We start from the raw sequence: 50,587 nt of genomic DNA on the forward strand, positions 1-50,587 counted from the left end.
TTGATGGTTTGATACCAAATGACTATTATATCAGGAAATGGATTATAATTTATCTGAAATTATTGCAGTTCAAGTTTTCTATTTATTCATTTGTCATTTAACTACAAGTAAATAAAAATAATGTTTTCACATAATTCATCTTTCAATTATACTTCATAAGCACATGCATTCAGATCTTAGCATTCAGCTTTTCAGCATTCCCACGCCATTTCTGCAGAAATTGCACTTTGTCTAGTTAGAAAATAATATCTTGACTGTTAGCTTCAAAAAGAGTTGAGAACGATGTTCCCCAAGCAACAAAAACCTCGGGTCCAAGGGGTCATCGTGTTTAATCAAGGTAACCTCCCCTGCTGGTTTTGAATGATATCCTACTCAGGATGGCCACATGTCAAAGGTCAAATGAGTGCATATTTTCATTTCTTTATAGTGAGCTCTTTTCCTAATTTGAGGAATTATTGCTCAGACTCGCAACAACAACACCGTCGATTTCAAAGGCGATCCGATCCGAGATGGAAGGTTAAAGGTGTGCTATCCTTTGCCATTTCTCTCACTACTTGTGGTATGTGATAAAGCGTTTGTAGTTTGACAGCTGGTCATCATGTGCGCTTGCTACAGAATATCACTTTCCTTTCCTTTCTTTGGTCCTTCCTCGGGTCTCCTGACGGCATCACGACTCTGGCTGGAAGTGTTCGGTTTAGGTGAACGGTATGGGATTTTTTAATAGGTTTTAGGTGAACTAATGAATACACACTCACACACACGCACATACACATACACCCACATACAAAAAAATCAAAAAAAAAAGAGAGCAATGATGATGACATGTCAAATCGGTAAAATTAACGAATAAACAATACTGAGCTCTCCAGAAAAAAAAAAAGAATATCACATCTACATATATATTAGGAAACATACAATTTTGATTCTGGATGAATGAGTGATTTTTAGTATTCCCATCATGACAGGTTTTTATAATAGACGTTATTTAGATATGTACATCAAATGTTATAAATAACCAGATGCCTGTTTTCAGAATGTTGCAGCATGGGTTGTGTTTGGTTTGATTCTGATGGAATAATTCATGTTGAAGGAGGGGGGGAAAAAAACACCAGGATTGCAGCATAGCTTTGGCTTCAGACGGCTTCTCTGATTACACTAAATCGTTTTATTGCGTTTTACACTCAGATGGACATTTTTCGGACAATTTTCATGTGCTGTCATCACTTCGTCTTTAAACGACTAATGAATACAATCCACCCGTCCATTTTCTGCACCACTTATCTTGTATTCGATCATGGGGAGCTGGAGAGGATCCCAGTTATTTTATGCTTGAACACCATGTTGAAGCGGTGCGAATATTTGGAAGACCTCCTCGGTTCCAGACGCGTTCCAATGAGGAAGCAACGTCTGGAGACTGGGTTGTACTTTCGTGCTTTTTAATCAGCATATCATTTTCATTCATCTGTTTATTTTCTATGCCACAATTAATCATCAGGGCTGGGACTGACCTAGAGCCTCAACTTGACTTTTGTCAAGCTATGGAGTTCACCCTAGACTGGTCACCAGCACTGTTGGGAAAGTAACTTAAGTAACTAAAAGTAATATTGTTCCCAGTAATGAGTAGTGTAACTAATTACTTTCACATTTTGAGTAGTAATATTAGATTTATTTTCCCCCCAAAAGTAATAGGTACCATTTTAATTCCGACTGGATAATTTATTTTATTTTTTTAAGGATTCATACTTGTATGTCTGTTTTTTGTTTATTTTTTTTTGGTAGGAGGCTATTTTCAGTTAAAGCGACATGTTTTGTGTTCTAAGCCTAAAGAAACGTTTTTCTTGTTATTGTTATTACACTAATGTGCATATTGTTTGTGTAACGTGGGGGTTCGTTGGTGGTTTGAGAAAGCAGGATTGGAGACGGATTTCTTCAGGAACAAGCTGTACTTGTCACGTTACACACGTAGCTACAGCGGCAACACTTCCTGACAACTCATCAGCTGACCAACATTAACTAATCAGGAGCTAGCAAACTTTAGGTAAACGCAAGTGAGAGAACAGCAGATTCAACACGTCAATTTAGCTACTCATATATATATATATATATGTATGAAAATAATAATTCTAAAAACATAAATGTATAAGTAAATATATATTTTAACCAATTAACTTAAATCTTAGTCATTTCTGAAACTTACATTTGCATTGAAATGCACTAGCACTTTGAACTTGTCTGCTTTAATAAACAACTGAAGCTGTTCAAAAAATTAATTTTGTTATCAGTTTGAGCCCAGATGTGGTTTAATTTTGTCAGCAATTTATGAATTCATATGAAACCTCATATAATTTACCCCAATTGAAAAACGAAATGTCAATTTCAACTGAAAGTAACTAATGTCGCCGTCTGAGTGCAAATGTATTTCAATCAGATGAAATTCGGTCACAGTTAACTTTTTGCAGCGGCGCGCAGTGCCTCGTCCCCGCCTCCCGAACCTCCCCGCCCGCCGACCCTGCCCATGAATCGGCCTAAGCCATCCCCAGTATGTTCGCAGGCTCGGCTTGTGTGCGAGGAAACATGAGCAGGGTGACATATTCAGAGTCCCGGGCTGAGCGGCGCAGGTCGCCGGATAAAGCTGCAGAGGAGCCGGAGCTCCGCGAGTTTGGCCACGAGACCTGCAGAGGGGAACATGTGAGCGGGGAATGGGCCGGAGGAGACAGGATTACTGCTCTACATCGCGGACTGACTCAGGAGGAGCCCGGGACAGGTAAAACGCATGCGAAGTTTTTTTTGATGGCATGCAGCAATTTGGAATTGACACCTGAGTGAAATTACTTGCATTGATAAACTAATAAGCTACATGATGCACTTGAGAACTCAATTGTCCTGGAATTTTATAATTAATAGACAATGTACTTTATCAGTCCATCATGTAAATTCGGTGCACATTTATTCCTGCGTGACAAGTGCAATAATGTAAGTAAATGCAACCTGCAGTGCTGATTGTGATGCATTCAAAATGCGCAGTTCAATTAAATCACGTTCCATGAACATAAATCAATAAAAACGAATATATGGCTCATACACTAATTCTTTGTCGATGTTGTTGATTTTAATATGAATGAAAAACATGTTGGATATAGCTTTTTGAACAATAAAAAAAACGAATGCTGGTTTGTTCCGCTTGAATCAAAACATCAAAAATTGTGAATCTGATTTCCCGACATACATGAACCTGACAGGAGCGTGCATATTAACGAAGCCGGAATTTGAATAAAAACAAACGTTAAATGGCTGTAAACTAACACAGCAAATGATGTAGCAAATTTTATAGAGCATTTATACTTCTAATAAGCACTACTTTGTTTTTTTACAAGTCCACTTGTCCTTTCCAGGAGCGACACTTGCGCACCGTGACGCACCCGAGGGGATATTTTCATTTTTGCGCAACTCGGGGACTATCTGGCCAAAGATGAACGCCATCGTGTTTAACCAGCTGAGCGGCCAAGTTCTGTTCGAGGAGAAGGCCAACGAGGTGGAGATGAGCAGCAGAAATTACTTGGAGGTCATGGACGGACAACATCCGGGCCTTCTGTCCGACAACCAGACCATCATGGACAACCAGGCCATCAGACACCGACGGAACGGGTAAGTCAAGCACTTCGACCAAAATTGGGATAAAATGGGGAAATGAGAAACATGACTTGATATATCCACAATAAAACATAACGTATTAATTAGTAAATTAATGTTTTTGCTGGTGGTGTCATAACTAGGTCAGTTTTATTCGGTAGCTGTCTCATACATTTTCTCCATCTGCTTCCAATAAATACATTTGCCCTTCAACTTTCTGTGTGGTCTAGTTCATCACACAAGGACCATGTGTTAGTTTTCCAAGTATTTTATTTATTTTTGTGACAAGGAACAGGTGGAAGAAAAGATTATTTATCATCATTTTTTTATTGAGCAAATAAGAGAAGGTTGGGGGGGGGGGGGCGATGACCTTAAATGGTGTCTCTTTAAGTGTAGATCAATGCAATGTTGAGAACAGGGAGTAAAATATACTTTTAAGATGTTCATTCCAATCTAGATTACAAGGAAAATATTTGGAGAACACCAACCTCAGACTGAGGTTAGACTAAAATGTTACATGTGCAGTGTGCAAGCTCTTTAGGGTGATAAGGGAAGGAGCCAGAGTATTGCACTATACTGACATCTACAGGTTTGGGAAATCGGAAAATTCTCTATGGGACAGGTGCTCTGCTTGGGAATAGAAAAAAAAGACATTGTTGAATGGAAAATAATGTCATCATTTTATGTTAAAAAAAAGAAGTATTTTTGGTGGTGCTCTTTAAATGCTGTCTCCTTAAACTTAATTCCAGGATTGGTTGAGAAAATTGCCATCGTATCGTTCGTTTGCTTTGCCTGACACAACTGATAAATTACATACTTGGTCCACCTGGAAGTCGTGAAACATGACTTGCTTCATAAATAAAAATCGAATTCCACTTAATAGACTTTGGACAACATTTGACATCAAGCTGAAAAGTGTAAGCTCAGGCGGAGTTTGACATTTGACATGAGTGCCACATGGAAAACTAATCTGGTTTAAAGAGCTGTATGATGTGTGCCCAGTTTAATGGGAAAGACAATAGACAATTAAAATGGCATATTACAGATAAACTGATTTTTTTTTTCCAGGGCCGATACTGATTAGTAGTAGTCAACCATCGATATTTGGAATCCATATTCACAAGTGTTTTTTTTTTTGTGTGTTTTTTTTTTTTAAATATATATATTGCTGGTGTCAAGCTGAAACCTCATGATTCACAATTTGGCAAATTTAATTTTTTTGCAAGAATTTATACTTTTGGTTAGTCCACACGTGCGTGTCATTTATTTATTTATTTTTAAATATATATATATTGCTGGTGTCAAACCGAAACCTCATGATTCACAATTTGGCAAATTTAATATTTTTCCAAAAATGTATACTTTTAGTCAGTCAGTGCGTGTCTTTTTTTTGTGTGTGTGCAAATTTGTGACCAATCTTAAGTGTGAAAAATGGCTTGTTGTCGTTGATGATGTAATGGTAATGACTGAACAAACATCCTGTTTTGGAGGTTTTCTGAAACGTGACGATTTTGGAGTTACAAGGTTTTGGCCAGATGGCAGCTATATATAAATCTTAGACAACAGACATTTTGTTTGGAAAATTATAACAAAAAGATCAGGGAGCTCCCAGGGTCATCAGCATGTCTTCGAAATTTAAATAAAAACGTAAAATAAGTTAATAGTAGCCTATTGTTTTCTACAGTAAATAAAGTTGAAAAAAAGTGGAATAATAAAAAAAAAAAAATAATAATAATAATAAAAACATAACAAACCATAATAATATATATATTTTTAAATAAAGTAAAAAAAAAAAAAAAGACAATTTTGGAGCTACTGTACAAGGTTTTGCCCTGGCGCCAGCTATATATAAATCTTAGACAATAGACATTTAATTTGTTTGTAAAATTATAACAAAAAGATCAGGGAGCGCCCAGGGTCATCAGCATGTTTTCAAAAATTAGATGAAAACATAAAATAAGTCAATAGTGGCCTATTGTTTTCTACAGTAAATAAAGTTTTCCAAAATGTCTAAATATCAGAAATTTAAACATTTTCACTTATCTAGTTTTTATTTCAAACAAAAACAAAAGTTGCAAAGAGTTTCCAGTGTCAAAAATTGTGAAAAATTATGTAAATATTTTCCTGCAGTTAACACCATTTTAAATTAATCTGTTATCGACCCTAATATATATATATTTTTAAAGGCCTATATTCTTCAAAATGCTGAATATCAGCGCCGATAATCAGTCTATCCATACATACAATTTAGTTTAAATGTGTATGCTGTCACCAGACACTCTATTAAGTGCAACAATATAATGAGACCATTTATAATTCTGATGTGTTCTTTATTAATTTAACAATATGTTTATTATTGTGGTTGTAGTGTACTGAGAAAATTCTGCTCAAAAGCTCAAGTGCAATACAAATAATCACTTTTCAGTATGATCGAGTGCACTTTGACATAAGTGTGGCAGGGTTTTTACTTTCTGGACCTGGATTTGCCATCTCTGTTTGGCACTACTGTAAACTATAACCACAAAAATAAATATATTGTTTAAATGAATATTTTTCTGACAGGCAGTGTCAATCAAAACAGAGCATTAGTTTATTTGTAACGACATAATTTCTGCTTTGACTCTGGTTGTGGAACTAGAAAGTTTACGATGTACTGTATGAGCAACATAGTGGACTATAAATGCAACGTGTCCCCTTCAGGGGTCGTCCCGGCGGCAGCAAAGTGCGACACAAGCGTCAGGCCCTGCAAGACATGGCGCGTCCGCTCAAGCAGTGGCTGTACAAGCACCGAGACAACCCTTACCCCACCAAGACCGAGAAGATCCTGCTGGCTCTGGGTTCGCAGATGACCCTGGTCCAGGTGGGTGTGTGGGAGGCCTTCTGTCTTTTGGTCAAGCGCACGTGTGTGCGTGTGTGTCTAATCAGATCGGGGGGGAAATAGCTGGACGTGAACTTTGAGTTTTGGAACTGACAGGCTTTGAGGAGAACATGTTTTTACAACTTGAGCTGTTTATTTTATAACACTCGCGCACCCGTGGATATTATTTCTGCCTTCTTCCAACTGCTGCAATTTTTCTGTTCACACTCTTCACTAGTGGTTCCGTATGTTAGTACATCAGATCCAGCAGATGGCAGTATTTGTTTCACATGTTGTAGTATATAATCCATACAGAGTATGTCATAAATGTGTATAGTATGCTAGTTACAGAACAGCGGTTTTCGGTTGAATTTCCTTAGCGTGCAACAAATTGTGTTGGGTTGTAAATGTACTTGCTAAAAATCTTTAGCTACTGTTAATATGAGGAATTAGCCATGCCTTTGTTGTTTCCGGAGGTGAAAGTAAAAACCCTGCCAAAGTTTGGCTTTAGCCCCTGGTGGTAGCTAGCTAGCTCCCTAGCAGGTAAACGAGGCTAGCTAGCTATCTCCCTAGCAGGTAAACGAGCACCATGGGTGCTAGCTAGCTTGCTAGCTCCTTAGCAGGTAAACAAGCACCATAGGAGCTAGCTAGCTAGCACCTGAGGCTAAAGCCAAACTGTGGCAGGGTTTTTACTTTCAACACTTGGATTTGCCACCTCTGGTTGTTTAGTAAGTTACCGTATGATGCACATCAGACAGGAAGTGAGTCATGTAATTTCCCAAGTAGAGTGGCTTACCTTTTTGGTAGAAAATTAGTGATGGTTAAAAACATGAATGAATTTTGAAAATGTTCACGACATTAAGATAAAAAATAAAATCAGAATCCTGAAATATATAATATTTCGAATAATTAGATGGATGAATATTATTAGGGATGGGTGAGTCCCGAAATCAGGTACAGTATCAGTATTGGGCCGATACAGGTTGATACTGATACCTCCTGTGGCCGTTTTATGATGAGGAACTAGAAGAATTATATAATTTTATGAATCAAAAGTACTACTGGTATCAGCACTTGGTATCGGTATCTGTGACTTTAGAGTTGCGTATTTGTACTGGTATCAGTCTGAAACAAGTGGTATCGAACATCTCTAATTATTAGGCTTTTACAAGATCAGGATTTTTTGGCCGATCACTGAGTTTGGAAAAAAAAAAGATTAAGAAAATCTTTAAAAAATGCTGATAAATATGAAATATAACAATGTCTTATTTTGTGGAACCCATCAATGAAGTCAAATTAACACATTACAGCCGATCGCAGATTTTGCATAAAACGCTAAATATCGTCCGATCTCAATCCTGCTGATCAGATCGGTGTAAAGTCTTTTAATTTTTATCATTATTAGCTATACTTGCATCATCCTCCTAACGCCTGAAAAGAAAGTACATGTCGTTTCATCAGATCTCATACGAGGTTAAAAAAAAACAAAAAAACATCTGTGGCCGAATATTCAATTTAGCTGTGATTCTCGGTCTGGTTCTCATTTCAGATGGCCTAATGGAAGTGTTTGTTTTGGTAAAGATGCTTTTTAAAGTGCGGAGGAATGCTTCATGTTGGACGATGGGCTGCTTTTAACACACAGCAAAAATATGACCATTATTGAGAGCAAAATACAAAAGAAAATTTTGAATATTGACTATTTATTGCTTTTCAATTATGGATTTTGATGTAATCAACTTTGATTAATCCAGATGAGATGGTTTGAAAAAAACCCGTTTGAAATGGTACATGTGCTTGTGGTTTACGGTGAAACATTCCCGATTAAATGCTTTTGGGCAAAGGGATGTGTGATGTCTTAGTTAATAAGAAACACAATACTTCGATCACAAATAAGTACTTCAGCATAAGGCCTGCGTCCCTGCCCCTTCATAAACCACTTGAAGTCAATTGAGCGTGAGCAGTTATTCTAGTATAACATCTAATGGTCTCTCCCAGTAAAAGGAAGAACGAGCTCAAGTGTCTTTTTTTTTTATTATTGCAACTTGAGGTCCGCGTTGAAACTATGTGTTATTGAACAGAGGCCAAGCAAATCCAGAATAAAGATAGACCACATCCATCTAAGTCAACATTGATCAATAAGAGATGATTTTTATTGGCTGTCCAGCATGTGGAGGGTGTTAGGTGCAGAAAATATGAGATGAAACTGTCTGGAATTCCTTTTAGTAACTGGCCGGTTTCGCTGTGTTAGGTCAGAACAGACGTTTTTATAAAGTCTTTGTGGACGCGGATATGTTGAAGAGTCAAAACAGTAACGTTGTATTTCCGGACTCTCCTTTTCATTTGTCTGTCAGGTTTCCAACTGGTTCGCCAATGCCAGGAGGCGGCTGAAGAACACGGTGAGGCAGCCCGACCTGAGCTGGGCGCTCAGGATCAAGCTGTACAACAAGTACGTTCAAGGAAACGCAGAGAGGCTGAGCGTCAGCAGCGATGACAGCTGCTCAGATGGTACGACCGCGCTTCACTCTTTACGCTAGCACTCAAAATGTCATGAGTCGTGTGGTATATCACAATGGGACATGAAGTTAAGAGGTGTTTGGCTTTAGCTCCTAGTGCTAGCTAGCTAGCTAGCTTCCGAGCAGGTAAACGAGCATCATGGGTGCTAGCTAGCTAGCTATCTCTCAAAGCAGATAAACGAGCGTCATGGGTGCTAGCTAGGGAGCGAACTAGCACTCTAAGCAGATAAACGAGCGTCCTGGGAGCTAGCTAGGGAGCTAACTAGCACCTGAGGCTAAAGCCAAACTGTGGCAGGATTTTTACTTTCTGGACCTGGATTTGCCACCTCTGGTACTCACAGCCAAACACATGATCTTTTTAGAACCCAAAAAACCCACTTTTTTTTCCAGACTGAGACGACACTCAACTCTTGACTAGTCACAGATACCAGTTACTGATACCACTAGTACATAAAATTCCCACCCCCAAATAATGACAGATATGTTTTAAAGTAAGGCTTACAAATCCCAATACAGCATTTTCCTCAAAATTGCATGAAATGAATGACAATTTTCTAGTCCCCTAATTTCTAGTTCCTGATTGTAAAACTGCGCTAGAGGGTCACGAATAACGGTACCTTAAAATAAGGCTGGTACGGCACCAATACCGATACCTGGTACTCCACATTCCAAATGGTGAAATGAAAATTCTAATTTTACAAATGTGAGTGTGAATGGTTGTTTTGTTGACTGGTGACCAGTACATGGTGATACGTAGTTGAAAATGGTTGGAGAGATTGATTTATTTTTTACCTTGCTTTTAAGCATTTACTTTCACCCACATTTTGTTCTTGTTCTGGATTATTTTGTTCAAGTTTTGGATTCGATAGTACTTCCTTGAAAATACAGTTCTACAAATGACTGCTGATTGACTTCCAAACTGTTTTGAGTTCAGAGTGTCCTGTCTGACTAGTTTGAACACCTACACGGCTCGGGTTTCTAGTCTCAAATTTAAGCTAGCTAGCTAGTGTTAGAAGACCATCTTTGTCTTCCGCGTGTTCGTTGTTGTTCGGGTAGAGAGAATGTTGATTTTCTGAATACAGACTGGAGATCTGTGAACAGGTCCTTCGAAGGATTTATTTTACAGAATATTCCGGACACAAGCAAGTTTACAGACAAATGGCTGCAGTCCTCTCGCAAGTGTGTAGTTACAGCGGACTCACAACATTCTTATACTATCTTGAAAAGCAGTATTCCAAAACCCCCAACCCCCAGGAAACAGCCCCCAGCCATGAGTTCAATACACATGACGACAGCCGGAAGTAGATAAGACTTTTACAGCATATCATCCAATACACATTGACTTCAACCACAGACACTGGCCCATTGATGCGGAAAGAGACGAGGTCCTTCAGACATGACGACACGAACAGAAATTGCAACAGCACTTACAAAGACAAATCCACAGATAAAAGTTCTACTGAGGAAATAAGTAAATTAAAACAGTTATAACTAAATCTGGGGCAGAAGATCCTCAACACTAGCTAGTAAACCCAGTGTGCTCTCCTAACATCTCTTACCTCTGATAGTAAAATCTATCGTTCAGAACATGCTAACAGAACACAGAACGTTGTTCTGAGCACAGCATATAGCATACATTGTATTTTATGGCAAGTGTTGTGACCTAGCTTAGAGCCACAGAGGCTAGCGGGCTGTAACATGCTGTTATTAAGACACCCTGCTGAGCCAACCTCTGTCGCCCAGTCTGCAATTGTGAATGACTAACTTTCTCTCAGCTATGTACTTACTGCAAACACACGCTGCTTCCCGGGGGCAAGAAGTGCCTCTTGCTAGCCACTGACAGGACAGAAAACATTGCGCGGGGAATAAATCCATAAATGAAAAAACATACAGCGTGTACTCGCATAGTGAGAGATTGAACAGAGAGGAAGAGCGCTGCGGTGCGAGTAATCTTTAATTACGTCCTTTGAGAGGCCGAGGTGGAGCGTGCGGCGGCGAAGGAATGTGCGCATGTTGTTTGCATTGTGTCCGCCACATGCCATTGTACCACCAGTGGCTCGCTATATCTCCCGGACTCTTCCCCCCTGTCACATTATGGTTATGAAGCTTTCCGCAAGCCTTATCCCATATTTGACCCATACACCGAAAGGCCCACCATTATTTTTAAAGTCTATGCTTTTGCTCCAGGGACTTTATTTATATGAGTACATGTGACCCCGCTGACCCGTTGACCATTCTTTTTGGTGAACTCGTTTCGCAGCACACCCAAAGAAAATGTTTGAGATGTTTGGGCGTTTATTTAGAGAGGTGCCAGACTTGGATGTCGGCCATGTGATCATAATGGCAGATCAACATGGTGGATTTTGAGAATCTCTGCTCAGATTAAAATTTGGTCTAGACTACATCCAACCTGCCCAAACTACAAAACGATCCAGATTGGAGCGCTTGATTTCCCTCCTGATGTCTGATTTTCCAGAACTTTTTTTTTTTTTTATCTTTTCCCCTGCTTCTTTCATCAGGGGCCTCATTTAATTTGATTACCTTAGCAGTACACGGTGCCACGGATAATATTGTAAGCAATGTGCTTGAAATGGATAGGAAACAATCTCACATCCATTATGGCTTGCACATTTCTCAGCTGCTTCATTCTCTTGAGTGGGATGCCAACGGAAATTAAACATTAGTTCATTTTTATTGAGCTTTTCATCATTTTTTTCAGCACTAGACAAGTGTTCATAAACAGACCGTCTTTAACCATTAAAATGACTAGTAATTAAAATTTCAAATAACATATTAGTCACGTTCATGGCATCAAAAAGTGTCATTAAAAATTTTTTTTTTTTTTTAACCCACACATTATGGTAATAATTACCAGTGACTTCATCAAGCTGAGACAAACATAATACTGCAGTTTTTAAAGGACACCAGGGTGGTATTAATCCAACTTACATGTCTACATTTGTGACTCACGTTCCGTATTTAACTTGTTTGACTTTTCTGCTTCAGTTTCTACATTTGTGTTTGTTCACATAGAGCCCATATTGTGATAATGAGCAGTTACAAATGTACGATAAACATGCTTTGGTATGTCTGAGTGAAGTTCAGAAGGAGTGCAAAAACAAACATATATATATATATATATATATATATATATATATATATATATATATATAAATATTTATATATATATATATTTTTCAATCAGATTAATTGAATCCTAGAAATTTGATTAATCACAATTAATCACTTCATTAAAAAGGCTTTTTTATCAACATTTTTTTGCCCGCCAAATTTGAAGAGCACCTGTTATGTGTTAATTCTTTCAACATTTAAAGTTATGAGGACGTCTTCTACATTTTTGATACACTGCACGCTCTCATCCTCCTTGTTTTCTAATCAGTGAATTACTTGCATAATTTCAAATTTAAAAAAAAAAATTTGGGGACGAGAACAAATATTCCGAATGTCATGCGCATGCATGTATTAAATTCAATGCATGTAGTTATGTTTATTTAAATAAATATAGGCTGTCGAGATAAAAGACGATCTGCGGTCAAAATTAATCATGTGATTAAAATAATTAATATGATAATTTATATATATATATATATATATATATATATATATACTGTATATATATATATATATATAATTATTTTGTAAAGACATTTTGCCTTGTGCGATCACAACTACAATAAAAACATTTTAGAACGGATCTTGTTGTATTTCACAAATTTTGAATATTTTGTTCAATGAAACAAAGGTAGACTTGTCGATGTATAGTACTAATATCCAGAATTTATTAATAAATATATATTTATTTCCAAAACAAGTACATGACTTAACCATGTTTCGAAGATTGCTAAGTGTCTTTCTGTACATCGCTCTTCAATGTATTAGACGGCGACAACCCTCAGAGGACCCAGAACGGCGCCGTGGAGCTCACCAAGCCCATGTACCAGAGCGTGATTAAGAAGGAAGGCTCCGCCATGATGGGCATGACCATGGGGATGGGAGCGGGCCTCCGCTCGGCCAGCGAGTCGGCCTCGCTGGCGGACGACTACGTGTCGCCGCCTAAATACAAGAGCAGCCTGCTGCACCGCTATCTCAACGACTCGCTGCGCCACGTCATGGTGGCCAACGCCGTCATGGACGCTCGCAAGAGGAACCACTCGGGCTCCTTCAGCTCCAACGAGTACGACGACGAGCTGCTCTCGCCGACCTCCTCGGAGGCCGAGGCGAACTTTGTTTATCGCGCTGGTAAGGAGCCACGTTTCTTGCATTCCACTCTTTGTCGCCTCCGTCTGCGCACTTTTTGTTTGACTTTTTGCAGCTGCGATGTTATTCCTCCGCCTGTTAATCACACTCACGTCCCATCTGCCTCGTTCTATTCGATACGGCGCTTGTGTGGAGGAATGTGATTTTCTTAATGCAGTTATGAGTCCCAATAGCACGCATGTTCACACATTGGAGCACACGCTCACAGCAGACAAGGAATTCCCTCCAGCCGGCTTCCTCTGACCGGGCTCCAACAAGCCAGACACAACAAGGCTGTATGGAACATGCGCTCCCTTAAGACTACTGATTGGCCTGCTTTTCATCCTCTCCACAAGGTCCTGTGGAGAAAGTGGGCAAACGCACTTACTTTCCTTGGAACTTCACAGGCAGCATTATTTCCAAATTGGTGTTACCTAAATCAGTCAAAGATCTCCAGGAAAAGAGAGAAAAAAATAAAATAAAATAATAATAAAAAAAAAATCAGTCAAAGATCTCCAGGAAAAGAGAAAAAATATATTGATATTGACCAGATTTCCGTAATTAAAAACTAAGACACTACAGTACATTTACAATTCTCACAAGGAACTATAACAAATTTAATTGCTAGTAAATCTGGTGGTCGGTGGTTGTGTTTTTACTCAAGCTAATGCTAACTGCTATTTTTGTAAACAGTTCAACAGCTTTAAACAAGGCAACGCATTCACCATTGTCCAACCGATTTTGCTCGGTTCTGGCAGCCATTGTAAGATGGCTGTGCCATTTATTTATATCCCACATTGTAACATTAGAAACATGCTGCCCGAAAATCTCATGTTGCGTTGGGTCGCAACAGCTAGCGAAGGATTAGCCTTGTACACTATAAACAGAGAATTGTTGAACAAATTTAAGATTAAACAGAGAATTGTTGACCAACTTAATAAAATTGCTTCAAGTAGTAACACACAATTGAATTAAGTTAATCCAAAGTGAACATATTTAAGTTGCACTTTGTAACAATTTGCCCAAAAATATCTTTACTATAGCCTTTTTATTTGACCATTTATAACTGAAACATTTTTGTAAATAATAGATTAACACCGTAGCTGTTCATAATGGAACCTCTGCAAGCCTCTGGCCAATAGATTTCAGGTTCGAATTTCCCACCCTTTGTCTGCGTATGTGACGTCATGTACATGTTGTGCACGTAAAGCTGGGAATATGCAGTTTCAGTTTACGGCCACAAGTGGAAGTAGCGATTAAAAAATAATAATTCTGCGTTCAGTAACTTTAAGTTTAATGAATTTATAATTAATTAAACTTAATATATTTACTTTGGATTAACTTAATTGAATTGTGCTTTGCCACTTTACCACCAATTCTCTGTTTAAACAATTCTTTTTTTAGAGTTTAGGACTACATTTCCCATGATTCTTAGACACGGAAGCAGGAAGTAGTTCTAGTTCAGATATGACCAAAACATGGCTGCTAGCGATTAGATGAGGATGAGAATGAGAACGCAAACGTGAATGTGACAACTGTGTGATTGACACAAACAATTGACTTGAAAAAAAAGAAAAACTGGGATGCTGGGAAGAGGACCTGTGTGAAAATTACACAAATGAACAGAGGTGACAAATCCAGGTACAGAAAGTAAAAACCCTGCCACAGTTTGGCTTTAGCCTCTTGTGCTAGCTAGCTAGCTCCCTAGCAGATAACCGACCACCCGGGGAGCTAGCTAGGGAGCTCGCTAGCTACCACTTGGGGCTAAAGCCAAACTGTGGCAGGGTTTTTTTACTTTCTGGACCTGGACTTGCACCTCTGCAAATCAATGGGGCTGGCGAAATCCGCCGGTACTCTTGATACAAGGCTCTAAAAACGGGACTGTCCCGATGAAATCTAGACGTCTGCTCACCCTAGGATCCATTACATTTGGATGTCCAAACTGGATTCTCCATCTCTTACTAGGAGCCAATAGAGCCACATGATTTCCGCTAAGCTAACAAAAAATAAAAATGGCTCATATATCCAAACATAGTATCATAATACTTCTTTATAATTACATTCTTCCTTGTGATTGACTGGCAACAAGTCCGGTGTGTCGTCTGCCTCTCGTCCGAAGTCAGCTGGCGTAGGTTCAGCTCACAGCAACCCCGAACAGCGGTATAGAAAATTGTTGGATGGATCTAATAGTGCTTTACTGTACAAAAACCCACAAAAATAAAAGGAAGATTTTTCGTTATGTTCCATTAAATACAGGAGTAGAAATATTTAATCTTCCAGTAGTGTCACATAAAATGTTCTTGTAATATTTTTCTACATAATGGAAAACAATCTACCGACCAAGATAAAGATGCAAATAGCCTGGTTTCTTGTTTTATTGGAGAATTAAGAAGTCAGCAGAAAGCCAGGATCCTTCCTTTGCTAAACAAAGTGCAATCGATGATAATATTGTTGCATTCTACACTTCCAAAGTCGTTTTACACTGTTGTAGCTCACCTAAACCATGAAGGCCACATCTGTACTGGTTCTTCTTTTTCAAACACTGAGCATATTTTTTCTTAAATTCAGTCTTCAAAACCAATAGTCATTCATTGTGGTTAATATGGACACGTTCTGCAGCAGTGAGCGGATCTTTAGCAGCTTGTTTTGTTCAACGTTCCTCACATGGACAAATGTGTTTTTTATTATAGGAGCAAAAGGCTGTCTGGTGTTTGTGCATGTGTGTTTTATTGTGAAAAATAGTACAAGTCCATTTGGGTTGAAAGATGGGGAGGAAAGTAGAATTGAAGCGTGACTTGATTTTAAATGGTGGAATCCAATTCAAGGACAATTTCATTGGACTGTCTGGATGTTTCTAATAAAGAGTAGCTACTTCTTATTAATGTTTAATGTGATATTTTGCTCTTGATTATTATTGGTTTTGTTGTTCTTGGCACAAATGCTAGAGAAAGCTTTTACTCCATGGAAAGTTTTTTTGAGGACAGACAGGTGACCCTTCAGATTTGATTACCAGTTTTGGAAAATCTAATTTTAAATGTACGGAAGAGGATTAGGGCCAGTGAAGAGAAAAAAAAGTTGGCAGGATTCTGATTTTATTCTCAGCATTCGACTTTAAAGTCAGCATTCTGACTTCTCAGATTTCAGACTTTCTGACTTCCCCTCCAACAATTTATAGCTCTATGTCACAAAGTCAGAATTCTCACCTTAAAATCAGAATTCTGAGATTAAAGTCAGAATTCTCACTTTAAAGTGATAAAAGTCAGAATTGTCACTTTAAAGTCAGAATTCCGAGATTAAAGTGATAAAAGTCAGAATTCTCACTTTAAAGTCAGAATTCTGAGATTAAAGTGATAAAAATCAGAATTCTCAGATTAAAGTCAGAATTCTCAAGTCAAGTCATCTTTAGTTATTTAGCGCTTTCAACTGAGAAATCTGTGATTAAAGTCAGAATTCTGAGATTAAAGTGATAAAGTCAGAATTCTGAGATTAAAGTGATAAAGTCAGAATTCTCAGATTAAAGTCAGAATTCTCACTTTAAAGTCAGAATTCTCAGATTTAAGTCAGAATTCTCAGATTAAAGTGATAAAGTCAGAATTCTGAGAATAAAATGAGAATCCTGCCAACCCATTTTTTTCCTCTTTACTAGCCCCAATCCTCTTCCGTATAAATGGGACAGTAAAAAACAGATTTTTTATTATTTTCTTTTCATGAATGTCAGTTCCTGAATTTAAACATACATACAATATACGGCAATGTGTCTTACATTTTCAGTCAGAAAGGGACACAAAAGGAGAGGACAAAAACACAATCAGTTTCTTTTGGCACATTCTTTCGAAGAATTCCTGCCGACCGATCAGTTGTGATTGGTCAAGGCAGGAGTGGCATCCCTGGCAACCGTCACGCCATTGGCAAAAAAAAAATAAAATCTATACTCCATTAATGGTGTCGTGAACCCGCAATGTTATCTCTGACTACAGAGGGCAGTCAGACGTGGCAGGAGATGGAGGGTGTAGATTTACCCCGATGGAAAACTAAACTTCAGATGGCTTAAAATGACACACACACACACACACACACGTTTGCAACTACCATTCACAAGCTGCACACACAACGTCCAGTACAAACACACACACACCTACAGTCCAAAGCCTTTGGGGAATTTCATTGAAGGCAAGGAACAGTAGAATTCCATCGCACATGCCAGGGGTTCATGCCAAATGACCCTTTAATGGGATATTAAATGGCAGGAATCTGGCTGAATGTTTTTCTTCTTGCTCGGTACTAGATTTCGCCCCGTCCGGTATCATATAGATCATTATTCGGCAAGTGAGTTCTTGCCAGAGGAGACTGAGTGATCCCGGTCAGACGCATTACACAAGTTTGACAGAGGCATATTTGGCTAGAATTTCTACTTTACAGACTCAGGTTGATGAATACAGTAGCCAGATGGTGAATGTAATGCAAGTGACTCCATTGATGTGGAAAAGAGGTGAATGCCTGAAGCAAGTTAGTGGCCACAGGCAGCTTTCTCGTATTATTATAATAATACTGGTTTAATGCTGTATATCTTGTAAATCAAAAAACCCCAAAGTGATTTTGTCACACCCCTAATATATATATATATCCATCCATCCATTTTCTTGGCCGCTTTTCCTCACTAGGGTCGCGGGGGTGCTGGAGCCTATCCCAGCTGGCTTCGGGCAGTAGGCGGGGTACACCCTGAACTGGTTGATATATATATATATATATATATATATATATATATATATATATATATATAATTTTTAGATCTGTTCTAAATGTACAATAAAATGCACACAAAAAATATTTCATAATGTACTCTTGTTAACATAAAAGTGGAAAAGAACTAGAAATATGGCTGCATCAAAGAAGCAGTAATTTCATCATAATTCATAAAATTGAGTTAAAATTAAAAAGATGTACTTCACTGTAAATAAAAAAGTGTGGTATTGATTTGTATTGAGGTTTTTTCTGCCACTAGATGGCATAATTCCATTTTGTAAGACATTGGTGACAGCTCAGTGCATTTTATTACTGCAAAATTTTGACATGGACGTGTCTGCTGCGTTGCGACTGGAATTCCCCCAGTACAGGCATTCCAAGTAAGGGGCGGTCATTAATCGTGCGTTAAAGAAATTAGTTGTGTTAAAAGATCACCCCTAATATATATATATATATATATATATATATATATATATATATATATATATATATATATATATATATATATATATAAAATGTGTGTGTGTGTGTGTGTGTGTACAGTCTGTCTTTCCCACGAACACACTTGTATGCCCTTTTGTCAACGCATTGTAGTCTAACAGTGACGTAAAAAAAAAAAAAAAAACTAGCGTGTCCTTCAGGGAGTGGCGGATCCAACAGTGGGAACGACTGAAATTTGGCGGAGTTGTGGTATGACCCTCTTTCTAACCGTCACTCCCGCGGCGATGTTGACTGACCGACGCAGACATTGTTTATACGAAAGTCATACCGAGCCCTCGCAACCTGATCATTTTTAAATCATCAACTTGACACGCCCACCATCAGGTCATCGCATTCGGAGAACACAGCTGCCTGCTGCCCTTGTCTGCGAAGGAAACTAAGTGTTTCCATTCCATAGTCTGCAACAATAGGCTGAGATTAAGGAGAGACGGAGCTTTTATGAGAATGTAGTTTTTCCCCACAAACGTGACTAATACAATAATACAATGAATACCATATACAGTGTGTAAGAAGTTTATTAGACTACTTCTCTAAAGAGGCCAGACAGACCATTAGAGAAACATTAATTTGATTTTATTAATTACCAACTTTGTTAGTTTGTGTGGCACTCTAATAATTAGTTTAGCACTGTATAATAAATGGACATTTTACCTTAACTGTTGACATTACCATTATTGTACGACATCTGATTTCAGCAGCTAATTGTAGTTAGAATCAATCAATTATTGAAAAAATTAATAGAATAGGGTCGCGCCATACCAAATCACCACATGGGCTTAATTAACCAAGCAGATTTTGATTTTAATGAAACTTGGTGTACTTATTGATTGTGATGGCGCAACACTGCATCTCAAATTTTAAGTTAATCGGAGCAAGGGTTTTGGAGCTACGGGCCGCCGAGTTTGGACACTTCCAGCAAAAAGGGGCGTGGCCACATTTCTTTGAACCCTTTTATCTCAGGAACTACTGGGTCAATCTTCACAAAAGAAGTATTGTTGGAAAGGGAATTCAACAAGGATTCCAAATCGCCACTTAGAAGATTGGTGTAAATTTTAGTAACCTTTTCACCTTTTACTTTAGTTGACCTTTTGCCTCTTTTTCCCCCGAAAGTGTCCAAATTCAACGGCCCGAAATACTCAAACCCCTGCTCTGATTGATCTAAAATTTGAGATGTAATGTTTTGCCATCACTATCAACAACTACACCAAGTTTCATTCAAATCAAAATTTGCTTGGTTAAAATTTTTGCGAGTGATTTGGCATGGAATGACCTAATAACCGATTCCCTCAAATAATAGCATCAGCTTGAATAGATGTTCTGGCTGCTATACAATCTCTGGGAACAGCTATTAACCGGTTTTACGATTAACGGTGTTTTTTAAACGTCAGGATTATAACAACACAGGGCTCAGCCTTACTAGATAGGCCATAGGCCAAGACTTTTGAAGCCGCGGGGCCGACATCTTGGGACTGCCAAGAAAGGTATCTCGGCATATGCGTTTGGCTGCAAAATCCATGCCTTCATGTGTAACGGTGCACAAATCGCCAGTTGAAAGGCTGTGGATAAACATTTAACCTGTAAATATGATTGAAATGGGAGTTTGATTTTCAGAAGAGAAATGCATACCACACATGTTGTTTCACTGTTAAGTGTATTATTTATGTTTCAAATGGCAGCTATACTTTATATTTTATTATTCAGTTATTTATTTTCACTTTGTTAAAATAAACCTAAAGTTAAAGCCAATTTGAGCTTTTGAATTTCTGAAACCAGAAATATTTTATTTTTTTGTTTAAAAGCAGCAACTTTTTAAAATTTATTTTCAGTTATTTACTGTTGTTAAAAATAAACATTTTCAAAGAATGCTAATGTGATTTTTTTTTAAATGTCTATAAGAATAACCGTAAAAAAAAACTTTTTTTTTTCCTCAGACTATAATCGTTCACCAAAATCTGAAACTGTTATTTTATTATTCAGTTATTTATTTTCACTTTGTTAAAATAAACCTAAAGTTAAAGCCAATTTGAGCTTTTGAATTTCTGGAACTGAAATATTTCTTCTTTTTTTTTCTAAGGCAGCAACTTTTTTTTAAATTTCTTTTCAGTTATTTATTGTTGTTAAAAATAAACATTTTCAAAGAATGCTAATGTGATTTTTTTTTAATGTCTATAAGAATAACCGTAAAAAAAACATTTTTTTTCCCTCAGACTATAATCGTACACCAAAATCTGAAACTGTTATTTTATTATTCAGTTATTTATTTACAGCATTATAAAAAAAAATAGACATTTTCAAAGAATGCTAATGTGATTTTTTTTTAATGTCTATAAGAATAACCGTAAAAAAAAACTTTTTTTTTTTCCTCAGACTATAATCGTACACCAAAATCTGAAACTGTTATTTTATTATTCAGTTATTTATTTTCACTTTGTTAAAATAAACCTAAAGTTAAAGCCAATTTGAGCTTTTGAATTTCTGGAACTGAAATATTTCTTTTCTTTTTTTTAAGGCAGCAAATTTTTTTTTAATTTCTTTTCAGTTATTTATTGTTGTTAAAAATAAACATTTTCAAAGAATGCTAATGTGATTTTTTTTTAATGTCTATAAGAATAACCGTAAAAAAAACATTTTTTTTCCCTCAGACTATCATCATACACAAAAATCTGAAACTGTTATTTTATTATTCAGTTATTTATTTTCACTTTGTTAAAATAAACCTAAAGTTAAAGCCAATTTGAGCTTTTGAATTTCTGGAACTGAAATATTTCTTTTTTTTTTCTAAGGCAGCAACTTTTTTAAAATTTCTTTTCAGTTATTTATTGTTGTTAAAAATAAATATTTTCAAAGAATGCTAATGTGATTATTTTTTTTTTATGTCTATAAGAATAACCGTAAAAAAACAAAAAAAATTCCTCCTAATCTTACACCAAAATCTGAAACCGTCCCATCGAAATATAAAAGTAACAATTCTCAGTCCACGAGTCTACGGGCAGCATCTTGTGTCGCTCCAGCCTTATAAACAACCATCCATGCAAATAAAGGCCTACACTCGAACAGACACCTCCTTCAAATACACACTGCAGTGAAACACGTAAACACTCCTGGCCACTTTTCGGAGTAAAGACACTAATGCTCAAAGCCACTCATTTGTACCTGCCCTGGTAAGAGTTTCATCTATCGAAGCATCCCCATTTGTGGTGAAGTCATTGTTTACTTTTGAATCCTCCGTGTTGATCATTTTTGTATGACTCGTGTTGTCAGGCTACATGACATAAACCCTGATCTTCATCATGGTAATGATAGTCGGTTGTTTGTCCACGGCGTCTGGATTGCCACACACAAAAAAAGAAGACGTCGGCTTTGACAATATATTTACTTCTCTTGTCTTCTCCTTCTGGCTGATTTACTGGAGCCCTTGATTACACTGTGTTTACTCGTACATGTAAACACAGTGACAACTTGGCAGCGTTCGAACATGGGAAATAAGCTCGTTTCTCCATCTTGCTCCGACTGGTTCTTCACTTCTGTTCCGAAAGCCTCCTTGACGGCCGACAGCGTGACATCTGCCAGACACGCAGCAGCAAAGTAGTGAAGTGTGTAGCGGAGTCTTTTATAAGCGGCGGCTCAGTAAATGTCAGACGGTGTAAGCCTTCCCCGAGTTGTCATTTCATTTGCGCCATGTTTAATGTCTTTGGCTAAATGAGTGCAACGGACTGATTCGCACGGGCAGCAGAAGTGAAACGGCTACAAGGACAAATAACGACAGACCGCTCTTGACATTGTTAAACATACAGATCATTACCCAAAACGTGAAATTGAGCGAACCCGAAGGCATCAGCGGTCCCTCGGTGTCGCACCTCCTAATCAAGACCGTGGCTTGCTTTCAAATCAGAAACCGCATCAGGAGATGTCGTTATCTACCGTCCTCTTTGAATTGAAGCGAAAAACCTGCGCCCAAGCGTTCACATCTGCGCATCCAGCAATTTGAATGAGACTTCGGTAAAAGTTGCGTCATCGCAAAGGCGGTAAAAAACGGTTAATATGTTTTCCATTCGATGGCCTATGATGACAGTAACCCCTGACTCATATTTCGGCTGCCTGAGACATCCAAGGGACTTTATAATTACGCAGTGATCTGTTCAAGTCTTGACCTACAGTTGCAGGTTAGTGTCGAGCAGAATGCCGATGAGATGTTTCAGTGGAAATCTGTTCACCTCATTTCCTCCCTTTAAGATGTTGAGTTTGGAATTTTGTGTATTTTCAAGTTTGTGTCCTCCTTCAGCAGTAGAAAAAAATTGTTTTTGTGAACTTGTCTTAAAGACTACAATTTGCTTTTGATGCTTAATACATTTTTTTAGTGAGCCACTCTTAACTCATTCACTCCCATCAATGTTCACTGAAGCAACCCCCTTTGCTCCTGGCTGTTTTACTGGATTTTGACTGATTTTGCAAGGCCCACAGAATATTGTGTTGCATTGCTATAAAAACATGAGAATTAGAATATAGCGAAGTTTAATCTATATTCACATTACTGGTGAAAACACTGGCAAAAAGAGCTTGTTGCAACATGGCCCTGGCTGATCTCTTATACTCTGCTGCCACCTGATGGTCATTTTTTTGTAATAACTACCATTGCTTTAAGCGACCTCTTCATGTTAGAAGCCGTATAAAAGTTTTTTGTATGATCTAGCATGAAAAACGTATAAACACGTTTTTGGGTTTTAATTGGTTAATTAAAATGTGAAAATCCATGAAAACTCTTAATGAGATTTGACCATTAAGCAACTAATGCACTAGGGAACATTATGAGAGAGATCTGTTTAGTTTGATTTTTATGATAATCAAAACAAAATTGGCATCCTGATTCAGAAATAACAGTCCAAAAAAATTATCCATAGCATACCCTCCAGATAAGCAAAATTCACACTGATGAGCTGTAGAAAGACTGTAGTAAGAGGACTTAAAATTGGGTTCATCAAAAGTAGATTGTGCGGATTAGAAGTTCTTGTGTCAGATTTTTTTTTCAATCCCTACTAAAGCTCAAATCTGAATTGAAGGAACCAATTTATTACAGTACAGGTAAAGCCATGACATTTAAGTAATTGATACCATTTATATCTTAACAATAAATCTATTAAGAAACCGCCATTTACTGTGACGTATATCTATGAAACACAGCAAATATTATTTTTCAAATATTCGCCGATACAATATTATTTCACTTATCTTAACAATTCTGAAGCCCCCTTGTTGTTCTTGTTGTCATGGGAAAACAATCTCTACTTTTCAGGCAGCATGTCATTTTTTGAGAATTGACACTTAAGGAGGATGAGCTCACCACCCTGCCAGAGGCTTGCCACACATTGTAAATACAAAAGTGTGCGTTTATTTGCGGCCGTAACGCAGACCTTCCCACCGGGCAGACCGGGCTTGTTTATTGTTGTATGTTGCTAACAACAGCACCACATGGGAATGATGATAGTGGGCCGCGCTCATCCCAACAGGTGTAACCTCATCCTCTCTTTAATTTGTCAGCCCTGGTTTATTTTCCCCTCATTTTCGCAAGGTTTTACGGTATGTTTTTCTCCCTTTTTTTTTTTTTGCCCTCTTTATGCCCTCCCACCATCACCCCGCAGGGATGTTAAGTGAGCTAGTATTTTTGGACTTCCAGCCCCATGCCAGAAACCATCAGACTTCTTAGTTTTCCCCTTCGGTGTTGCATGAAACCCCACTGTCAGTGGAGCCCAAAGGCAACAACAACGTCTACTCCAGTCTTCAGCAGGGAAGCAAAAAAAGAAAAAAAACAGCAGGAAAAAGACAGAAAAAAATAATAGTTGTTAGTCATTTAGTGGAGATTTGTATAGTTTTTGGCCAAGCTGTTGTTTTAAACAATCTGACTTTTAGATATTTTAGGCACATATCTTTGGAAACAGAGTTTTTAGTGAGGTGGGGGTTTAGTGGTATCAGATCCAATAGTTGTGGGATACCAGAAGTGAAGACAGGTGCCCCAGAAAAATAAGCAGGCTTCAGGTTACTTCATATGACTTTTGTCAAGCACTTATGCAGTAACAGTAACTGTGTGGGATTACTGTCACGGTTGCATTTGGCTCGTTGGTTATATCGCCGTGGCTTTTTATGGCACCCTTTGGCACACTTTGACACGTTGAAATCAGTTAAGATCATGGAGTCACATATAGGAAAAGTAAAGACATTGGTTAGGTTACGTTATCCCCTGTGTGGGTGTGACCAAGACAGTATAAGAACAGAAATCATTTTGGACATATTATACCTTCTTTGGCGTGTATACGATCTTCCTAGCATCATTAAATAGCCTAAGTGGAAACGTTCTGGTAGATAACTCATTCACTCCCATCCATTTTTACTAAAGCAACCCCCTTTGCTCCGGCTTTTTAACTGGATTTTGACTGATTTTGCGAGGTTCACAGAATACTGTTCTATTGCTGTAAAAACATGGGACCTACCAAAAGTTAAATTTGTCAAGTATAGTTGTATCTGTTTCCGTTTTGCAGCAATTAGCATTAGAATATAGATAAGTTTCATCATTATTCACAAATCTGTTGAAAACACAGGCAAAAAGAGCTTGGTGCAACATGGCCCTGGCTGATCTCTTATACTCTCTCCTATACTTCTTTTGTAATAACTACCATTGCTTTAAGCGACCTCTTCATGTCAGAAGCTGTATCAAAGTCTTCTGTATGCTCTAGCATAAAATAACAGGTATACATGTGTTTTTGGGAGTGAAGGACCAACTATTAAAAAAACGTATTTATACGTTTTTGGGTTTCAATTAGTTAATGTTAGTATAGTGAGCATTGAAATGAGGTCAGACAAACAAACCCAAATATGCCACTAAAGTTAGTGGCTTGAAAAGTTTCTAACGTTAGAGCCATTGGAGACATCCTCTTTTTTTTTCTTTTTTTTTTATTAACTCAGTCACTGCCATTAACGGCTATAAAGGTAAAAAATGTATTTGAACTATTTCTATTAGTTTAACATTTTTCCACTTTTGTTAACGAGAGTATGAAAACCTAGAAAAAAATTGTTCATCTAGAACAGATATAAAATTTGTGATTAATCGTGAGTTAACTAGTGAAGTCATGTGATTAATTACGATTAAAAAATGTAATCGCCTGACGCCCCTAATTTTTAATATTTTTATAAAAAAAGAAAATATTATTAAAAATTATCTTTTTAATCTATTCATAAAAAAAGAAAAGATTATTAAAAAATTAAGGGCGTCAGCCGATTAATTTTTTTAAATCATAATTAATCGAATGACTTCACTAGTTAACTCACGATTAATCACAAATTTTATATCTGTTCTAATACAATAAAAAAAAATCTAGTTTTTCTTACTCTTGTTAACAAAAGTGGGGGGAAATGTTAAACTAATAGAAATAGTTCAAATGAATTTTTGACGTCTATAGCCGTCAATGGCAGTGAATGAGTTAATAATGAAGTCAGAGGGTTTTTTTTTTTTTCAAACACGTCTATAGAAAACAGAACATCGATACTTTTTGTAATTGGTTCCAGGGTTATCTGACTGATAGATCTGAGGGGTGCCCAGTAAGACCGTATCTGTTACCAAAGGTGTCCCTCAGGGGTCAATTCTAGGTCCTGTTTTTTTTTTTGTCTTTTTTGTTGTATTGTTCCTGGTTCATTCTCCTCTAACTTGAGAGTAAAAAGAAAAAGACCAACAAATACTGTGCTCCTTTCCCCACTGTTAATATATAGTTTGGCTGTTAGCAAACTGACATATCTGTGAAATCACTTTGTGTACAAGCTTCTCAACCAAATTTGGCTATTCTGAACAATAAATTGTCTTGGCTTGTCACGCTGGATGTTTTGAATGGATCGTGTGGCTGCCTCACACACACTGCAAAACACTTTAAAAGGTGCACGGAAAGACACACACCCGGCGACCGTCTGCCCGCACAAATACACACTTTCGCCCCACATGTTGCGCGTCTTTCATGTCGCAGAAGTCGACCCACTTGCTACCGTTGTCGCCGCTAACGACGAGCCAAACATTGAGCTAATATATCACGCGGGAATATAAACATCGAATGAACGAGCATTGGCCCTATAATTACACCACTGTGATGATGGTGAACGTTGCCAATCCGCAGTCTAGCACAGCGAACAGATGGAAATGGAATGAAGAGGATGCATTCACTCTCTTCAAATATTGGCCATGCAGTAACTCATTGAACCTATATGACTCCCAATAATAACATTGATAAAACAGCAGTTGAAGAAGCGCTTGGATGCATTAAAAACGTTCATAAAAATATTTTGGAATTGCAGAAGAAGTGCTGATTCTCAACAAAGCATTAAGCCAAACATTGACAGGAAGCCTTGCATTTATTTTGGCGGGGAGCTATAGGAACGATCCATGTCCAGTACCATATCCAAGGTTGTTACAGCACTTCCTCAAAGAGGTGAACAAGTCGAGCACAGAGAAGTGAACAATGTCAATAAAGGAAAATGCCTCTCTGATAAAGCCAAATAAAGACCGAGCACTGATAGGACATCAGGGATAATCCGGGGGGATTGAATTGGAATGCTTTGAGGGACTTTGATTGTGCAGACGTTCCTCTCATCTTCTGTCTGCCAAGAATCAGGAACTAAACTGTGTGAAGTCGGCTTTCTCTCTATGGAATATAAAATGGAAAGGAAATGTACTAATCAGGCACACATTTATCGCGGCAGCAACACTTAAAAAACCCGAACCATGAAATATATGAGGAAATTCAGATACTTTGTAAATAGAATATTTATTGGTCGTTTTGAACAAACAAAAATGTTTTACATATGACTTTTGTTTTGTGTCATATTTGATACATCCAGTCACAATACTTTGAATTCGTATATTTATAACTGTCAAAAATATTATAATAAACAGACTAGGGGTGTGAAAATTGGTGCGTACATTTTTTTAACATGCGATTAATGACCACCCCTTACTTGGAAAGCCTGTACTGGGGGAATTCCAGTCGCAATGCACGTCAAAATTTAGCAGTAATAAATGTAATAATGGGGACTGGGGACAAGTTGTATTTAACAGTTTTAAAAACATGCAGAATATCACAAGTTACTTCATGTTAAAGATTAGATAGCTCTTACTATGAAAATAAAAATGCACGTCTTACAAATGCATTTATGCCTCCTAGTGGCAGAAAAGTGACCTCAACACAAATCAAAATCATTTTAATTTTAACTCAATTGCTATGAATTATTAATTTACTGTATCGACTAAAAGATGCGGCCGCATTTCTGTCGGTTTAACATAGTTTAACATTATTTTCAACTTTTATGTTAACAAGAGAATGAAAACTTTAAAAAATATATATATACATTATATTGTACATTTACAACAAATATAAAATGTGAGATCAATCATGAGTTCACTATTGAAGTCATGCGATTAATTACAATAAAAAAAAATAATAATTGCCTGACACCCCTAAAACAGACTAATATTTCCAAAAATCCAAAATAACATTTCCCACTATTTAATAAGTATAAGTGTGTCTCCATTCTCAATTGGGTCATTTTTTCGAAGGTCGCTGTAAAAGCCATCAGCTGGGTGATACTGCCCTCTAATGGATTATCCGTGCTATGCATGTGTCAGATCATATACGTCAGGGTTTTAATGAGAAAAAAATATTATACTGATGAAATAGTGGGCTCAAAATGTCTTGTATTTAATATGATACGTTTGGCTTTATAGGGTTAACATCGCCATACAAAAGCGTATCAGTTACGAGACGTTTTTCAGTTTTAAACAACAGCATATAAGTTACTAAAAATAAAACGGGCTCTCTTTAGAATGTTTTTTTCATGTCTGTAAATCATGTATACCTGAGCTACTTAAAGGCTCCCGGGGCCTTAGCTGTGTGTTTGGGTAGCTTAAAGAAAGCGACTGGCGAGGATATCCAGATGCTGTGCTCTCCATTCAGTGCCTCCTCAAAGCCAAAAGTGTGTCATCGTACTCACTGCGAGCAAAACACAGTTCGAGTCTCGAGCTCGTCACTCAACACGGAACACACACTGACACGCACTTGCTCTTCTTCTTCTCTTGAGCAGCATATTGAATGAAGTAAACACACCGCTTGCCCCCAAGAGAAAGTTGGTTAGGATGTCTAATGACGACGTTATTGCCCGCTAATGATTTACATATGAGATAATGATTGCTTCCATTTTAGGAAAGAAAAAAAGAGGGAGCGTTCACTGACTCACGTTGCGTTCTTTCGTTTCCACTCAAGTCTTTCACGCTCAGTCGTTTTCTAAATGATTTCCTCACAATTACACTGGCGGGGGCCGAATTGTTTTTGAACTCAATATTACCGAATGGAGTTTATGAGTCACAAGTCTCGATCCTATTAGCTACTTTCTTTCCTGATGGCTTTTTTGGAAATATTCTTAACCAAATGATACACACAAACCAACGCACTACAAATCACTTTAAAGTTAATTCATTTTATTGTATTTTTTTTCTTTCAGAAACCACAGAGCATGGATCAAGTAAATATGACAAGTGAGTTCACCATCTTTTGCCTCATGTTGTTGATGTGGAAAGTTGTGTAAAAAGATGCAAAAACGATGTTTTGTAACAGTGGTTCTTAACCTTCATACTATGTCAAGCAAAAAGAAAAAAGAAAGTGGTCAGAATAAGTGCAATATGAATTCACATGTACAGTGAAGTACCGCGATCGGTGATGAGGTCTTTTTAGGTTGCGCAAACGAGCCTTGTTGAAGTTAATGAAGTTGTTTTTCTACTTCTCATGCAGTGCACGTGATAAGACACGTATTGGCTTTAGTGTGTAGTAGCAATAACAAACGTCGCCTGTTCTAAAAAATAGCTCACCAGTGACAGGACACTGACTTGCTAAGAAGAATTAAAAAAAAAAAAAAATCTAAACTTATCATGGTACATGTTTTTTTGTAATAGTTGAATGAAAGAAAGAGTTGTTTTTATTTACTCAAATATGACCAAAAAAGGACAAAAATAGATTCATAAAGTGAATCCGCAATAAGTGAATCGCGAAATAGTGAGGGAACACTGCATAACGGAAGGCATGGTGTTCCACAGGGTTCAGTTCTGGGGCCTCTTTCATTGTATCTGCTGCCTTTGGGTTCTATCTTAAGAAAACAGCAGTGGTTGTTTTGAACGGCTCTGCAAATATGCGACTCATCGTCCTAATTTGCAATCCCAAGTTGAGCAATTCTGGTTTGGCACAACTAGTTATCTAGCAAAAACGAATGAACACTTCCTTACCATGCATTGAGATGAGGAATACAGATTCTGTTCATTTTGTTCACCAGTAAACTCAATATCTATAATGATGGTGTATTAGGGCCACGTATAAATATATTTTTAGAGGGTGGGGGGAATATTCAGAGGAAGAAAAACGTTATAAAATTTGACACTTTATAAAGTCGCGAATTTTTCGGCTTTATTAAGTGGCAAATGTGCCACTTAATTTTTTTGTACAGGTAGCTAAATTGATGTGTCGAGTCTGCTGCTCTCCGTCATTCACTTGCATTGACCTAAAGTATACTAGCTTCTGAGTGGTTTGTGTTAGTCAGCTAATAGGCAATCATTAAGAGTTGCCGCTCTAAAATGAGTAAAGTTTAAATTACGTAAGAATGAATCCATCTCCATCCTGCCTTTTCATTTTGTAAACAGTGTCCCATTAACCACCAACGAATCCTCACATTAGACTATAGCTACGCTACGTGTATTTCTCGTAAGTTTCTGAGTTTTTTTTCTTGTAAATTTGCCACCTTATAAAGTGGCAAATTTGCCACTTAATAAATTCGCAAATTTGCCACTTTATAAGCTTGCAAATTTGGGACTTAATAAAGTGACAAATTAGTGATTTTTTTTTTTCTTGGAATATTACTACACCCCTCTGAAGAAAAAAATATGTATATATGTGGGCCCAATACGCCATCGTACTATGTCTTCAATTTAATTTTTTTTATTTTTTAATAAAGAAGGGTTCGGAGTATGCGCATAGGAAACTGGTGAGGTTCAGTACTTAACAAGGTTAAGAAACACTGTTTTTGTTTGCCGTAGCTCTTGTATTGTCTCTTTTTACAGTGTGTATTTAATGTTGTGTCTTTTGAGTACTATGCCCACCACACACGCCTTGAATTATTTCACCTAGACTGAAAAGGCGCACCAAAATGAAGAAGAAAAAAAAGCCATGATGCACATTGCCTACATCTTAATCTCTGCTTATTGTTTTTTGTTTCCTCCATGGCCCACGTTTACGTGTCATCAGCGGTGGCGTCAGAGCCGAACACAAGGAAAAGGCGAAGGGCAAAGATGAGACGTACTGGAAGGAGATCAATGCCGCCATGGCCTTGACCAACTTGGCGCAGGGGAAGGACGGTGCCCCCGGGACCACCAGCTGCATCATCCAAAAGTCTTCCCATATAGCAGAGATCAAGACTGTTAAAGTGCCACTCATGCGCAATTATTAGCTCCAAGATGAGCCTCCTCACTCTATGCAAACATTCCTGTTTCGGCAAACCATTCGTAAAAGGACTTTTTAAAGGACAAAGAAACATTTTCTTGTTAAAAAAAGTGTCTTCAACAGGACTTGAAGTGCAGTATTCCCTATAACGAGACACTTTTTTTTTTGTAATATTAACTTATTTTTTGATGACTTCTTTCCCTTGTTTTTTTTATGCTTAATGTGTATTTTTGCCAAAGTGACTTTTGCTCTTGTCAATGCAAAATACAGATACTAGTAGTGCCTCTTTGGAATTTGTGATGGATTATTTGACTGATGTTTAGAGTCACTGTCGCGCAGAGGTGGCAAATCCAGGTCCAGAAAGTAAAAACGCTGCCACAGTTTGGCGTTAGCCCCTGGTGCTAGTTAGCTAGCTAGCTAGCTAGCTACCATGGTGCTAGCACGGAAACAATTAGCGATAAGGGCTAAAGGGCTAAAGCCAAACTGTGGCAGGGTTTTTACTTTCTGGACCGGCATTTGCCACCTCTGCTGTCGTTATACAGGAAGTGGAAGTGTGTGCCTTGAAAGACCCAATGAGGTCATCAATCATTATGCACGCACAGACATATCGTACAAAATAAGTAACTCCTTGAAGGTGTTTTGACTGGAGTCCTCCATTCGACTGTAAACTCAAGCGTGTTTTGTCGGTGCCGGCGGCCCAACAATGACACTTAAGTACGCAGATAGGCAGCGCTAACGTGAGCAACGCGTCAATAAGGAGCTAAGGGACGCATCTCATCCTTGGGTTTTGTTTATTCGTGACGACGCTCCCTCTTATCGGAACATAACATGCAAAAGCTGGACCCTAATCAAGTTACGTTCACACGTGCAGTGACACAAACATGCACACGCTACAAACTTGACCCGTGACCTATAAAGGGATGTTTTTTTTGTTATTATCAGTGTTTTAAATGGGCGACATTGGTTTTTCATGTTTTTGTGCTCACAAAAAGATACGAGGGGTGAAAAAAATAAAAAAACACGACAACTCCCCCCACCCTGCTTCATCCTCAGCTGTTTAGCATTACATTCAAATTGCTGTTTACAAGAAGCCGGAGGACAAGCTTAAACATTTGACTTTTTACCCCTTGTCTTTCTTTTTTGTTTGTCTTTTGGTACGTGCATTGCAGTAGTATCTCAGTTTAAATATTTTGTTGATGCTAATCTGTACATGTGCGGTTGTTACAGTATGTTTTCGATCAGGCTTCTGTACTTGGTTGTACGTAAGATGACCACATTAAGGGCTTCTTTGACATTTGATGAAAAGAGGCTTTTTTAAAATATTTTTTTTATAGAAAGTACCAAATGTTTGACAAACTGGAGTAGCTAAAGATTACCTTTTTTTTATTTTTCTTTTTAAGATATCTTCAAGGTACTGTGTATGTCTGTCATTAAGAAAGAGTATTTGAGCCACAGTAAAAAGAAAAAAAATATTAAAATTGTAATATATATATATATATATATATATATATATATATATATATATATATATATATTAGGGGTGTCAGGCGATTACAATTTTTCATCGTAATTAATCACATGATTCAATAGTTACCTCGTGATTAATTAATCACAAATTTTATGTCTGTTCAAAATGTACAATAATTTTTTTTCTCAAGTATTTATACTCTTGTTACAAAAATGGAAAAAAATGATAAACTTATTCTTTCGTAATTGATACAATAATTCATCAAATTTAGTTAAAATTTAAAAGATGTACTGTACTGTAAAAAAAGAGTGATATTGATTTGTGTTGGTCATTTTTTTGACACCCCTAATATAAATATATATATATTTCTTCAGTGAGTTCTTAATACCCTATCATGTCAAAATGTACATTCCTTTGTCAATTGTGCAGTTTTGTTTTGTTTTGACAACCCAGACTGTGATTATGGTCAAGGATGGAGAGGGAGCGATGCTGCACAAAGTAACTTTTTGACCTTTCTATATGAATGTGCAAACAGTTTAAAAGATGCACTTATAGACATGTATTGTCATTTAATCAGAAGCCTTTCTCGGTAACGTGCCTTTTTACATGAAGTCAAAGAAATGAACCCGATATTTTTCATCTTGGCATGCTTATGGATGTATCATGAAATGAATCACACTCGCTAACCCCAAGGCACTATTTACACAGTGGGGGCCACATGTGTTTTTTATACACCTGCCCCAGACAGGGGAGCTGTAGGGTAGCAGTTTGGGCTGCTCCTTGTGTTTCTAATCGCAACCCTCACACCTCACACGATACCCGCTCACTGGGTGGAGATTGTTCAAGGAAAGAGGCCTCTTTTTTTTTTGTTTGTTTTGTTCGATTCTACCTACAGTTCATCCTCGAAAGTGACACTAACAAAAGGGTTTCTACTGCTACAACGTTGGTGCCGTACATGCCTTTACATCCCGTGAGAAATGAAAGGCAACAACAGTATATAAAGCCTATAAATTATTATTACTGACTTTGTAAAAATGACGACATTTGTGACCAATAGTTTGTTTTTGTTTTTTTACTAAGTTATATGAATTTATTTCTCCATTTGTCTATTTGATAGAGACTGGATTTTCAATCCAACGACCAAATGCATATCTCATTGTATTGTTTTTTTTCTTGTAAAATTTATTTTCAAAATGTTTTTTACTTGGTCAAAGCATTGAATAAACCTCAGAATTAAAAAAAATAAATACATGTTTTGTTTTTTTACTGGTAGGAAATTTTGTCTTATTTAATTTTGGATGACATCAATTTAGTTCAGAGGTTTCAAATCCAGGTCCAGAAAGTAAAATAAACCCTTTCTGGGCATGGATTAGTTGACATGAATTTAAGTTGGCAACATTTTCTACCTTATCCCATTGTAATTTCTAATTTCAAAGTCAATAAGTAAAATTACACTGAAAATATTGTTGGACCTTTTACAAAATCAAACCATATTGTAGCTCCTGCAGTATAACATTGTGTTCCTTGAGTGGCCACAGTGAGCAATAAAAATAATCTATATATTTTGCTGCTTTTATGTATCTATTAAATAAAATAAGAACATAGAATTATATAATATACAGAATATTCATTTAGCTGCCATGTATGTAAATGTTGCAGCTCTATCAAATACAATATTCTATGATACCATAAAGGGTAATGTTACTCTTTTTTTTTTTTTTTTACATTCTAAGCCCAAATTCCATCCATCCATCCATCCAGTGTGATGACACCATGACAAAGCAAAATTCAACTCCCAATCAGGTTGCAATCCAATAGGGCTCTGAAACTTGGACTCAATTACTGGAGTCCAGGCTTCAAAGCAAATATGGTGAAGCAGCATTTAGCTGTTATGCTGCACACAAATAGAATATTTTGCCAACAGAAGTGAAGTTAGTATGACGCCATTAAAAAAAAAGAGCTTTAAAATGAAAGTCATTGTGACAAGATTTGAAGTCCTCATGATGAGATTTAATGTTACCATGATGAATTTTTTCAGTAAAAGGAAAAAAAATTCACTGATGTTAATTGTCGTTTTCCTTTGTTGATGACACTTAACTCTTGATTCTAACACTCGGCCACAACTCGAGGCTCATCACAAAATAGGGGATGTTTGTTTATGACGCACAAGGCGCAGCGGTTTTTAAGAGCTAAACAAACTAATCATGACAAGCAGAGCTGAATGTATACAGTGGCGAGCGTCATCTGGCTCATGCCGCACATTAGTGGTTTGAGCGCCTGCCATTACTATCTCCTGTGTATTTTTGCTACCTTCAGAGGCATGTTTGGCATCATTCTTTATTTGTGTAACCCGGGATTGAATCATAATCAATCTTTCGCGAGTTCAAGAGGGCAGCAGCAAAAAATAAAGGGCTTGAAATATTTCTTAAAGTTTGGGGTTTTTCTATATCTGCTGTTGTGATGTGGATACCTAAGGAAGTCTGAACATATAATTTGAAATCCTGTGGCGCTGAGCATCCTGTGTGATACTGTCAGTGGCTTTTATGCACTGTCTGGGTCTAAAGGCGCCCTAGTTGTCCTTCACTTTCAACTGCCAAACCTGAGCAGCAGCCATGAACCTTTTTGCAGCAGAGAGAACACAAGCGCGAAAACAAGATTGTAAGAAGGATTTGACAGACACATGTTGACAGGAGCCCGTCCGTCCCAGACTGGTAGCAGAAAATGCCACAAACTGGACGTCGCTGCATCCTGTGGTTCTTTTGTCAGTCAGCGCCAGCGGAGACTGCCAAAAGTCCAAACATGCAGGCCTGCTTGTTTTCCTGCGCGTCAGGACCTCAGCGTGGCCCTGTGGATGGCAAATCCAATTTTTTTGCTCTACTTATCTTTTACAAATGTACAACGACGTATTAGGGCTTCTACAAATGTTTTTTTTTTAGAGGGTGGGGGCATTATTCAGAAAAAAAACAATTGCAAATTTGCGATAAAAAAACCTCGGAAATTTGCAACTTTATAAAGTGGCAAATTTGCGACTTTATAAAGTGGCAAATTTACAAGAGAAAATACTCATAAATTTGGGACTTTATAAAGTGGTAAATTTGCAACTTTAAAAAGTGGCAAATTTGTAACTTTATAAAGTGGCAAATTTGAGAAAAAAACTAATACATTTGCAATTTTATAAAGTGGCAAATTTACAAGAGAAAAAACTCATAAATTTGGGACTTTATAAAGTGGCAAAATTGCGGCTTTATAAAGTGGCAAATTTGAGAGAGAAAAAAACTCATAAATTTGCAACTTAATGAAGTTCCAAATTTGCCACTTTTTAAAGTCGCAAATTTCCGAGTTTTTTCTATCTCAAATTTGCCACTTTATAAAGCCGCAAATTTGCCACTTTATAAAGTGGCAAATTTACCTCTTTATAAATTCCCAAATTTATGAGTATTTTCTCTCGTAAATTTGCCACTTTATAAAATGGCAAATTGATTAGGTTTTTTTCTCGCAAATTTGCCACTTTATAAAGTTACAAATTTGCGATTATTTTTTTGTGCAAGTAGGTAAGTTGATGTGTCGAATCTGCTCCCCTCCGTCATTCACTTGCATTTACCAAAAGTATGCTAGCTTCTGATTGGTTAGTAGTTAGTCAGCTGACAGGGGATCAAAAAGTGTTGTTGCTCAAGCTGCCGTGTATGACGAGTAAAGTTTCAATTAAAAATTAATCTGTCTCCATCCTGGCTTTTCATTTTATAAAGAGTGTCCCATTAACCACCAATGAATCCTCACATTAGACTATAGCTACGCTATGTATATTTCTTTATAAACTTGCAAATTTGCCACTTTATAAAGTGGCAAATTTACGAGTTTAAGTGGCAAATTTGCGAGTTATTTTTTCTCTGAATATTGCCCCCACCCTATAAAAAATTATAAATTTATATGTGGCCCTAATACGCCGTCGTACAAATAAGATCCCACATATTATCCATTGAAAAATAACTAGTGACATTGCGGTTCATCATGGATTCCCCCAGAAAACTTGATAAGCTTGATAGTCCGAGACGGACTGGGAACAAAATTCGGCCAGGGAAAATATTTGTCAACAACATGCGCCAAATCCTATTGGTCGTTCGTCAAGAAAAGGATGGCGGCCCGCCAGGCCTACAAAGGCTCATGTTTCATATTTTCATTCATGCCTCGTCTGATTTGAAAAATCAGACAACTGCCGGAGACAGACAAGTGGAGATCCTCTGTGCTGCGCCTGCCATTTGACAGACTCCAGGTTTCACCTTGGCAGGTTGCTTGGCCCAAAAGTGAACCTCAAACCACGAAATAAAACCCAAGAAGGTCTTGAAAATGATTTCCCGTTTGATGAGGAAATATGACTCCTGTGGCATGCTGTAGTAATTAGCCACCATGATGTGAAGGATGCCGTGTTCATTAAAGCTTATACCTGCCCCCGAACACAAAATATGAGAAAAACTGCTGCGGCTAATTGTTAGATTTCTAAAAGAATGGCCTGATTTAAAACACGGTCGGGCCTTGCAATCACTTTGGGGATTTGAGCTGTTTTGGATCAGCCATAACTTCATGGATGTTTGTGAAAGGTGATGTGTGCCGGTCATTGATCAGGTCATGGATATTGTGAAAAGCAGACATAATCAAAGTGTGGACAAAGGGCCAGACATGTATTATAACCCAGCAGATTAATTACACTGTGAAAATTAGTATGCTTTAGCAAGGGAAAGTCTGCAATTTGAGTTTGCATGATTTTGTGAAAACTTGGGGGCGGGGGGTGAATCTGAGGTTTACACTGTGGAAGATGAATAACATTATTTATTTAAATGTAGGGATGGGCGAGTATCGATACCAGTTATCAGTATCAGGCTGATCCCGGCTTATTTTATTTCAAGGTATCGTACTCGTGATGCCCTCTTGAGGCCGTTTTTAAGGAAAAATACTATGTTAGGATATATACTCTAGATCTTTCGTTAAAATTAGCTGTCATTGTTTTTTTGGGGGGGGGATTTTATATTCTAGTGGCAGAGATGGCAAATCCAAGTCCAGAAAGTAAAAACCCTGCCACAGTTTGACTTTAGCCCCAGGGGCTAGCTAGCTAGCTAGGTCCCTAGCTAGCTTCCATGGGGCTCGTTTACCAGCTAGGGAGCTAGCTAGCTAGCATCAATGGCTTAAACCAAACTGCGGCAGGGTTTTTATTTTATGGACCTGGATTTGCCACTTCTGTCTAGTGGTATCGGTATTTGGTATCTGAGATGAGTTTAGTACCCGTACTAATAAATGTGGTGAAACCATCTAAACAGCTTTTCTGGGGCTCGTTTACCAGCTAGGGATCTAGCTAGCTAGCATCAATGGCTTAAACCAAACTGTGGCAGGGTTTTTATTTTATGGACCTGGATTTGCCACTTCTGTCTAGTGGTATCAGTATTTGGTATCTGAGATGAGTTGAGTACTCGTACTAATAAATGTGGTGAAACCATCTAAACAGCTTTTCTGGACCGAGCTGAATTTTGTGAAATACATCCAAAGACATCCAATGACAACATTCATGCAAAGCAAAAGGGCATTCCAGTACAACTTAAGTGGGCTCACTATCTGGCAAAAGTTATTCACTTGCATTTCATAATACTTACAGAAGTCTTTACAAAGTGTTGAAAATCATGTCATCCATTTTATAAACTCTCTAAAATGACGTTCAGTACAACAGCAAACATTTTGCCTACAAAGCAATACAGTATCATGTTCAATGTTTAGTTTCTTCTGCATTGGGGTTATTATTGCGTCGTGGTTTGCACTGGTTTAGAACTGCACTGGATCCGAGTGACAGCTGTTTCTTATCATTTACTCAATAATGTGCGGTGCTTTCTAAGTGGTTGGTGTGACCTTCCACTAAAATACCTTCTCTGAAACCTAAATGGAACAGAATCTGTAGCTATATATTTGGTTATTTAAATAAGAAAGCCCACTGTTCACACCTATCGTATCTCACAAAAGTGAGTCAACTTTATCGTTCCCTCGAATGTTTAAACTTAAAGTAGTAGGAACTTTTCAACCTTAATAAAATATTTTCATAACTCTTCTGATGAAACATCGACTTAAAACTAGTGAATGGTACCTTTGACATGGTCTGAGGGGGTCTGTATAATTTTTACTGACAATAAGTAACTTTGAGGAGGATGGTAGGAACACTGCCACACAAAAAAAAACTACAAATTTGCCGACTGCTTTATGGAATACATCACTTCCTCCTTTCCCCATTTGTTACAAATACAGAAGTCAATTTGAATGTGTGTGAGCACAAAAACGACTCAATGCACTTGTCCTCATGGGAAATGTGGTCTTCCTTCAGGCATAACATTACCGCTTTTGTCCATATAGCGCCACCATAATCAACGTAAACTAAAAGTTCCTTAGTGTTAAATATTATATTATATATATATATATATATATATATATATATATATATATATATATATATATATATATATATATATATATATATATATATATATATATATATATATTATTGTTGGTCTGACAAGGATTTTTTTTTTTGAAAAATAAGGCTTTTTTAAAATATTTTTTAGTGTGTTTTTGTTTTTCTTCATGACTTGAGATGATGAATCTTGTGGATATTTTTAAAACATTTTTTGACTTGAACACTGAACATTACTGAGCTCAGTAGGACTTGGGGATTATTTTTGAAATGTGAAATGCTGTTCTATACATATTTAGATATCAGCTGGTAAATTGTAAGTAGTGTTTTGTTTTATTTTCTGGAATCTGCTCCAACTTACTTGAGGCCTATATAACGTTATTCTTAAGTAGTCGGGGGCTACACTTTGACTTGTGGACCTTGAAAAGGAGACACTTTCCATGAACTGGAACAGGAATCTGTCCCTGCTGACGTCGGGTCTTTTGATTTAGCATGAGTTCTGCCGTCCATGCTGTCAAGTGAATTTTTTTAACGAAATATCTGACTTAGTTTTGCATACTAACTTTTATTTGTACTAATTTTTAGCCCTCGAGGGGAAATTCATTTCACACTCGTGTATATTTTTGTTGCACACCAGAGAGAGAGAAGCAGACCACACACATGCAGGCATGCAATTTCTTTTTGTTCGTGGACGAACTCGAACCGTGACCCTGCGGCTCCAAAGGCCTTACAGATGAGCAACTTCCGCCGCTCGCACGCAGACCTTAATGGGAATGGGATGGACAATAAATGAAGCATGACCGAGAAAAAAATAGTTGAAAATGACTGAATTTCTTTACAAAGACGTGCACTACAACATGTTCTAAGACTTGCTGAAAAGATATATATATATATATAAGATGTGCTGGTTGTTTATTGGTAGATAGTTTCTCAACTTTCTACCTAGCCCATGTGTCAATATATACAGTATATATATATATATATATATATATATAAATTATTATTATTATTATTATTTTTTTATTATTTTTTTTTTATAAAGAAAATCAAATCTAAAAATATACTTTGTGGCATTGAACTTCAAAGTACATGTCAAATTACTTCTTAATCACACATATATCAAAATATTTCAAAAGTCCTTTTTGTTGGCTCACTGGTTGCGAGTCCTCCATTTTGGGTGTTGTCAGAAGCTGAGGCAGCACAATTTAAAAATAAAATCAAATATATGCCATGATTATAGGATGGTTGTTTTTGTATACAGTGTGGTGTTACTTTGCCCTCCAAAATTCATCCTCCAAAGTCTATAGGGCAGACAGCTGTTTTGAGCCTGTGCCATCAACAAGTGCACATTTTGGATTTGTCTTAGTTGCATTACACAATATTGTATAGATTGTTCTTTCTCAGACACTGTTTAAGAAATAATAATAATAATTTAAAAAAAAATCCTACCTTAAGGTTTACATAAATTGTCTCCATCACTCAGGGGTTATTGAGGCGATTTTTTCTTTTAAGTGCATCTTTAACAGCCTTTAAGCTAAGACAGCTCAACAAATTACTTCCATAAATGTAATTTAAAAAAAACATTGAGGGCAAAAAAAGAAAAAAGGATGGTATTCACATCCTTGAGCAGCCATTTTTAAAAATCCTTCTTGTCTGCTTCAACAAAACTTTCAGAGATCACTTTCTAGGTTTTCAACTCGGATAAGTGATACAGAGAATGAATAATGTATTAAACACTCCTGCAGAATGTAACTTACATAATCAGGATTTTTCGGCTGATTCCCAATTTTGCGGAGCCAATCAATGACGTCATTGATCTATCGGGCAAAATAAGAAATGATAGCCCATCACCGTGCATTTTACACAAAAAGTTAAAAACCATCAGTGTAAAGTCAAGCAACTATTAGGTAACTTTGAAGTAACTTGTAATGTACCTTACTTTTAAAATCAAGTTACTTTTTTTTTACAGTAACTATGTGCCAATCAGTAACTATCTGCCCCTTACATCCATTCGTCTCTACACTCTAAAAACAGTTGGGTCAAAAATAACCCAACTTTGGGTCAAAAACGGACCGATCCTCTATTTGGGTCAATTTGACCCAATTTTGAGTCAAGAAATTGGTGTTTTAGTGTAAAACAACTCATAAATGTTGGTCAGATGCTTTACTTGGGTCAAAAAAATTGGGTCATTTTGTATGAAACAACCCAGAAAGTGGATCGGTCCATTTTTGATCCATAATTGGGTTACTTTTGACCCAACTGTTTTTAGTGTATTTTGGAACAAATGTGACAAAAAGTCACAGTAGCCAAAGAAAACTCCAAAAACGCACACATGAACCCTTTGATGCTCAGACCTACAGCTCCATGAGGTATGTTGAAATCATGGATGACCTCGATATATCTTATAGAAGGAATGGCGAAAGAAAAGGCAAATATGTATACCTAGAATTAATCCTTTGAACACAGTTTGAAGTGCATGAAAGTGTGCCAAAACATCGTCTATGGGGATCAGATAAGGACTGTAGGTACGCCAGCACACCTGCACCAATGCCGTTAATAAAAATAAAAAATAATCTGCAGTTGCCTGGCTTTGCATTAACCCTGGAAAAGACGTTCCCTTGAAGACCCATATGTCGACTGCACTGATGAACCCATACCATGATAGAACCTGGCTGCTAAGCTACTAGTATGGAGGGTCATTTTTAATTTTGGCACACACCTCATCTCTTGCGTTCCAAAAAAGACATAAAATACAGACTGGTCCGACCACAATCACGTTTCCACTGTGACGGTCCATCACAGATGCCGTACCGCTCCGAGACAGCTCTCCTGGACACGTTTGACTTAAAGGCTTCCTTTTGGCACAGATGAGTTTGATCTGGCATTTGAGGATGTAGCTACGTATTGGAGTGTTTGACAAATATTTGCCAAAGTAATCCTGAGCTCATATGTTTGGATCAGTTTGAGATGTGCCCTTGCCCTTTAAGCGCAGAAATTCCTCGATCCTAATCATTTTCTCGTGTATCTGTTGGCAGAGCGGCATTTGCTCCATGTGTTTGAAGTCACATCATTGTTTAATGATTTTACCTCATTACTACTTCCACATCCCAACTTTATGTGGAAAATGTATCATTGTGTGTGTGTGAGTGTGTGTGTGTGGTTGTAAAAAGCAATAAAATCAACATTGGGAAATATGTTATAATTTCTCCAGAAAATGCATGTGAAAGCTGAGAGGCTGAATGAAAAATTGTGGAATGACATTAAATATTGTGGAATGATATTGCATGTCGTGGAATGACCTGTAATTAGCTGAACATGTGGAAGTTGGAATTATTTGAATGGGTCAAAAAATGTTGAAACCGGAGGTGAATATGTAGACATTTTTTTTCAAAAGATTTATGAGATGGCTTTCATCGGTGTCAAAATCCGATCCTCAAAGGCACGGTGTCCTGCATGTTTATGTGGTTTCCCTACCCCATCACACCTGTTTCAATGAGGGTCATTACCAGGCTCCTGCAGAGATTGCTGATGAGCTGATCATTTAAATCAGCTGTGTTGGACGGGGGAAACCTCTAAAACATCCAGGACGCCGGCCCTCGAGGACCGACTTTGTAACTTGTGGATGACATCAACATGTTGAAGTTGGAATGTTTTGAATCAGCAAAAATAAAGAAATAAAATAAAATTTGTGAAGTGGCGAAAAGGTACAATATTCCTAAAATGGAGTCGTAGTAGTTGTAGTACTTGTAGGAGTAGTTTGTTTATGGTTTATTGAACATATAAACACAAATAAAAAACATTACAAGTCTAAAATATAAATTGAAGTAAAAAAGAAAAACAAGAATAGGAAGAAAAAAAAGTTTATACGTTCAAAAGGGGTTAAAGTTAAAAACATATCTAGTCCTACTCCTTATTCGTTTTATGTTAATAAAATGATAAGGTAATGTATTTCAACAAAAGGAAATGTATAAACCTAATCATATACACAAGTGCACTTTAACATACGCACATTTGCCAGCGACATATGTACATGAAATTAATTGACATATACCACAATACATTCATAAATCATATCCTCATACTCACATATACAATTTTTATTACACTCATACCGATACATCCAAAGAAATTACAGCATATATACATTTTTAACAGCTCATGACTGATGCAAGTAATTTTTGGGAACTTTGCTTTTAAACAATTTTGTATTTTTTTTAAAAGTAGGAGGAGAAGGAGTAGTAGTACTTGTAGAAGTTATACTTGTAGTACTTAAAGTAGTAGTAGTAGTAGAAGAAGAAGAAGTAGTAGTAGTAGTAGTAGAAGAAGAAGAAGTAGTAGTAGTGGTACTTGAAGAAGTTGTACTTGTAGTACTTGTAGTACTTGTAGTAGTAGTGGTACTTGAAGTAGTACTAGTAGTAGTATTTGTAGTTTTTTTAGTACTTGTATAAGTCATGCTTGTAGTACTTGTAGTAGTAGTAGTAGAAGAAGAAGTAATAGTTGTACTTGTAAAAGTTGTACTTGTAGTACTTGTAGTAGTAGTGGTGGTGGTGGTAGTAGTAGTAGTAGTAGTAGTAGTAGAAGAAGAAGTAGTAGTAGTAGTGCTTGTAGAAGTTGTACTTGTAGTACTTGTATTAGTAGTAGTAGTAGTGGTACTTGAAGTAGTACTACTAGTAGTATTTGTAGTTGTTGTAGTACTTGTAGAAGTCATGCTTGTAGTACTTGTAGTAGTAGTAGTAGTAGTAGTAGAAGAAGAAGAAGTAGTAGTAGTACTTGTAGAAGTTGTACTTGTAGTACTTGTAGTAGTAGTAGTTGTTGTTGTTGTTGTAGTAGAAGTAATAGTACGAGTAGTACTTGAAGCAGTACTTGTATATCCATATATGAGCCAGAGGGCTAACTATTGACATGCCTGATCTAAAAGTTTGTTGAATTATGTTATGTTATTTTGATTGATGGACATTACAGGAAATAACTACTACTACTACTACTACTACTACACTAATGTAGTTAAAATAATACATTTCTAATTGTGTATATTTGGCAAAACTAAGTGTTATGTACAGGCATGTGACAAAATAACTAGCATGTATGCAATTTTATTGTACAAGTGGCCGTAATAATGTGGAGAGTTTATTTGGCCACATTAGGACCATGTTTTTCCTCTACAGTATTTCCATCGGGCTTCAAGGAAGCAGCCGTGTGTCGCTGAGGAAAACAAGGAGCCACAAGCACTCATAACATCATGACAGCTATGGGATCACAAATAAGGCACGGACAAGAGCTGTGTAATATTTCATCACAGAAAGGCTAAATAAATTCCCCGGGACAGTCAAGTGAAACCACGTCAATGCAGCAGATGTAAGAAATGGCAGCTGCCAGAGGAATGCGGTTTGGCCGCGTGCGATTCCTCGCCACGTTTTTGTGTTTGCGAACACAAAGCTACGTTGTTGACAGACGGGAGCTTGAATCCCGGTGGCTCGTCCACCTCCGCCATATGCGTGCGTATATACGGTATCTGCGAAAAGCACAGGGTCTAATCCCTTTGATCGATGGAACCGTCCCGCGTAAAAGCCGAGCGCCATGTGTTGAGAGCTGGTGAAAGTGTCTGGATGTATTTGAAAAAAGGATGGCATACAGCTGTATTAAACACAGATGCGCGCACACATTTCATCTATTTCATTAGAGCATACTGTATTGTGATACTTAAGCCAGCCAACTCATAGAGACAGATTTAGGAGCTTTAAAGCTCATAGGCAGCTTCGTATAGAAGTATAACAGCCCGTTTTGAAGGCTAGCAAATAAACAGGCCTCGCATTTCGTAAGAACACAGCCAGAGCCAAAACTGTAATGTTACCATAAATCTGCAATCGAATGGGCATACTGCGCCAATGTGGCAGCTCATTCCTCCAGATGTTGCTTATGGAACTGTCTGGACGTGTGCAATTTAACCACGGCTGAGTTGCAATTTGATCAAGTCACTTTTGTGATTTTCATTCGACTTTTGTGGACAGAAAGATCTAATCCTGTTCTGCTCCGACTAGCCACGGCATCAAACAATCTGTCTTCATGTACGGGCCGTTAATGTCGGGAGGAGGCAATATTTGAAGCGATTATTCACCGGGTGTACCAAGAAACTGCTAAACGAGAGCTGTGTTGTCTCTTCACTGAGCGTAAATCGCAGGGGAAAGCAAATATATAGCCTGATGTCTGGGTTATTATTGATAACACTGTCTTATACAGTAAAGTTAGGAATTTCTGATTTGGTGATTGGGATTAGACAGTATTGAAATTGAAATTGCATTGTATTTAAAACTGTTTTCAGTCAACTTTATGATAGATGCTGCTGACCCTAGAAACGCTCCCCACCTTTTGTGATAGTTGGAAATTATAATAAAGTAAAGAAATTTAACTGTTAACTGTCTGTTATTTTGAAATTTTGTAAAACTGTATTTACTAGAGAAATAAATATGGAACTAATTACTTAAGTTTTAATTTACGTTTTTAAAGACACGCTGATGATTAAACCTTGCCTGGCAATAGCCAGATTGATTTGTGCTTTACTCGAGGGAGTTCTCCACTATATCAGTCCGGGACTGCTCCGCGTTGATTTGCACGGGAAAGGCGGGGCATGCTGTACAATACTTCGAGCTGATTGGACGAAGCAGAATCGTGTGCACGTCTACCTAACTTTTGTTTCGACCAATCACGGCAAAGGATAAAAATGTTGTCCCGGACTGTTGTGACTAGCTGATATAATGGCATTGAGTTTATGTTGTTGGTTTTGCAATGATTAAATGTTTTAATCGTTATTAATTGCATGACTTCACGAGTTAACTCATGATTAATCACAAATTTTATATCTGTTATAAATGTACAATAAAAAATTATACGTTTTCATACTCTTGTTAACAAAAGTGGAAAAAAATGTTAAACAAATAGAAATAGTTAAAATAAATATTTGACGTCTAGAACCGTCAATGGCAGTGAATGAGTAAAAAAAAAGAAGGCAATATTTGTTTGTTTTTTTGCTGAAAATCGGCTCCAAATATCGGTTATCGGCCTTGAAAAAACATATCGGTCTATCTCTAATATGAATACAATTCATCTCACATCAACATTAGCGAAAAATAAGCTTTAAAAAAAAAAAAAAAAAGCATTTGGTGCACATTATGCCAATATGTTAACTTAAAACATTATTTATTTGTAACTTTTATGATTTATTATGTTTGCAGGGTATCGAATGTGCATGTACAATACCTGTGGCACTATGGGAAAATATGCTATGCTAATAGCATTTAGCTTACAAGTACGTTCAAACATATTTGCAAATATATATATATATATATAATATGTATATAATATATGTAATACGTACTTGCAAATACTTTCAAACGTACTCGCCAGTCACATTGGCAGTTCCGCACTTCCATAGTATTACAATTTAGTGCACTTGATAATCAAATGATTATGTAGCTGTTATTCTTTGGGTCAAGTTACAATAGTGTTGCTTTAACTCAGATCCATTTTAAAGGACAGCAGTCAGTACTTGATATCCAGGGGGCAAAGGTGAGGGATGGCATCTCATGACCTACCCCAAACTTACATGTGCTACTGTCTGATGCTGGATTGGATGAATGTAAATATTTGAACACAGCACTACTGCCTGCTGACAAGCTGAGCTCAGGCATCCCGCATCATAACCGAATTTAGGGGCCACTATGGGATCTGTGAGCAAAGGACTTGAGGTTTGAGCTGTTTGGAAGTAGAACCGCTGTAACACCATCTGTTAACAGCCCCAGGAAGGCACAAGACAGCGGTCGGGGTGACGACCCATTCTAATATAACAAGTCTAACTCATGGTTCGATGTTTGCAAGAGCTCGTGTAAAATAAGACTGGGGAGGACCAGGACAAGCTGCAACTCAGCGGGGTAATAACATGAGCCACATTGCAGCAGAAGGTGGTGAGGTGTAGCCAAAATAGTACTGTAGCTACCATCTTACCAAGTCACACATGCAGGGAGCCACACATGATTGCCCACATCCACAGACATCTGGTTGGTAATTCCGAGGCATCTAAAGGTGTCAGTTTCAACTCAAAAAAGTAGCTCAACATTTCCACTCCTTAGAAAAGCAAAACCCAGATCAGACCAAAACTCTTGAAGCTTAATTTTACCGTATACAATATACATTATTATCCTGTAATACAGTTTACCGGTATTATACTCTCAAAACTGGCTTAAATTTCCCGACAGACCGAAAGGCGAGACGATGTCCAATCTCGGCTGGAAAACGTAATTTTCTGAAATTCAAAACTTTGTTGAGTTGCAAAAGCAACAGTTTGTAGTTACCCCAAATCTTTTCAGTGTTTGCTTATAAGAATATGGGTGTATGTTCATGAAATATAATTTGCAAGAAAATATAACTTTCTGGGTTGTCAAAGATAACTTGGAGTCATTATCTTTAAATTAGAGACTGAAAATAGAAACGACTACAATTTACGTTCTTAACTCTCTTGGTATTAACCGTAAAAGAAGGTAAGACTAATACAACTTCTTTGGGCAGTTTTGCCCTCTCAACCTACATCAGGTTGGATGGAAATTTTGCCATTTTGAGATCTTCCCAGATATGTTCAATCAGATAGAAATCCGGGCTCACTCAAGCCTGACAATGACAGAAGGATGCCCGGCGCACATACCAAGAGGTCAATCTTTGTCAGTTGAGAGCAGTTAGTGTCTCATGGGCCTTCAGATGCCTTTGTTGCAGGGAGAACTGTTGTTTTGGAAGATTCTTTTCTTTCCACAAAGAGTCATTTGACTTCTGTCAGAATGACCATCAATTCTTGGCTCACCTCTCTGTGATCGCCAGTGACTCAACTTAGACGGTGGTCAGCTCTAGGATGAGTCGTGGTGGTTCCGAACTTCTTCCATTCACAAATGCTAAAAGCCTCTGTAGTCATTGGGATCGACAAAGCAGCCACACAAATTCTGTACCCATCGCCAGATCTGTACCTCCACAGAATCCTGTTCAGGAGATCTACAGACAATTCCTTTGACTTGATGCTCATTTGGGACGAGACCCTAGGATGATCAATAGAAACAGGGAGCCAATTTTGAGGTTTTGAGATAGTAAATTTGCTAAAACCTCAAAGAAAACCTCCACAGAATCCTGTTCAGGAGATCTACAGACAATTCCTTTGACTTGATGTTCATTTGGGACGAGACCCTAGGATGATCAATAGAAACAGGGAGCCAATTTTGAGGTTTTGAGCTAGGAAATTTGCTAAAACCTCAAAGAAAACCAAACTTTTCCCACATTGTTGCTGTACCTGTACTTGAACTTAGACAAATAACATCAACAGTCTTTCCATTACAAAACACTTGTCTTGCCTCTTCTCTCACATCATCTGAGTGAAATAAAACACTCACAACAAACTGGCCAGTTGAAACAAAGTTGAAATTAGTTGAGAATAACATAGAAGTGAAGTATCATATGCATGTGTGACCGGGGTACAAAGTCCTCAGGGAGCGCTTTATTTGACTTTAGCTTTGCAGGTAGGAGAGCGGGGACATAGTGGTTGGCTCTTTGTTTTCACATCCAATTGTCCACTGTTCGTTAAAATACACTACATTTCCTGATGTTTTCTGTATTAACCCTAAACACGGATTATAGTCACATCACAGAGGATTGCAAATGGAAATCTAAAAGCATAAGCCTGTGAACGCCAAAGGATTGGTCGTAGAAGGGTTGAACCGCTGAATGTATCCAAACTGATCTACTTGGCTGAGTCTAGAGTGGCCTTTGTGAAACACCAGCCGATCTTCTACTGCCTTCCAGACCTTTCTTGTGTCTTCAAAGTGAGGGGAATCAGGGTCCCTTGGTCTTAGTGGTTTACAGTTAATTTCTCTGGTCCAACCTCAAAGCAAAGATCGGCTCAGCTAAGAAAAATAAGCGACGCAATTATAACACAGTGGGTAGATTATTTACATAAAATAATGAATTTGTTTCTATACATGCCAATCATTTCACCCAGAAGGCAGTTTATTAATGTGGATTCTTCCCCCCCCCCCCCCCCCCCACACTGGAGGCAGGGTGCTACAGCGGAGCATGTGTAAAGTCAATGACAATGTTTGAGGCACATGGAAAACTAACACCCAAGCCATGTTGATACAAAGTGATTAGTTTATTATAGCAGCTGAAGGCCTGACTACATAGGTCTTTGGTATTTCCATGTTGTAGAGATCCGGATGGGTACCCTGACACACGGAATGACGGCATTCTCGTGGAATCTGAGGATGCGTGTGACCAGATGGCAGAGGAGCATCATGAGCATGGGGAATTATCGATATGGCAACGGTCAATGTGGGTACCAAAAGGCGTCCCTGCTCCAAAAACACCACTCCTCTGCTGCTGGCGTGTCCTTGGCCCAGAAGTTTATTGCAAAAGTAACCCGAGGCCAGAATGAAAGCATCCCCTACTGTGAGAGGAGTTTTCTTTTAGAGGGTGAGAAGTCCTCATCCCTTACTTCCTTTTGGGCATGTCCACGGGGCACTGTTTTCAAAAAATAAAAAGTGGGTTACAAAACAACCATTTTGCTCTAAATTAGATTGAGTGGATATCAAAATATGGCAAAACTCAATTACAGCCTTATATAGCTGATCTAACTTACATGGGCTCAAGGCTAAAGGTTCACAGCAAACTAGGTTGGAGGTTTCCAGCTCACGCAGCCTCTGATTATTAAGTTAAAGCTGTTTGGTAGATGGGGAGACATATAACCCTGCTACCAGGATATGGCTAGGCCTATGTGCTGACAGAATCATTGATAAGACTTCTCCCTAATGTTTTCATTCTTTTAACATTTCAAGAATTTTGAAGGAAATTGTTCAAAACTGAAGCCCTAACTTACATATGATAATAATGTATGTCCATACAGCATTGCTACATGTGGACAAACTGTCATACAAAGTTGAATTGCAGTAGTAAAACAAATGATGCTCTGTATTTGCCTGCGTGTTTGTATATAGCACAACACTGTTGAGCTACATTTGTGACTAAAGCTAGCAATAGCCTATATCAGTCACTCTGATTCTTATTTAAACACTCCACGAAGCCCTGGCAGCCAAATCTACTGGTCCACTCGTGATAAATAACTCAATATTACCCTTTGCGTTACTACAAAACATAACTACATAGTGTCATTTTATGTTCAAACATGCTAAAACATTCATGCTAGTGTGTCAGCTAGCGAGTACCAAGTTATGACCACTACCGCTACCATTTATTTTTCCACTTACAAACATTTGGGTTTTCCCACTCCACAAGTGCTCGTTGTCTTGTCAGTGACCAGCCCAAACCACAAAACCGAGTCTTTGGTAAACAAAGCCCACACAAGTTGTTTTTCTAATAGACTTCCATAAGGTTAGCTAACGCGCCTGCAGCACGACACCTACACAGCAGGTAGCATAGCTCAACCGTTCAGAACCACCTGAAACGGGACACCGCAGCTGCCTGATTAAATGTACAAAGGGCTGTAATGTAAACGGGTGCAACACTGTCGTCTGGTAACTTTAAAAGTAACCTAAGAGAGACGAGAGCCAGGTTTCAGACAACTTCACAAAAAGGGTGATACAAAAAAGGCTCACTGAATAACATAAACAGGGATACAATCAGCAG

At 37.6% G+C, this 50,587-nt stretch overlaps 1 protein-coding gene across 1 annotated transcript; it reads left to right on the top strand.

Moving 5' to 3' along the window:
- Positions 1–2,645: 2,645 nt before the first annotated feature.
- Positions 2,646–32,501, top strand: mkxa (mohawk homeobox a). The gene is made up of 7 exons (XM_077554510.1): positions 2,646–2,764; positions 3,393–3,645; positions 6,331–6,490; positions 8,839–8,992; positions 12,901–13,260; positions 29,029–29,062; positions 30,816–32,501. The coding sequence occupies exons 2-7, from the start codon at positions 3,470–3,472 to the stop codon at positions 31,015–31,017; spliced, it is 1,086 nt and encodes a 361-aa protein (XP_077410636.1). The 5' UTR covers positions 2,646–2,764; positions 3,393–3,469; the 3' UTR covers positions 31,018–32,501.
- The last annotated feature ends 18,086 nt before the right edge of the window (positions 32,502–50,587 follow it).

Source organism: Vanacampus margaritifer, chromosome 20 (assembly GCF_051991255.1).
Source record: "Vanacampus margaritifer isolate UIUO_Vmar chromosome 20, RoL_Vmar_1.0, whole genome shotgun sequence".
In the NCBI taxonomy this organism is placed as follows: domain Eukaryota; kingdom Metazoa; phylum Chordata; class Actinopteri; order Syngnathiformes; family Syngnathidae; genus Vanacampus; species Vanacampus margaritifer.

Bases quoted from the DNA above. Each gene is read 5' to 3' on its own strand.
- mkxa (XM_077554510.1), top strand. From the start codon at position 3,470: ATGAACGCCATCGTGTTTAACCAGCTGAGCGGCCAAGTTCTGTTCGAG. The intron at 8,993-12,900 runs GTACGACCGCGC...TCAATGTATTAG, and splicing joins CGATGACAGCTGCTCAGATG to ACGGCGACAACCCTCAGAGG. The intron at 13,261-29,028 runs GTAAGGAGCCAC...TTTTTCTTTCAG, and splicing joins GAACTTTGTTTATCGCGCTG to AAACCACAGAGCATGGATCA.